This window comes from Rutidosis leptorrhynchoides, chromosome 2 (assembly GCF_046630445.1).
Source record: "Rutidosis leptorrhynchoides isolate AG116_Rl617_1_P2 chromosome 2, CSIRO_AGI_Rlap_v1, whole genome shotgun sequence".
Lineage (NCBI taxonomy): Eukaryota > Viridiplantae > Streptophyta > Magnoliopsida > Asterales > Asteraceae > Rutidosis > Rutidosis leptorrhynchoides.
The window spans coordinates 249,135,349-249,207,437 of NC_092334.1; positions in this window are offsets into that span (position 1 = coordinate 249,135,349).

The window sequence follows — 72,089 nt, forward strand, 5'->3', positions numbered from 1 at the left end:
ACGAAAAGTCGAAGTTGACTTGCTGGAGCTGTGACAAAATTTACTACTTTGAAAAGGGATTGTAAAGTTACATTGGGTAATAATAACACTAAAGGAATTAACACAGCTATGTGTTAAATGTTTACTCAGTTTTCGATAGTTTTTCAGGTACATAACTATGTGCATTAATCTTTTCTTCTGTAGATGAGGTGCGGTTGGTTCATCCTCTTGATTGGGGTGTTTTCAAGAATCATGAAAGGTTTGAACACAGATTGTAATCGTTAAGATACAATTGAGGTTTAAGATGAAATCAAGTGGCAAACTTGAAGAATTGTTTAGTTTCATATGTTATAATCAATATTTTAATTCATTTTAATTGTCCAATGTTAATTAGTCCACAGTTGATAGTCCACAGTTTACAGTCCAATATTTCATATGTAGCTTAATATATAATATTCAAATTAATTAATACGTATCGTGAACCGTGTACATGTTTCAGACTCGATCACAACTCAAAGTATATATATTATTTGAGAATCAACCTCAACCCTGTATAGAGAACTCGATCATTACTGCATATAGAGTGTCTATGGTGATTCCAAATAATATATATATAGATGTGTCGATATGATATGTCAAAACCTTGTATACGTGTCCCGATATTTAAAGTGCGTAAAATAAATAACAGAAATTAAATGATGATAAATTAAATTGCGATAATTAAATTGCGATAAATAAACTGCGATAAATAAAATGTAATCAGTTAGCTAGGAACAGTTAGCGTGGATTCTTAACATAATTCCTCATAGTTAATTTGTTTGTTTCTAACTAATTTTATTTTGTCAAATGTTTTCTTCATTATGCCACTTGTTGGATTCTGATAAATCAAAATCCAAATATGAAATTGGATGAATGTGGTTATTCTGTGATGAACGGATTTGTATATCGGTGGATGTAAGTAGGATAGTAAACGACTGTTGAATCAGCTTCGAAGAATGTACATTGTAACTTATTAATGTGAAATCTGAATATTCCTCGGGTATTACCTACCCGTTAAAATATTTTCACAATTAACACTTTGTACGAAAGAATTTTTAATTAAAATCTTTATGAAAACATATATGCATATATATTTTCTTCAGATGTAATCATGGATTCATTGAGTTTATATGATATTAAACTCATTTGGTTTACCGTTAGAACTAGAATACATAATCTCTAAAACATTTAGAGATTACTTAATCGCCATGAAGAACGAAGATAATCGATGTAGAACGATACGTAGAACGATGATTATACTCGAGGTATAGAATGAGATGTTGAGGCATGGATTGCTGAAACTTGGGTTGTTGGTGGTACTGGTGCCATTGGTGCTGAGGCTGGTGATGTTACTGGTGTTGGTGATACTGCTGGTGCTTGCAAATTGTATATCGTGCTCTCTAAAGTTAATACTCGAGCTCGGAGTTCTCTAACTTCTTCTACTAGCCCTGGTTGATTATCAGTGTGAGGTAGAGGTCGAATATCTTCTCTAGTTCCGTTAATGGTAGCTTCAAGACGAAAAATTCTAGCAAATAGGGTATAAACGGTGTTGCGAATAGTTTGCCGGTGAGCGGGTCAAGTACTCTAAGGTTAGGTGGTAGATTCGATTCATGATATGGAGTACCTTCTTCCCTTCTCCATAGGGTGAGTATGTCGCGAACCCACCTCCATTTTCTCCAGTAATCATGGTAGTTGATTGGTTGGTGTGCTCCTGTCACGCTGTCTTCGGAGTCAGAGGAACTTGGTCGATTCGTAGAGGCCATCTTACGCGATCTCAGGAAAGATTTTTCGTATGAAGAGTTTAGTGACAGCAATTGATAGTTGGATGGTATTCTCAATGCATAATTTGCATAGATATATATAGTACCAGAATCCCTTAAATTAAGGAGAAATTTACGAGAGATATCAGGCAAGGTCTACAGTAACAGATACGCTAAGATATGAATTGTCAGATACGCTAAGATATGAATTTTGTCTATACACTATTCATGCAGTCAATGTAGTAAAATGTGTCTAGACTAAGAATAATGAGTAGGTAATTTTCTAAGGATGATAAGCAGATGATTTCCGACAAAAATGATAAGCAAAACTTTTGACATGCAGACACGGTCGAAGTCCAGACTTACTAATGCATCCTAACGACTATCAGTTAGACACACTAATGCAAGACCTGGTTCACTAAGACCACCGCTCTGATATCAACTGTAGGGACCCGTCCTAATCCATCCGGACGAAGTCCATATCGATTATAAACGATTCACAACAGTTGATTACATCGCGAGGTACTTGACCTCTATATGATACATTTTACAAACATTGCATTCATTTTTGAAAAGACAATCTTTTATTACATCGAAATTTGACGGCATGCATACCATTTCATAATATATCTAACTATAATTGACTTAATAATAATCTTGATGAACTCAATGACTCGAATGCAACGTCTTTTGAAATATGTCATGAATGACTCCAAGTAATATCTCTAAGATGAGCAAATGCACAGCGGAAGATTTCTTTCATACCTGAGAATAAACATGCTTAAAAGTGTCAACCAAAAGGTTGGTGAGTTCATAGGTTTATCATAACAATCATTTCAGTATATTAATAGACCATAAGGTTTCCGTTTATAAATATATATACACTCGCAAGTGCATAAAAGTATTCTATAAGTTGTAGGCACCCGGTAACAAGCCTTAACGTTCATGTTTTACCCTCTGAAGTACACCAGATCAGGTGTGTTTAAAATAACCTCGAAGTACTAAAGTATCCCATAGTCAGGATGGGGTTTGTCAGGCCCAATAGATCTATCTTTAGGATTCGCGCCTACCGTACATAGACAAGTAGTTTAATGTTACCAAGCTAAGGGTATATTTCTGGTTTAAACCCACATAGAATTATTTTTAGTACTTGTGCCTATTTCGTAAAACATTTATAAAACAGCGCATGTATTCTCAGCCCAAAAATATATATATATAAAAATGGAGTAATGAAACTCACCATACTGTATTTTGTAGTAAAAATACATATGACAACATTGAACAAGTGTAGGGTTGGCATTGGATTCACGAACCTATATCATTTGTTTATTTATTAATACACGTAATTGTAATCGAGCAAGTTTATATAAATTATTATTAATAATGTACTTGTTTTATCATTTGTTTTTTAGATCAATTTAATATATTTAGTTTATATATAAAATATAACTAATAATAATAATAATAATAATAATAATAATAATAATAATAATAATAATAATAATAATAATAATAATTTTTAAATGATAATACTAATTATTTATAAGTATAATACTAGTAATGGTAATAATAATATCATAAAATATATTAATAATCATTTTGTTAATAATAACATTTTAACATAATAACAATAAGTATGTTAATAATAATAATAGCAATAACAATAATAATAATAATTAGTATTAATAATAAAAATAAATATCAAATTATACCTTAGGAACGGAAAAAAAGAGATAAACTGCTCGGGACGGGACTCGAACCCGTGACCACTCAAAACCCGACACCCAGCTTAACCATCTAGTCTAACCTATTATTCTAATTTATACCCATTCTGAATACTTATAACCTGTTGTTAATTTGATTCCTATTCTGCTTCATCATAATCACGATCCATAATCATTCAGCAACCACCAAATTGAATTACCAGGTAACCTATGATTTTTAATTAGAACCTGAAACCTTTATAACATGATTAATTAGATTAATCAATCGACAAAATAAAAAAATATATATCAAAACAGTCGCCTGGCTCCTTCTTGTTCATCGTGTTTTTGAGTTTATAACCTCAATTAGTGATTTAAAGATTTAGACCGTTTTAGATGATAATCACAACATGAAATAGACGTTAAATCTTTTATAGAAAATGATGGAATCATTAATTAAACTCAAATTGTAACAAGAAATTCGAATTTGATCAAAGACTCTTCGTTTGACTTTTTGTATTGAACGTTTGACTTGAGAAATTTGTATTTGATTCTGAAAATTGATGCCTGACACTTTGAAGATATTTTGAAAGGATCATTCCTAACATCCCTGCACTTCTAATTTTTGAAATTGATTAAAAATCGGATTTGTTTGAAAAATGATATCAATAACAGGGGCGTGCTTCGTATATGAGTAAAAATTAAATAAAATAAATTGTCTTAACAATACTTTGGTTTTTGTAATTGATAATAAAGATAAGGAACTGAATAAATTTCCCATTGTTACAGAATAATTTGTTTGTTTAACAACCCAAAGTGGTCGTCGTAATATATATGTTCAGGAAAGAATAAAACAAAAAAAATATAGAAGTGACCTACAACTAATTTTTGGATGTAATTGATTAAGTAATCGTGATTTGAGCTGGATTTAGAGACAAGATTCGATTTGATTACAGCATGATAGATACCAGAAATCAATTCGTACGATTCTTGCTTTTAATTTAAAGTTTATAAAACAAATTCTAATAATTATTAAATGTAATATTAATACTAATAATTACATTAATAATAAAAATAAATAATAATGATATGAAAACAGAAATTTATGCGTGATAAATATGTATATGGATCTGTTTATATATTAAATGTAATATTATTAATACATATATATTATAAATAATAATTCTATTAATTTTGTATATTTATAATGATAATAGAGATAATAGTAATGTGTTATGTCTTAAAACAACGCTTATATTCATTTTTCATATATATGTATATATACTTTATATTAGTATTAATAATACGAATATTAATATTAATATTACATTAATAAAATTAATAGAAGTAATTATAATATCAATATAATTATTAAATCCAAACTTGTAATTAACTTTAATATATTTACAATTTATTAATTATCTAACCTTTACTAATTATATAATATCTTAAATATTTACTAATTAATATATATATATATATATATATATATATATATATATATATATATATATATATATATATATATATATATATATATATATATATATATATATATATATATATATATTACAATATATATAACATTACTTATATGTAGAATAAATATTCATTTTAATAATAAAACTTAATTATTCTGTATATTATTTTACAATTTTTAATTCCAATTGATTAAGTTGTATTTTTATTATTTCGAATTATTATATATACTTTTGTTTATAATTATATATGGATATATATACTTATATATATAAACACATTTATTTACACACAAACGTTCGTGAATCGTCGAAAATAATCAAAGGTAATTGCATAAATGGAAACACTTCAAAATTTTTGAGATTCAACATCACAGACTTTGCTTAGGGTGTCGGAACCATATAAAGATTAAGTTTAAATTTGATCGGAAATTTCCGGGTCGTCACACACCACCACCAACGAGTACTACTTCTGTATTTATTTATTTATTTTTCTGTTTCGTTAACGACCCACAATGAATCCAATTTACCACCATTTAATGTTCACTGCTATCTTTCTTGTTTCCTGTTCGATCAGACCAAACCCAACACAAACACCATCAAACCATCACAATCAATCAAATTGATTTCTTCTGTTTCTATTCAAAGAACACCACGTCACTGTAGCGGCTGCTATATATATATATATATATATATATATATATATATATATATATATATATATATATATATATATATATATATATATATATATATATATATATATATATATATATATATATATATTTCTCTGTTAAACAGCCGGCCAAACAATGCATACTGGCTGCTATTTTATTAATCAAACAGTTGGTTAACAGCTATGATGATTAATTGGTACTGTTTCTGTGAAAACAAAACGAACGCATGATTCTTGCCAATGTTTGGATGATACGATGAAGTTGTTTTGATCATGATTATAATAATCCATATTCGAACCATGATCAACCTGCAATAAAGATGATGAACGGTGATTAAAGAGGACGATTATAATTATGTTAGACGTTAGCATCAAATAGCTGTAAAGATTGATCTGTCGAGTTGTATTATTAAAAAAAATACTCACGGCTGGATACCACTAAAATAGATAACAGATACATTTAAACCTAGTGGACTAGTGGGCTATATGGACTCCTATAAGTTTTGGGCCAATGCAGTGATAATGATCCAATGCTAATAATAGTAATGATGGATTCGGTTTGAGGTAAAAAAGTCGATAATAAAAATTATGATGAATAGAGATGTTAGATGATGATGATGATCGACATGATGATGATGAGGGATGTAGCATGAAGATATGGCGATGCATGATGTTTGATGACTCAGTATAAGATAGTAGTTAGGATGATTGGGTTTTAAGTTTAAGAAGGAAATTGAAACTGGATTAAAGTGGGTTAAAAATAATTAGGATACATATAAAATCAGAAAATTAAGACAGAAGGAACGGTTAAGGATACTATTGGGTTAACGGGACGTCGCAGGTTCAAACCCGGACTTGGGCATTTTAAGGACTACTTCTTTGAGGTAGTTTACTTATTACTCATTATTAATATTAATATTAATATTATTGTTATTATTATTGTTATTATCATTAACATTAAAATTAACATTTTAATTAAAATTATAACTATCATTATTATTATCATTATTACTATCATTATTATTATTTTCATTAACCTGAATTTTATATATAACTTTATTTACATTATTTTTATTATCACTATTATTATCATTAGTATTATTATTATTATTACAGTATTATTATTACTACAAAAATAATAACATTATTATATAAATATTATATATAACAAATTACTGATTTTTGATATAATACCAACTACAAATATATATATATATATATATATATATATATATATATATATATATATATATATATATATATATATATATATTTTAAGATAACTATATGTATGAAAATTGAATATTTACAAAATAACTATATATAAAATATAACTGAAGATAAAATATAAATAAAGTATATATATTTATATAACTACAACACTTAATATATGAATATTATGTAGTAGGAATTATGTGATTATATGTGTTAATATATATACTTGATATAGATTCGTGAATCCGAGGTCAACCCTATACTTGTTCAATGAGGTCATATGTATTTTTACTACGAAATACAGTATTTTGAGTTTCATTTGCTCCCTTTTACTCTTTACATTTTTGGAACTGAGAATACATGCGCTGTTTTTATAACTGCTTTATTAAATGCTTTTGAAATATATTTTGAACTGCGAATACATGAAATGCTTTTATAAATGTTTGACGAGATAGACACAAGCAAAACATTCCTCGAATGAATTATTATGCAGACAGAAGTTCTGCGGATTATTATTGAATTATGTGGACATGATAATTGCCACCATTGAATTATGTGGACATGATAACTGCCACCATTGAATTATGTGGACCTGATAATTGCCACCATTGAATTATGTGGACATGATAATTGCCACCAATTGATGTAAATGTTATGTATCGAGAGAATGATTTTTATACACAGGTTATGTGTATTATATTTTGTACACGAGATATGTGTACGATTACTAAGATTTATGAAAAAGGATTTCGTACACGAGAAGGGTGTACTGTATTTAAAAGATATCGCATGTACATTACATGTGGGTATAGGATTCGGGCCCATTTGTACCATGCAGCATTTAAATCTTGTGGTCTATCAAAATTACTGAATTTTATTGTTTTAAGATAAACTTATGAACTCACCAACCTTTTGGTTGACACTTTTAAGCATGTTTATTCCCAGGTATGAAAGAAATCTTCCGCTGTGCATTTGCTCATCTTAAAGATATTAGATGGAGTCGTTCGTGGCATCTAGAGGTCAGAACCTCGCAATGGGACCATCTGTTGAAGACTTCGTCCAGATGGATTAGGACGGGTCACGACATATTCAAACTTCAATGATAACATCCACTGTCGATTTCCAAACGAATGTCCCAATTGTTTATTACTTGACCGCCCAATCCTGAGAGAAACCACCTCCAAAGCACACTTTTGTTTCTTCCACATATCCGATGTATGACTTTGGTTTGTACCATAACAAACCTCCCCTCAAACCCAAATCCATATGGGCCTCCCTTCCAAAGATAGTTCGGACCCAACCTTTACCGCCGCCAAACGGAACACTCAAACTGTCTGTGTGCGGACCGGTGAGATTTCGATACAAGATTTAAGGATCAACTCAACGTTATCAAGGGAACGTGTGCATGCGCTGAGAGGTGCGCCCGCAATGTCGTTCATCACATTCGGAATATATTTTGGCTCCCATAATAAACCTATATCTCTGAAAATCCAGCCATTATCGCCCGAAGTTTCGCAAAACAAATCGTCTCGCTACTCGCAACATCAAAACCGGAACTCTCTCATAAAACTGCCGTAACTTAAAAAATCGTATCTCAAGATCCAACGGTCCGATCATCACCAAAATTTTAACACTCTTAGATCAGTACTTCTGGAACATACAATCCAAGTTTCACATTGATCCAACAGTAGATGAAGCCTCTATGATTTTTCTCTCACTGCAGCTCCAAACCCAAACAACTACAACTTCAAAAAAATATAACTCTAGATCTAACGATCTGATCATTGTCAAATTTTTACCACAACTAGATCTAAATGTCTTTTACGTACAGTAAAATTTCCTAGGCGATCTGACGGTTAACGAACCCGTAGTGATTTTTCTTCTCTAACAGCTCGGTAACAAAACTTTGAACAGAAGCATTCGAAAAATCAAATCATGATATCTATCTGTCCGATCATCGTCAAATTTTTAGGGTCACTAGAAGTATATATCTAGAACCTTTGATAAAAATTTCAAACCGATCCAACGGTTAACGAAACCGCTACGAATTTTTGTCTGCAACAGTTTCTGAACATCCGAATTTAAACAAATCTCTAGACCCGTCGCTAGTTCACCATGCTTTCAATTCGCTATCGTGCCCGTTCTTCGAACCTTAAGCTTTGATACCACTTGTTAGGAATTCGGTAGGCCCTAACAAGACAAGTGATTTAAACTAATCACCAACCCATAAACGACAAACGAATTAAAACGATAAATAAAGTACAAACGATACGGGTATTTAACGTGGTTAAATCCCAACTCCAAAACACGGAGAATGGTTTACACCACGGGCGAAAATCAGAGATTTTATTGATATAATTGTGCACACATTACAATGAGGCTAGGGGTTACAATTTATAGGAAGAGTGAAGCTTATCCACCAAGTTAAACATGTCCTTCAAGCAAAAGACATTCCATAAATATCTATTACTTGTTCCATACTCCATTCCTAATAGAAGATTTAATTAAGGCAAGAGAATCTCTACGACTTGTTTACCAAGTTAAGCTCCCTACAACTTGTTCACCAAGTCAAGCTCCCTACAACTTGTTCAAGTCAAGCTCCCTACGACTTGTTCACCAAGTCAAGCTCTCTTCGACTTGTTCACCAAGTCAAGCTCTCTTCGACTTGTTCATTTGATCAAATTCTTCACACTTTCAACAACTGCACCCAACTATAATTGATTCCACAAATACAGCACAATGAATACAAACACGTGAACCAACTATTTGAATTTCTCTAAAATCAGACCCTAATTTAACGCTTAGATGTCTTCGAATGTTTGAAAACAATCGATAACCGATTGCAACTAAATAGTTTCGGCTATCGCAAATCGCAACCAAACTCGAAAAAGGAGTTAGTCTAACTACATACACAAGCTCAAAAGCACGTGAAATGTTCCTTTTAATATAATATTTTTTACTTTATTTATCATATGTGATATGTGAATATGTGATATGCGATTTTAATGAATTGATATATATATATTTGTCAAAGATGGGAATAATAAACTTTGAAAACCGTATACTTGTTAATTGGAAACATTGTAACCAGAATTCAAGATTTTCTATATTTTCTGAATTAAGATCATTGAACATACCTTATCTGCATTAGCTATAATAAATACATATGTTATAAATTTTGACACACTACCATTTATCTTATCTTTGATCAAACAAAGAATCATAGTGTAAGCGTATATGACTTTTCATTAATTCAAACAGCAGATACAATCTGACTTTCTTCATGCAGAAAGGGTATAAAGAGAGTGTTTTGAAGTGTATGAACCAAAACCTGACCCGGAAATGGGCTAAAGAAAGTGGATCATCAAATAAAAGATCGATTCTGGATAGCAATTTAGCAAGGAGAAATGTAAAAACGGGTTCATCAAAATCACAAACGCGTAGAAGCAAAAGGCTTGGAACGCGCTACACTGAAGAAAAGCACAATTGTGCTACGATTTTATCGTGGCTCATTGATTCCAAAATAGTCCTAGACGGTGCAACTATTTACTACATTGGTGCAACCAGTCTAGCCGGATTTAAACAAGGAACAATTGAGCGAGATGGAATTTTATGTTCTTGCTGTCATAGGATTTTCACCATTAGGAAATTTCAAGTGCATACGGGTGGCAATATTAGTGAAGATCCGTATACTGCAATTGGAGTTGATGGAATTCAAGGCGATGGTAGCATTACACCTCTTTCACAATGTATGCAATTAGCTTTACAAAATCGAGATGAGCCAGAACACCATGGGATCAAACATATCGTCACAAAGGGATTTGATGTTGATGATAGTTATGATGATGCCTGTATTTTGTGTGCCGATGGAGGGATGTTGATTTGTTGTGAACAATGTAACTCGACGTTTCATGCGAAATGCTTAGGCATGAAGGTTTACAAGTTTCATATTTCGATTTTTTTCTTCTTATAAAGTTACTCATATTGTTATTATTATTATTATTATCTTCTAATAAAGTTACCAATTGAAGGTGGTGCCTGATGAGCCGTACTATTGTGCTTATTGTGCTTGTAAGTTATGTGGGATGCCTATTACAAAAAACGATTCTTTTCTCACTTGCTCCTTATGTGAAAAGCAATGTATGCAAATTAAATTTGTTTATTGTTTGTAAATTGATTTTGTTGCATTATATTAAGCATGTATGAATTTTTGTTAGTACAGACCATGTAAAATGCTCAAATGAAACGTTAACAATTGATATCAATCGCTTCCCAAGAGCATTTTGCGATAAAAGTTGTCGAAAGATTTTTGAAAAGTTAGAAAGCAAAATTGGAGTGCAACAGTATCTTGAAGACGAGTTTTCGTGGACTTTATTGCATAGATTCGATAAAGAATATGGTTCTTATGAGGTTAGTGCATCCAAAAGAGTTGAGTGCTATAGCAAACTTGCGGTCGCTTTCAAAATGATGACGACTTGCTTTGAGCCTATAAAAGATCGACACACAAGGATCAACATGATTCGAAATGTGGTTTACAATTGTGGGTGAGTAGTAATCAAAATACAAAATTTTTAGCTAAAATTCAGGAATTAATCATAAGCTTTGTAAACATTTGTGTAGGTCACATTATCGACGGATAAATTTCAGCAACTTCTTCACTACCATACTTGAAAAGAGTGATGAAATTATTGCAGCGGCATCAATAAGGTATACTACATTAACAATAGTTGAATATTTTCAGTGTGTTTGTTTTCTTCAAGCTTACTAATGATTTCTGATCAGGGTTCATGGGACTAATATAGCAGAGATACCATTTATTGCAACGGCCGAGCCACATAGGAATAAAGGGATGTGTGGCAAACTGTTGAATGGGATTGAATCTGTAAGTCATGGTTTAATAATATATATTTAGGAATTAGGACATCTTATTTGCGTTTTTAATATATCCGTGGTTAAAAATATGACGATTAATGTAGGATCTTCGAGATTTTGGAGTTAGAACAATGGTTATCCCATCATCATCCGAGACGATTAGCGTTTGGAATGAGAAATATAGTTTTAATCTTCTAAAAGAGGAGACAAAGAAAGAAATTATGAAACTAAACACACTTATGTTTCATGATTGTTTAAGGATGCAGACTGTACCAGGTTAATTCCTTGTTTTTCCTACATTTCTTTTAGAACGGCAATTTTGGCATCGAATCCTCTCATTTGCCACCTACACACCCGTTAGGAAGAAACTCCTCGCATCCATCGTGCAAAGCGTACCCAGAATGCTTTAGGTTAACTGTTTGACCCGCACATAGTGAAGGATACCAGAGGCACAACCTTTGGAGAAAACTCTGTAAGGATATTAGGACCCAAAACAACACAAGTGATTCAACAAGATCACTCACCGATAGTAATTCTACAAGATTACTAACCCACTTAATGAACGAAAGATTATAAATGCAAGAAATGTAAATCGACACAAGAGATAACGTGGTTATATGCAATCGTTGTGATTGCTTTAGTCCACGGACCAACTAGAGCATGTATTACTGAATATTTGTGGTGTGTTTACAATGAGTTACAAGAGGGTCTATTTATAGAATGATTTAAGGAGTAAGCTAAAAACAATTCATTGAAGCTTCATGTGAGTTTCCTGAAATCTTCCCTCTAATTGTTTAAAGTTCTCCATATCTCCAACAATCTCCCACTTGGAGACTTTGAACAAACTCAACCTTCGTCAACCCAAAATATCAACGATCTAACCAAGAACGTTAAACCACCATTATACCACCAAACTCCATTTGGGACACGCACACTCAACACATACTTCGGATGAGCAGACTTTCGATACAAGGTCTTCAACACTACTTGTTAGAATATTAACTCTCTAATTCTCTAGTTGGGGTCTTCTCTCATCAATTCATTAGAAGACCAATTGAGGTAATGCAAAACCTCAATTTCTCTGTCGTAACAACCTTAGTAAACATATCAGCACGATTCTTCGTACCAAGGATTTTCTCCAATAATAAAGTACCATCATTTATATGTTGTCGAATAAAATGATACCTTATCTTGATGTGTTTCGTACGACTATGAAACACCGGATTCTTCCCAAGATGAACCGCACTTTGATTATCACAATTCAAGACGCAATAGTCTTGTCTTTTACCCAACTCACCTAAGAAGTTTTTCAACCAAACAAGCTCTTTAGAAGCTTCTGCAATAGCCATATATTCGGCTTCGGTGGTTGATAAAGCAACACTCTTTTGTAGTCGAGACATCCAACTAACCGCCGTATTCCCTATTGTGAAAACATAACCCGTAGTGCTTTTCCCCGAATCGTCACATCCACCCAAATTAGCATCCGCATAACCTCTAAGTATGACATTGCTTTTAGAGAAGCACAATCCCATATTAGAAGTACCTTTCAAATAACGAAGTAACCATTTAACCGCTTCCCAATGCTCTTTCCCCGGATTAGACATATAACGACTTACAACTCCCACTGCGTGAGCAATATCGGGTCTTGTACAAACCATGACATACATAACACTACCCACGGTCGATGCATATGGAACCTTTTCCATCTCCATTTTGTCTTCTTCTGTTTTAGGTGATTGACTTTTCGATAGCTTTATCATGCTACCCAAAGGCATAGAACGAGCCTTTCAATTTTCCATGTTAAACCTCTCTACAACTTTCTCAATATATTTGGATTGAGACAAGTATAGAGTATCCTTTACACGATCACGCACAATACTCATGCCAAGTATTTGCCTAGCACAACCAAGATCTTTCATCTCGAACTCATGTGAAAGTAATCCTTTCAACTTGTTGATTTCGGACATGTTGGAACCTGCAAGTAACATGTCATCAACATACAACAATAAGATTATGTAAAAAGACTTGAATTTCTTCAAGTAGCAACAGTGATCCGCTTTACATCTTAAGAAACCAATCTTCTTCATAAACTCGTCAAACTTCAAGTACCATTGCCGAGGTGCTTGCTTCAATCCATACAAACTTTTCTTTAGCTTACAAACCCACTTCTCTTTACCCTTTACCTCAAAGCCCTCAGGTTGCCTCATATAGATCTCTTCATCAAGGTTACCATGTAAGAATGTGGTCTTCACATCTAGTTGCTCTAGATGCAAGTCCTCAGATGCAACCATAGAAAGTACCAAACAAATAGTAGTCATCTTCACCACCGGTGAAAATATCTCTTGGTAGTCAACTCCTTTCTTTTGTTGAAAGCCTTTAACCACCAAACGAGCCTTGTACCTTTTCTTGCCATCCAACTCATTCTTGATTCGATACACCCATTTACTTTGCAACGCCCTTTTATCATGAGGTAACTTCACTAGTGACCAAGTTTTATTCTTCTCAAGTGACCCCATCTCTTCTTTCATGGCAAGCTCCCATTGTATGGATTCTTTTGTCTTCCTTGCCTCAAAGTAACTTTTGGGTTCACCATTCTCGGTATAGAGCAAGTAGTTTGTTGATGGAGAATACCTAGGATTAGGTTTGGGCACTCTAGTCGAGCGTCTTAGTGTAGGAGCAACCGAAATGGTTGGACCGGTTTCATTTGTATCCTCCTCATCACTAGACCTCGCACTATGTTCGAAATCATCACCGCTTTCCGAACCATCCCCATCATTAGCATTTTCTGACGCCTCACCGTTCATTGGCAATTTATTGTTTCCTGTACTCCCACTAGAACCTGTAAGATCATCAATAGAAACATCGTCAAAAGTAACATGACCCGGTTTAGGACTCCCAGTTTCCGGTTTGCCATAGACCGAATCTTCATCAAAAGTAACATTACGAGAATGAATTACTTTTCTAGCCTCGTTATCCCAACAACGATAACCCATTTCATCCGACCCGTAGCCAATGAAAATACACTTCTTTGACTTAGCTTCAAGCTTGTCTCTATCCGCATCTTTGGTCTTCACATATGCATTACACCCAAAGATCCTAAGGTGACCATAACTCACCTTCTTACCTTGCCATTCTTCCTCGGGAATTCGGAAACCCAACGGTGTTGAGGGTCCCCTATTTATCAAATAAGCTACCGTGTTAACCGCATCGGCCCAAAACATTTTAGGCAAACCGGCATGTAGTCTCATACTCTTAGCCCTTTCATTTAACGTACGATTCATACGTTCGGCGACCCCATTGTGTTGCAGTGTCTCCGGTACCATTTTCAACATTCTAATACCGAGCTTTGCACAATGGTCTTTAAAGTCAAGACTACCATATTCCCCTCCATTATTCGACTTCAAGCACTTGACTTTCAAATTAGTCTCATTTTCTACCATAGCTTTCTACTTCACAAATGTATTAAATACATTAGATTTAGCTTTAAGAAAATAAACCCATACCTTTCGAGTGGAGTCGTCAATGAAGGTGACATAATAGCGAGAACCTCCATGTGATTCTACATTGGTTGGATCAAACACATCCGTATGAACAAGCTCCAATTTCTCTAACTTAGGTGCATTCCCTGATTTCCCAAAAGTCACCTTCTTTTGCTTCCCATATACACATGGTTCGCAAAACCCAAGTCCTACCTTTTTCAAATCCAGAATTCTCCCACTCGAAACAAGCATCTTCATACCCTTCTCACTCATATGCCCAAGTCTTCGGTGCCATAGAGTTGATTCGGACTCAACATTAACTGTAGCAACTACCGTGTCTTCATCAAACACTTCAACCATATAAAGAGTTCCCCTTTTATGTCCACGAGCCACTACACAACTACCCTTAACCACCTTCCATTGGCGGTTTTCAAAAGTAACCACGTTACCTTCATCATCTAATTGACAAACCGAAATAAGTTTCCTTTTTAATATAGGAATGTACGTTACATTTTTCAAGGTCCAATTAGAGCCAAGAGTAGTCTTCAATACAACATCTCCAATGCCCTCTATATTGAGTTGTTTGTCGTCCGCTAATCTCACCTTGCCTTGATATGAACGAAAATTCTTCATCATGCTTTTGACATGAGTAGCATGAAACGAAGCTCCCTCATCCAAAATCCAAGACTCCATAGAATTTTCAACACTACATAAAAGTGCATCATCACTTTCTTCCTCGGTCAAGTTCACACCTTTCGCCGGACCATTTTTACAATTCCTTTGAAAGTGTCCTTTTTGATTGCAACCCCAACAAACAGCTTCACTTCTATCTTTCGATGGATACCTCTTCTTAGACTTCTTTCTACCCTTCTTCTCACCGCGATCAAATTTCCTACCATGGTTGTCGGTACTTAACAAAGAACCGGATGCCGATTCCCCCGAGTTTCTTCTACGAGTATCTTCACCAAGAATCAAATCCCTTATTGCTTCAAACGCTAGCTTAGTAGTTCCCGTAGAGCTACTACCGCGGTAACCGTACCCGACCAAATTTTCGGTAATGATGAAAGCAAGATTAGTGCTTTTAGTTCATCATCAAACTTAATTTCTACCGATTCAAGCCTTAAAACGATATTATTAAATTCATTGATATGATCCGTTGCACTCTTACCTTCCTTCATCTTTGTATTGAACAATTGACGCATGAGAAATACCTTATTAGAAGCGGTAGGTTTCTCATACATGTTAGAGAGTGCGTTCAAGTAAGCAAACATCGTCTTCTCATTCACAACGTTGTATGCAATGTTCTTAGCAAGTGAAAGACGAATCGCACCCAAAGCTTGACGATCCAAAAGCGTCCAATCGGCATCGCTCATGCTTTCGGGATTGGTCTCTAACAGAGGTTGATGTAGCTTCTTTTGATACAAGTAATCTTCAATTTGGATCTTCCAAAAGCCAAAGTCTCTCCCATCGAATCGGTCGATTCTAAACTTTCCGTCTTCCGCCATCGTACCCAAAGTCGAAACCTTGAGCTCTGATACCAGTTGTAAGGATATTAGGACCCAAAACAACGCAAGTGATTCAACAAGATCACTCACCGATAGTAATTCTACAAGATTACTAACCCACTTAATGAACAAAAGATTATAAATGCAAGAAATGTAAATTGACACAAGAGATAACGTGGTTATATGCAATCGTTGTGATTGCTTTAGTCCACGGACCAACTAGAGAATTTATTACTGAATATTTGTGGTGTGTTTACAATGAGTTACAAGAGGGTCTATTTATAGAATGATTTAAGGAGTAAGCTAAAAACAATTCCTTGAAGCTTCATGTGAGTTTCCTGGAATCTTCCCTCTAATTGTTTAAAGTTCTCCATATCTCCAACAAACTCCCCCCTCAGGATTTGAACTTGCACCTGTTTTTTCAAGGATACGGGCCCAGAACTAACTGAGGCCTTTTACCACTCAACCAATAGTTCGGTGGTCCTTGTATTTCCTACATATTCAAGTGTTTGTGCATGTGTTTTTTTACTTCAAAAACAGAACATAATCTACTAAAAGCATTTCAAGTTACCAACTAGTTTTGTCATACAAAGCATGCCATTTAAAACTTTTATATTTATTGTAATTTAGGTGTTTGTATAATGAATTGTTTTCTTTTTGCAGGAATAATTAATTTAAACGATGAACCAACTCATTAGTACTACTACGAAATTAATGTGAGAGTATGATTGGAAATCTGTTTTGATTAGCAGACTGTAGTTATAATCAATGACAAAAATCAAGATATATACATAACTCCAAATACTCAAACTTGGAATGCTAAAAGTTAAAAATATATATACGATTTATTTCAAATTTTTAGTTGCTACTTATGTGTCTGAAGCTTTTTTGACATAGATAATTTTTGTAGTTTGCAAATTAATGTTACTCGAATGTTCATTGATGGCAGTTTCACATATGCTTGTTAAGGATGAATGTTTTCATACAGATTCTATTAGTTAAGGAATAGTTTTATGACAACTCCTTATAATTTAGAGTTATGCATCTGCTAACTAATGGTGTATCCTATCGTATAACACGCATAAAGGCATAATATTCGCATGAAATTGGCATCAAGAACACTGAGAACAATGGTTTTGAGAAACTGTCCGTCAAGCGTTCTCCGCTGTGCAGGCTGCTTCCGTCATACATAAGCCCTAAAGGCCGCCTAGCCCTTAAGCCCTGACCGGAGAACGTCACATCCAGCGCATATTTCGGATCACGAATAACAGAACGTATCATCATCTGACATGTGTCCCCGAACAATCCGGTGGATCTATCACTATAAATAGACCCATTGGGTCGTCATTTTACACATTCAGACATTCTGACAACTTGTGAGCAGAGATTTCACATTTCTCTCTCACATAGTACTTTCTCTCACTAGAAGTCGTCCGGCTAGCAGCTCTATGCTCAGCGGACAAAAGATTGTTTAAGCCACCCCACAAGTTTCTATACTTGTGAACCGGGTCTGCACGAATTATTTCCCGAGGGTAAACATCAATCGACAACACTCCCCCACTTTTAGCTAGATACTTCTAGTATTGTGCTAACATACTAAACCTTACCTCATAAGGAAATAGGTATTAACAATGGCGCCATTCACTAATGTTAAGAACACGCGGAACGGAAAAGGAACAAAAACAACTGAGGCCCCATCCACGGGTGTGCTCGAAAAATCTAACAATCCATTAATTGACAACGTGGAAATCTATCCGTTAATGCCTGAAGGGGATGTACTTATTCAGCCAACGGAGGATACAATTGAAGAAACAGTTGCTGAAACTGCAGAAAGGCTTAAACGTTTGGCAACTAATTCAGAGAAAAGACCAGTAATCGAAGAAACAACAACCAAAAGTGCAGAAAGGCTTCAAAATCTTGTTACTAATTCAGAGAGGCGACTATTGATGCAACCACGGCGATGTCCATCATTTATACCTTTTCGACGGATGGCGGATGGCAAAGACAAGCAAATCATGAAGAAGCAATCTATATCAAAGTACAAGTTATCCAGACTACTTGACAAGTTGGGCAGTCTTATTGATGATTCTGAGGATGATAATGACTTGAACTATATTAATAACGATTCTGACGATGAGATTGATGAGAAAGATGAGTTCATGTCAGAGAAGCAGGCAGTATTACTTTTAAATGACATCCTTAAGCAGACAGCTCCGGCAAAGTATAAGCAACGCTTAGCGCAGCCCGCTGTCCAGTCCGTGCACAATATGGATAATTTTTTCGCTCTAATCACTGGGGAACAAGCTACAAAACCACCAGCTATGGCAGAGTCCACTCAATGCTTCATTGATCGAATTTCTAACTATCCCTTGCCCAGGAATCTTGGCATACCGGCAATTGAAGTTTATGATGGTACTACAGATCCTGAGGATTTTCTTACTATGTTTGAAGGTGTAATGAGGTTGCAACATTAGGATGACGAGGTAGCTTGTCATATGTTTCCAATGGTGTTGCAGAAAATGGCAAGGGAATGATTTGCTAGCTTACCGTCAAGGAGTATTACAAGTTATTTGGATCTTCATGCGAAGTTTGTTATGCAGTATCAAAATCTTCGTAGATGCACCTTAACACATCTTGATGCACATGAGATAACAATGCATCATAATGAGTCTTTGAGTAATTTCATGAAGCGATATACGCTTGAAGCACAAAAGATACCTGATTGCCCAGAGTCACAGCTAGTGTCTGGCTTTATTTTCTGCTTGGATCAGCGAAGGTTTAGTACACTTGTTCATGCGTTAAGGTATGACCTACCAAAAACTCTGCACCAGGCATTGGAAGTTGCACAAAAGCATGTCCAAGCCGGCGAGCGAGGACCAAAAAAATTTGATGGTGGCAGCAGCAGTACCAAATCGCATAACGGAGGACGGTACTTTGATAGAAACTAGAGGAGAAATGACAATTCCAATGGCGGATGGTGAGGCAACAATCATCCTAATGATTTTCACCACAACAGGAGGCCTATAGAGAGACATCCGTTGATAATGGCACTAACTAAAACTCCCAAGGAGATTCTTTTCACTGAACCCATCCGGACTGCTTTCAATCCTCCAGCACCTATGGAGGAAAGAGATGGTCCAAGGAGTGAACTATGGTGTGACTTTCATGAGGCATGGGGTCATGACACAGATAATTGCAAATCTTTGATGAGAGAAATCATTGCAAAGATCAAGGCAGGAGAGTTAAATCATTTGCTGCCAGGCAAACAATACAGAAGAAATGATCGCCGAAAGAAATTCACATGGCAGAAAAATGATGGTCGAAGAGGACGTCGAGATGAGAATAGAAGAAGGGAAGAGCATGTCGGAAGAGATAACAAAAACCAGTATGGAGACCGGATAGCGGAGCGTGAACCAACTCCGGATGTGGTAATTAAGATGGTATGGTTTAATGACAATTGCTATGAAGACGGTGAGTAGTTAAACAACAATGTGGACAGCTGGAGACATGCTTCAATCATCTTTCAACCAGTTCAAAATTGGACTTTATCCGTCCAGCCAGTGGTCATATCAGCAGAAATTGCTAATAAGTTTATCAGCCGTATCTACACAGATACAGGCAGTGAGGCTGACATCATTTATTGGCATTGTTTAAGAACTTTCCCAAGGCACGTGCAGTATAGAGCTAGGCGGACAAGTCTGAAGGTTTCAGGATTGACAGGTGCACCGGTGAACGCCATGGGGCGAATTTGTTTGGAGGTTGTCATGGGAACATACACATTTCTAAGGACTGAAATAGTTGATTTCACTATTTTGGAAGGCACTTCTCGATTTAATGTCCTTTTTGGAAAGACAGCATTGGCTAAATTTAGAGCAATTACATCCACCGCTCATGCAGAGATCAGATTTCCAACTCCTAACGGAGTAGCTGCCATACATTCACAGTATGTGGCACCAACTAGGGAACGATCCACATTTGCAAATTTTCCAGAGGACAGAGCAAATCGGAGAAGGCGTAATCGATTGTTCAAGAGATGATGAAGTTCGGGAGTTTTTTATACCATGATCAAGTATTCAGGCTAGACAGCACTAGGCGCTTGGCGTATGAAGAACAAATTTCAGCATTTTATGAAGAGAAAAGTTTATCATTTCACTCTACGATATTGTAGTTATGCTGTAATGCCTATGTTTACAACGGTATACATCAAACTGTCATAATGTACTAATTAGGCCTGATCCACCTAAATTCATCATGATTTGTTTATGTACTGCTCACTATCAATTAATAAAATTTTATCTTTTTCTTATGCAAAGTGCTGCCTGTGACAAATGTAAAACATTGCATTTATATCCTGCCCACAGAAGGAGAGTATTTTTATACCTCCGATGGCGGATGCTCTTGTGCCGGCCAGAAAAAGGCACAAGGGATCGGCTAAAAAACATTAAAGTTTTACTAGAACGCACCGAGGCAAAATGAAAAATCAGATACTTGTCATGACAAACATTATAAAAACTTACTTCACAAAACGAACGAAGTTTCTACAATATATGAAGGCCAAAATATTTCACAACTCTTCCTCATAAACTTTATGACGGAAGGCGTATGGCGGAAAGGTTATTCATTCATAACCACTCTTCAAAAATACTTCATAACTATTCCTCATTAATTTTATGACGGAAAGCATATAATGGACTTTAATGTCCTGCAAATTATTTAAAGGCATGATACTTGTAAAAGTAAAATTTTAATATTTGAAATGTTATTAATTCATGAGAAGTTAACAATGGAAAGCGTCTTCATAAGAATTACATCAAACACTTTTCAATATGTCTTATTCAGTTATGTATATGCAATTAAACATGGAAAATCTATCATATGCTTAGTGCACAGCAGATTTATTTTAGCAAGAAAACATCAAAATATTTGTAATAAGCATAAAGACAAATAGCATCATAAAAGTAGCATGTGTTATTAGCATAAAAAGTAGAAAGGTTTATTACAGACACTGTTCAGAAAATGTTACAAAATTCATGTAAAATTCACATCAAGGACATCCTTGGCGGATGATTCTTCCCTACTGCACACATCATCAAACACATCAATCTTGAGATTTGTTAGTTTGTCCTTTGTCTCATTGACTCTCTCCAGAATTCCAGGACGCATCAGATTAGCAATGGCAAGTGGAAGAGACTGGTTTGGGGCAAGGCGTCTTGTTACCTTGTCGGTAACATCAGAAATAGAATGGGCGATAACAACATCAACATAGTCATTATAAGGAGTCCCAACAAGATGGTATCCAAGAACCTTAGCAATCAACCCTGGTATACCCTTCTTCAACTCAGCAAAGTTACCCTCACCAGCCTCCGCCCTGCAAAGAAGTTCAGCAGATTTTTCCTTTTCAGCATTCAGCTGATTCTCCAAATCGCTAACCTTCAGCTTCTCTTCCTCAACCTTCTTCCTTTCAGCTTCCACCACTCTATCCTTCTCCTCTTACAGAGTAACAGCAGTATCTTGAGCACTTTTCAACTCAACTTCTCTAGCCTTTAATGCTTCTTGAGTGCTGGTTAAGGCACGTTCAGCCTCAATAGCTCTTTTGCGAGCATTTGCACCTTCAGCAATTTCAGTACGGACTAATGTAAGAATAGACTCTTGATGCTGCTGCAATTGAAGAGCATTCCTTAGATGATTCATGAACAACATAGCAGATGCAGCAGTTGACTGCCTAAGTTGTTCAGAACGGAGAGCGGCAAAGTGGGGATTTAGCTCAGGGATAGCACAACCCTGTGAAAGAACAATGTTATGATCAAAATTAGCAGTTCACATAAATAAATTGTTAGCACAAGTTGTTTTATCATTGTTACCTGAAGAAGAGTCAAAAGATCATTGCACTTAGTGGCAGGGTTATCAATAAACGCCTGCAGCGCGCCCAAATGAGCAGGAATTAGTGGTAAAGAAACATTTGATGATGTGACAGCAGGGGTAGTGGTACTGGGAGGAGGAGAATGATAAGAAGAATCGCCTTCCGTCCTCAGCTCCTGAAAATCAGTCTCATCAAAGGGAGTAAAGTTTCGGTCAGTAGATTTCAAAATTTCATCTTCTTGACTTTCGAGGTTCTCCGCCGTCCTCTGCTCACCACCTTCAGTAGCCTTTCCTTGGCTATCATCAAAATTTGCTAAAACCACTAACATAAATAAATTAGCAAACATAACAGTTATGCGCAAAGATATATGCAATATCAAGAAAGGGCAATGTTGACATACTTCTTCTACATTTTAGTTTAGGGCTTCCCTCAGCACTTTTTGCTCTCTTAGAGCTTATACTCTTCTTGCGAGTCTTTTTGGTTACAGGAGGGCTAGGAAGCTTTTCACCAGTAATGTCAACCGAGCCTGTTGTTTCCTACTCGGTAGTGGTGTCCTTCACCGTCCGTTCAGTGTCAGACTCAGACTCGCTATCTGAGCTACTACCGCTGCCTTCCCCTTCCTTTTCAACATTAGCAGCAGCAGCAACCCTTTCTGCCTCTAGCTCAGTAGGGATTTTGTCACGAGCAGTGATCACCACGTCATCCTCAAGATCGAGGGATAAGATAGCAGAACGAACAAGCATCTCGGTATTTTCTGCAAAAATTAAACAAGTGCAAAAATTAAACAAGGGCAAAAATAGCTGATGACGTACGAGGTGTATATAAAATAGTTATTAATTTTAGCAGGAAACACTATTAAATACGATACAATTTTACACAAGATATTTATTTATTTATAGAATGGATATACTTAAACCTTGCTACAACACTTATAGGCAGTGTACCTAATCGTACAGTAGTGTAGTTTTTAGTAAGTCCGGTTCGTTCCACAGGGAAATCTTTAAACAAAGCTCAACGCTATATTAGTTTACTTTTATAAAAATACAAATATATATATAAGTAATATTATTATTATAAAGGGGGATTTTTACCGTTTAATGACCGGTTTGTCGATTTTAAGATTTTAGTCGCAGTTAAAACCTAATGTAAAATATAAAATAAATACAAGACTTAAATTAAAGCGTAAAGTAAATAACGATAATGAAATTGCGAATAATAAAAATGCGATAAAATAAAATTGCGATAATTAAAAAGTACGATAATTAAAAGTGCGATTAAATAACAATAAATAAAAGTGCGATAATTAGAAGTGCAATTAAATATAAAATAAAGGAAATTAAATATGAAATAAAAGAATTATGCTTATTTAAACTTCCGTAATCATGATGTTTGACGTGTTGATTTTAGTTTTATGCCCATGGGTTAATTGTCCTTTGTCCTGGATTATTTAATATGTCCGTTTGGTTTTTGTCCATAACAGTCCATCAGTCATAAATATAAAGTGCGAGTGTCCTCATCAAATTATTATTATACCCAAAGTTAAATATTCCAACTAATTGGGGATTCGAATTGTAACAAGGTTTTAATACTTTGTTTAATGAATACACCAGGTTATCGACTGCGTGTAAACCAAGGTTTTACTACTTTGTTAACAATTACACCAATTACCCTTGAATGTAATTTCACCCTAATGGCTATTAATCCATTCCCGTGTCCGGTTAAATGAACGATTATTCGTACATATAAATACCCCGCCCATCGTGTCCGATCGAGTGTATATGGTAATTTATAGGGACGCCCAATTGTAAATCTTTATATTAACAATAACAAACTTTCATTTAGTTAAACAAATATAAAGCCCATTAATAGCCCATAGTCTAGTTTCCACAAGTGTCGTTCTTTTATCCAAACCCCAATTATGGTACAAAGCCCAATTACCCAATTTTAGTAATTAGCCTAACATCATGATTACTTCGTTTTAAATAAGCATAATAATAACTTAGCTACGAGACATTAATATAAAAAGGTTGAACATAACTTACAATGATTAAAAATAGCGTAGCGTTACACGGACAGAATTTCGACTTACACCCTTACAATATTCGCTAACATACCCTTATTATTAGAATTAAAATTAAAATTAAAATATAAATTATATATATATATATATAAGTTTTACGTATGAATGAGGAAGAAAAGATTATTGATAATTTTGATCAGAATTCGGTTGGCTTTATAGCCAGAGTTGATTTTTGGGGCTCCGCGACTCGCGGCAAAATGCTCTTCAAACTCCGCGAGTCGCGGAGATAGAAATTACAGCTCAGTCCTTGGAGTTTTCTCTGCCGACGGTTTTTAATATATATATATAATATATATATAATTAATATAATTAATTATATATTATATTATATTTATATACATAGTTAACATGTAATTTTTAGTCCGTTGCGTCGAGCGTTAAGAGTTGACTCTGGTCCCGGTTCCGGATTTTCGAACGTCCTCGCGTACAATTTAATATCTTGTACTTTGCGTTTTGAATCTTGTACTTTTGTAATTTCGAGACGTTTCTTATCAATAATTGGAACCTTTTTGATTGTCTTTTGTTCTTTTGAGCTTTTTGGTCGGTTGCGTCTTCAATTCGTCGAATCTGTCTTTTGTCTTCACCTTTTATTATTTAAACGAATATCACTTGTAAATAGAACAATTGCAACTAAAAGCTTGTCTTTCTTGAGGAATAGTGCTATGAAATATATGTTCGTTTTTAGCATTATCAAATATTCCCACACTTGAGCGTTGCTTGTCCTCAAGCAATATCGTCTTGAAATACTAGAATCACTTCTTTATTCTTCACACTTTGTACATCAGTGATTTCTATACGGCGGTATAAACAATGGTAGTAACGATATGGTTTACAGTCCCACATGACTATAAAAATTTAGATCCATTAAGGAAATTGGATCTTTATGAAAACATTTGATCTTTTGAAATCTAGTTTTTATCCTAGATAAGTTTTCCGGAATAACCCTTTACCGGTGTTTGCAAAATATTTTTGTGGGTTTGGTGGGTTTCAGATTTGAAAATTTTAGCTCAAAACTTGCGGTTTTGTGTCACCCACTTGCTAACCTTGTATTTGGAAAGCAACACGTCCAGTCTACTTGTCCCGTATATTACCTTTCGGTAAACTACCGTCCGGTTGTAAAGGAAAGCGTTGAACAAGCAACTGTTAAGGCAATGTCCCGTGACATGCTTTTGATTATGGTCTATAACGTGTCGGACGCAATTACTATCCTTGGTAGGAGAAATAGTAAAGCTCACCCTTATAATTTGTCGGTTTGGCACAAAGTCCTGTCTTTGACCATGTTATGCAACCACCGTTCTTACGGTTGACACCCGATTTAGTTTAGGTGACCTAATGAATTCCAGGTGAATTCCTAGGATTTTACGTTCAATGGTAATGAACGCATTGAAAATAGGGTTTTCAGAAAACAAATCGGTTTGTAATTTTGATCAAAATATTTTCTCGTTTAAGCTCGAGTTTAGATATCATTGAATTCCATGAGTTTGAATTCTCAATCTTTAAGGTCAATCTCTAGGATTGAGTAATATCAGTCTTAAAAGCTGATTTTTAATCTTTAAGGAGATTATCCTTTCTGGGGATCTGATTCATTAGTCTTATCCAGCTAATTTGCATGGTGCCCCCCCATTGTACGAGATAAATCCTTCTCATGGTTAGGATAAATCTGACCACTTGGCGACCCTGTTTAATGCTGAGGTCCGTGGATTTCCTGCTGATTTTAGTGATGACTTTTCTAGATTTTTCGTCAACCTACAGCTGGTCTGGACGACAACTTCATGACCTAAATCAAGAAGCGCGTGTCTTTTTCGGAAGACTTTACTTCCTTTTAATGATGGAATTGATTCATCGTGTAGATCCATCTCTTCTTTTCTTTCATCGGGTAAAACAGTTTAGTTTAGTCCAAAGCAAAAGTATTTTCAGTTATTTGTTACAGATATATGTGACATATGTTTAAGATAACTTGGTAAATTTTCCCACACTTGGCTTTTATTTTCCTTTTTATCGTCCTCTATTCCATTTTAAATGAATTTTAACATTTTAGTTTGTTTCTCAATTTATGTCCTTTCCGAGGTAACAATAATTTTGGTGTTAAAACCTAGTTTTATCGTTCATAAATATGTATAAACATGATTTGAATTCATTTAATTGAAAATTTTGAAAAATTTTACTAGAATTGGGTAGTCAGTATATAAGACTAGGGCTGTTCTTTTTTATCAGAGAGCACTAGATTCTAATACAACTACTGCTTTACTAGTATTTTTAATGGTAACCAAGTGTATAAAGTAAAAAATTTTTAAAATCCGAAAGAATTTAACCCCTTCCCACACTTAAGATCTTGCAATGCCCTCATTTGCAAGAAATCAGTAACAATTTAAATTATTGAGAGTGATTTGTGTGAAAATGATTAAATTTTTACCAAAGTTTCCAAATATATTGGCGTTTGTTTGCTGAATGATAAATGGTGCACATCATTTGTTCATTCCGTCTTGTTGTTATTTCACATATATTTTGCATCTTGTCGTCAAAATTAGTTGCTTTTGCTGAACTTAATGCCAGTCTTTGAAAATGCGTTGTTTTACCCTGTTTTGTACATAAGATAAACTGCAAACATATATACATATTTTTGAAGTTTGGTATATTACCCCACATTCAAAAATTATTAAAGTCTAAGAATAAAAGTTAGATAATTATAAAAATGATTACAATATTAACAAAAGTATTAAACATATCAATAATTACAAATTACACAATAATAAAAAATAATAAGTAAACTAAGGATGATATTGGTACCAATAGGGGTTCCAGGCATAACCATAAGTGCTATAGAATGCTTCGGCAGGATCATACGTAGGATATGGTGGCTGCATCTCTATTGACCAAGGAGGGAAGACGGGTTTCGGTGTAGGAATATAGTTTCTACCTATATGTTGGCAATGAGCTATGATCTGGTTCTGATGAACTTGCCAATCTTCAAATGCTCTCTGTCTAGCATTTTCGTATTCCTGAGAAGCTATAAACCTATGCATTTCTTGCATCTCATTCCCCCCCTCCTACATTACCTTGCTGCTGGTTTCTCTCCACCTGTGGATGTCTACCATGGTATCGTACTGCGGCGTTATTTCGCCTCTTCAAAACTTTCGCACCATGGTATACATTTAAACCTATAGTATCGCGGGGTTCCGGCTCTTCTAGTAATAATCCCCCCCGACTTATATCCACACCGAGATATTTACCAATCAAAGTAATAAAAATACCACCTCCTATTATGCTATGTGGACGCATCCCCCGAACCATAGCTGATAAATAATAACCCACACAATATGGTATACTTACAGCGCTCTGTGGGTCTCGAATACACATATGGTAAAACAAATCTTGTTCATTTACTTTTTCTTTGTTCTTACCCCTTTGTGTAATCGAATTAGCTAAAAACCTATGTATCACTCTTAATTCGGCTCTATCTATATCCAAATAAGAGTATTTTCCCCCTTTGAAACGGTGATGGCTTGTCATTTGACTCCACACACCGTGTGTATCAAAATTCTCATCTATCTTTCTACCGTTTAGTATCAATCCTCTACAATCGGCAGACGCTAACTCCTCAGGCGTATATATACGTAAAGCCTGAGCCATGTCCAGTAAAGACATGTGGCGCATCGAACCGCCTAACAAAAATCTAATAAAAGAACGATCGGTTAAACTAGCTACCCGATCATTCAACTCTATACTACATAACAATTCTTCACACCATACTTTATATACAGGTCTACGTATGGTGAATAAACATATCCAGTCATTAAAAGAAGAATTACCATACCTCTGTACAAGTAATTCCCTAATTGGCCCGGCCAATTCTACAGCTTCTAAGGGTCCCCATTCTATGACCCTCGGTACCTCAACAACCTTAGAGTGAAGAGTATGCAAACCCCGTTGATATTTTGGATAATCTATCCAAAGTCTGTCAAATCTCAGGTTCGGGTGCAACTCTTCCAAATGCATATCGGAAAAGGTCATGACTGGATGAGGTACATCCTGCTTGTAGTAGTTATCTACCTCCTGTTGTTCCAAATTCTCAGCAGGAGCATTGCGGGCTTGGGATGAAGATTCACCCCTTTCATTCTGCAAAACACATCAAACACAAATTTTGTGCATCCAAATATGCATTAGTGTCAGCAAAATCATCAATCAAAATAATTACAATGACATTATCAATTTATATCAAACTTAAGCTTATTTTCACATTTTTATCAAATCTACACTTTTTCAAATAAGCATATACGAAAATTTTCGCCAAGTTCATAAGCATTCAACTCAAATAACATGTCAAAATAATCATTACTAGCAATTAAACAAGTCTCAAATGGCATTATCTTTCAAAAATCAAGTTCATGAATTTTAGACTTGAAAAAGTCCACTTTAATTCTCAAAATCATGTTTAGGCTCAAAGTTTGGATCATTTAACTACCTAGACATGTTACACTACTCAATTTAGCAACAATTCATGACAAAAATCGGCCATAACCTGTTTATATCAAAAAGCCCCAAATTTGCTCAAGAACACAAACCCTAGATTATTCAAAATTTGAAGTTTAAGGCTTCTAATCATGTTAAACAGCATCAATCTAGGTTATACAAGCATAATACATAAACAATTTAAGTCTAATTACACTAAAAAGCATCAAAATCAAATTGGGGAAAAAATAGCTCAAGAACACCAAATTTCGGATTAAATGGTGTTTAGGTGTAGAAATTTACCGTTTTTCTTGAGTAATTCTTAGATAGCATCCTTCTCAACATGATTTTAGCAAAAAATTTGGTGATTAACGGTTAAAAATTGGGATTTTTGGGGTGTTTTTGGGTGTATTTTCGGGGTTTTTCGCGTGCAGAATTCGGGTGTTTATGTGTGGGGAGTGAAACTGATCGTGCAGCTCTTTTATTTTTTTTTTCTGATTTTTGGTCCCTCCGCGAGTCGCGGAGATTTAGGCTCCAAACTCCGCGAGTTGCGGAGTTTGGTAATTTTTTTTTTTTTTTTTTTTTTTTTTTTTATAATCATTAACTTTTGAAACAATTAAGTATTTAATTTTAAAATTTTGTTTCCCTTGTTATTTAAGACGAGGTCGTTTCGGATCGATGTTCTAGTCCGTCCTTCGACAAAATTTTAAAATTTGTCTTTTTGTAGCGATTGTTTTAAAAGCTAAGATTTTTGGGTTTTTTTAATGTTTTTGGCATACTTTAATTCAATAAGATTAAAAATAATGATAATAAAAGTTCTCGTCCCTCCCTCGGGTAAAGCAATTTCGGTTCAAAGACCTAGTCTTCAACTTACGACGAATTTTAAAAATCATATTCTTAACTTAATGAGATAAAGTAAATTTTTGTTTTTAAATTCACACAACTTAAATATAAAATTCAAAATTAATATAAAAAAAAATCACACCAAACTTAAAATTTGAAATGCATAAAATTAAAAATTCATATTTTAAAAATTAAAAATTCACACCCGACTTAATTTAAAAAATTCAAAAATTCATATCAAACTTATATTAATTTTTCAAATATTTACAATTTTAAATATATTGTTTTTACAAAATTTACAATATTAATTTAAGATTTAAATATTAAGATTAAAAACATGGTAAAAATAAAATTAAAAATCTTTTTGTTTTTTTATCCCACTTTAATCAATCAAATATTATCAAAAATATGCGCCCCTTTTTTCGGTAAAGTAATTTCGGTTCCAAGACCTAATTTAACTCATGACGAATTTTTGAAATATTTTGGGTTGATTGATTAAAGATATTTATACCTTAAGAATAAACGTTAAATTTCGCAGTGATGTAATAAATTTTTAAATGATATCAATAATTTCGGTCGCCAAACCTAATTTTATTTAATACCAATTTAATACTCTTTAGCGAACAAATTATCGTTTATTATCAAAAGGTTAAAAATAAAAATAAAAATAAAAACTGTACAGACATACCTGTGAAATAGATTTCTTAGTTATATGATCTATTCCCTTCATAAGATAGTCGGTTTAATTGGTTTTCCATGGCTCCAAAGGCGTAACCTCGAGCATTCAGTGTCTTTTCTTCTAAACATATGAACGGTCCGTCTCTGCATAAAGTAACAAATTCGGTATTTGAATAGGTTTGATTATTTGAACATTTACCTCCATGTGACCATTTTCCGCATTTGTGACATCTTTCTAGGTGTCGTGCTCTTCTTTTCGCTGCGGATTTTGATTTTCCTTTACCAAATTGTAACTTATTATCTTCGCATCTGGATTCTTTTCTAACTCCGTCCATTCTTTCTCTGATTACTGATACTAATTCGCTCGGTAGTATGTCATTATTACGTTTAGTGATCAAAGCGTGTAGCATTAGACCATGGTTTAGTTCACAGGCAGTCTTCATTTTGTAAAAACCTAAAAAAAATAAAAATTCAGAATGGGGGAAGAAGACTAGTTCTTTAGGGTCTGCTAGGGAAAGACCATACGTGTTCCATTTTCGAGAACTACACGAAAACAGACAATCTAACTCTAACAGAAATACATATTATCCTTTAAAGACTTGATTCTCCCCACACTTAGTTAGCTGTGGTGTCGAAATTGTGATTAACTTCGTTGTCGACTTCCATCGGACCATGTATGTAATGTTTAACTCTGTGACCATTAACTTTAAATTCAATCCCATTTGAATTTATTAATTCTATCGTTCCGTATGGGAAAACTCTTTTGACTATGAATGGTCCAGACCATCTTGATTTCAATTTTCCAGGAAATAGCTTGAATCGTGAATTGAAAAGAAGAACTCTGTCTCCTTCTTTAAATTCCTTTGAACTTCTGATTCTTTTATCATGCCATTTCTTCGTTCTTTCTTTATAGATTAACGAATTTTCGTATGCTTCATGTCTTAATTCTTCTAATTCGTTTAGTTGACTTAATCGTAGACGTCCGGCTTCATGTAAATCAAGATTACATGTCTTCAAAGCCCAAAATGCTTTGTGTTCAATTTCTACTGGAAGATGACATGCTTTTCCATAAACAAGTCTAAAAGGTGTGGTTCCAATTGGAGTTTTGTAGGCTGTTCTAAAAGCCCAGAGTGCATCCTCCAATTTAATGGACCATTCCTTTGGATTTGATCCTACGGTTTTCTCTAGAATACGTTTTAAAGCTCGGTTGGTATTTTCAACTTGTCCACTTGTTTGTGGATGATATGCGGTGGAGATTTTATGAGTTACTCCATATCTTTTAAGAACTTTCTCAAGTTGATTATTACAGAAATGAGTACCCCGATCACTTATTAAAGCTTTCGGTGTTCCAAACCTTGCAAAAAGACGTTTTAAAAAGTTGACTACAACTCGTGCATCGTTAGTTGGGAGAGCTTGTGCTTCCGCCCATTTAGATACATAATCAATGGCTACGAGTATATATAGATTATTATGAGATTTTGGAAATGGACCCATAAAGTCAATACCCCAAATGTCAAATACTTCACATACTTGGATGACATTTTGTGGCATTTCATCACGTTGACTTATTTTTCCGGCCCTTTGACATGCATCACAGGATTTGCAAAGAAGGTGTGCGTCTTTGTAAATTGTAGGCCAATAGAATCCAGCTTCATAAACTTTTCTTGCTGTTAGTTGAGGCCCATAATGCCCTCCTGTTGGTCCTCTGTGACAATGGTTTAAAATTTTACTAGCTTCATCTCCAAATACACATCGGCGTATTATTCCATCGGGACAACTTTTAAACAAATGTGGATCTTCCCAGAAATAGTGTTTTATATCACTGAAGAACTTCTTTCGTCTTTGGTACGATAATCCTTTTTCAAGGAATCCACAAACTAAGTAGTTTGCATAGTCTGCAAACCATGGGATTTCTTTATAATCTATCTTCAATAGATATTCATCAGGAAAGTTGTCTTGTATGGCCGATTCATTTAGAACTTCTAACTCGGGATTTTCAAGACGAGAAAGATGATCAGCGGCGAGATTTTCTGCTCCTCTTTTATCTCGGATTTCAATATCAAACTCTTGTAAGAGTAAGATCCAACGGATTAATCTTGGTTTAGCATCTTGTTTTGAAAATAGGTATCTAAGAGCAGAATGGTCGGTATAGACCACCGTTTTTGCTAGAACGAGATATGATCGAAATTTGTCAAAAGCAAAGACAATAGCAAGGAGTTCTTTTTCAGTAGTTGTATAGTTCGTTTGTGCTCCTTGTAACGTCTTACTAGCATAATATATAGGTTGAAATCGTTTTTCAATCCTTTGTCCTAAAACGGCTCCCATTGCAAAATCACTTGCATCGCACATTAGTTCAAATGGTAGATTCCAATTTGGTGTTATCATGATTGGTGCATTAGTGAGTTTCTCTTTAAGAATATTAAAAGATTTGATACAATCATCTGAAAAGATGAATGGCGCATCCTTTTCTAGGAGTTTATTCATAGGAGTGGCAATTTTAGAAAAATCTTTTATGAAACGTCGGTAAAAACCGGCATGCCCTAGAAAACTCCTAACTCCTCTAACATTGGTGGGATGTGGAAGTTTAGCAATTACATCTACTTTAGCTCTATCCACTTCAATTCCTTCTTTTGAAATTTTATGTCCAAGAACGATGCCTTCTTTAACCATGAAATGGCATTTCTCCCAATTAAGTACTAGATTTGATTTTTCGCATTTAATTAGCATTCGTTCCAGATTAACTAGACATGATTTAAATGTATCACCGAAGACTGAAAAGTCATCCATGAAAACTTCCATGCATTCTTCTATCATGTCGTGAAAAATCGCCATCATACACCTTTGAAAGGTTGCAGGGGCGTTACAAAGTCCAAATGGCATGCGTTTGTAAGCAAAAGTACCATAAGGGCACGTGAATGTGGTTTTCTCTTGATCTTCGGGTGCTATTGGAATTTGAAAATATCCGGAAAATCCATCTAGAAAACAATAGTAACTATTTTCGGCTAATCTTTCCAACATTTGATCTATGAAAGGTAAGGGAAAGTGATCTTTTCTGGTGGCGTCATTTAATTTTCTATAATCAATACACACACGCCATCCTGTTACAGTCCTAGTAGGAATAAGCTCATTTTTCTCATTTGTAATGACAGTCATGCCACCCTTCTTAGGCACGCATTGAACTGGGCTTACCCATGGACTATCAGAGATTGGATATATCAAACCTGCATCTAGCAGTTTAATAATCTCTTTCTTAACTACATCTTGCATATTAGGATTTAGTCTTCGTTGGCGTTGCACATACGTTTTATGACCTTCTTCCATAAGGATTTTATGTGTGCAATACGAAGGACTTATTCCTTTAATATCATGAATCTTCCATGCAATGGCTGGTTTATGAGCTTTCAACATCGAAATGAGTTGTGATTTCTCATTTTCAGTAAGAGAAGATGATATTATTACAGGTAATTCAGATTCACCATGTAAATAAGCGTATTCCAAATGGTTTGGAAGTGGCTTTAACTCTAATTTCGGAGGTTCTTCTATCGATGATTTATATCGATATCTGTCTTCTTCTTTTAGCATTTGAATTTCTTCTGTTGTTGGTTCATATCCATTAGCTATAAGTGTAGCTAACATTTCAGCTTCATCAATTGGTTCATTACCTTCTCCTAAAGAACATTCTCCTGTTCCTTGTAATTCTGGAAATTCTTCTAATAATTCTGCATGTGCATCTATAGTTTGAATATAATAACATGTATCATCTGCAGATTGTGGTTGTTGCATTGCTCTATCAACTGAAAAGGTGACACTCTCATCCTCTATACTTAGGGTCAGTTTCTTACCGAACACGTCTATCATTGCTTTAGCCGTGTTTAAGAATGGTCTTCCTAATATGAGAGGAACTTGAGAATCTTCTTCCATGTCCAAAACAACAAACTCTACTGGAAATACTAAAGTACCAACTTTAACTAGCATGTTCTCCATTATCCCTCTAGGATATTTTATTGATCTATCGGCTAGTTGTATGCTTATTCTTGTTGGTTTTAATTCTCCAAGGTCTAGTTTAGCGTATAGTGAATACGGCATTAGATTTATACTAGCACCTAAGTCTGCCAATGCTTCTATTGAACTAAGACTACCCAGAAAACATGGAATTGTGAAACTTCCTGGATCAGATAATTTTTCTGGTATCTTATTCAACAGCACTGCTGAACAATTAGCATTCATAGTAACAGCCGAGAGTTCTTCTATTTTCTTTCTATTTGAGATTAGATCTTTCAAGAATTTAGCATATCTAGGCATTCCTGAAATCACATCAATGAAAGGAAGATTTACATTTATCTGTTTAAACATATCCAAGAATTTGGATTGCTCGGCTTCAAGTTTCTCTTTCTTCATTTTACTCGGGTAAGGAAGTGGTGGTTGGTATGGTTTAACATAAGGTTTATCCTTAACTGTGTTATCTTCATTAACCTTTTCAACTACCGGTTCTTTTTCCTTATCTTGATCAGGTTGTGGTTCTTGTGGAGTAGGAATGGTTTCATCAGAAGTTACAGGTATTTCAGGTGGTTTAAGTGTTGTACCACTTCTTGTGGTAATAGCTTTAGCTGTTTCATTCCGGGGGTTAGCATTTGTATCGCTAGGTAGACTTCCCGGTTTTCTTTCACCTATTAACCTTGCTAGGTTACTCACTTCTTGTTCCAGATTTTGAATAGAAGCTTGTTGATTTCTAAATGCTTGAGCATTTTGTTCATTGGTTTGTTTCTGAGATGTGAAAAACTGCGTTTGAGTTTCAACTAGCTTCGTCATCATATCTTCTAAATTCGGCTTTTTATCATCGGTTTGTTGTGGTGGTTTGTTTTGAAAATTCGGTCTTTGCTGATTGTAAGTATTATTGGATACTTGTTGATTGCTAGGACCTTGTTGGTTGTTGTATGGAATATTTCGGTTATAATTCTGGTTTTGATTGTAAATCGGTCTTGGCGGTTGATAATTATTCTGATAATTATTTCCAGGCCTTTGGTTTATGTATGAAATATTCTCTCTTTGTTCCATTGTTAGTTCAATACTGAGACAATCTTTTGTCAAATGTGGTCCTCCACACTGCTCACAACTAATTCGTATTGAGTGAATATCTTTAGTCATCTTTTCCATTCGTCTCTCCACAGCATCTATCTTTGCGGAAATGGAATCTAAGTCATGGCTAGAATCGGCTCTAGCTGCTTTAGATGATCTAATGATATCTTTTTCTTGGTGCCACTCATGTGAGTGGGAAGCAGTGTTATCAATAATTTTGTAAGCATCAGTTTCGGTTTTCTTCATAATAGAACCACCAGCTGCTATATCTATGTCTTTTCTTGTAGTGATGTCGCATCCTCGGTAGAATATTTGTACTATTTGACAGGTGTCTAGACCATGTTGCGGACATCCTCTTAATAACTTTCCATATCTTGTCCACGCCTCATATAGAGTTTCATTTGGTTTCTGTGTGAACGTAACAATTTCTGCTTGAAGTCTTACGGCTTTAGATGCAGGAAAGAATTGTTTAAGAAATTTGTCAACTAAAACGTCCCATGTATCAATCGCCCCTTCAGGTAACGATTCCAACCAATCTTTGGCTTCTCCCTTTAAAGTCCAGGGAAATAACATGAGATATATCTGTTCATCCTCCACTTCTCGTATTTTAAATAGTGTGCAGATCCTATTAAAGGTACGTAGATGTTCATTCGGATCTTCCTTCGGCGCACCACTAAATTGGCATTGATTAGTCACCATGTGTAGAATTTGTCCTTTGATTTCATAATCTGGCGCATTAATGTCTGGATGAGTAATTGCGTGACCTTGGCCAGTGCGTTTAGCTCTCATTCGATCTTCCATACTTAAAGGTTCCAGATTCTCCATAATTGAATTTGTTGAATCGGTATCACTAGATGATTCTGATTTAATAGTTCGTTCCTCAACAATCTCTGTTTGAATGATTGGTGGTTCCGGAGGAAAGTTTAATGGTTCAGGATCTACGAACCGCTCCTGAATATTTTCCGGATTCGCAATTGTGAGGTTGGGTTCAAAAAATGGATTATCGGAAATTTGAACTGAAGTACTTGGTCGACTGGATGACGATTCTAAAGAAAAATCAACGGCGGTTATATTTGCTAAATGTCTTGATCTAGTTACAGGTGGTGAACGTACAAAAGGTGATGAACGTCTTGCTCGGTGCATTCACTGAATATCCTATTAGTTTTTAAAAGGAAAGAAAAATTATAATAAGTTATCCAATCAATAGACTTTTCTGATTTTGCCCACGTTTCGAATAGCCAAAAGATGCAGCAGAGGGGCAGGATTCGTTTGGTCTCAATATAATTGAGGACTGTTTGGCTCCAATAACCCGGTCCACGTACAAATCCAACTATTACTACGAACCAGAAAATTTTGATGTCTATTAATTTAACCACTTAAAATAAATTTTCGTAATTTTAAGAAATTTAGATAAGAAGTAGAAAAAATTCTAAGTCCTAAAAACTAGAATAGCGAGAAATAAGAAAGAAAAAGAGTTCGTCGCAAAAGGTCGAAAAAGAAAACAAATGGTTGAAAAATAAAAAGTGACGGAAAAATAAAAGAAACTTATAAAAACTTAAAAATACTTGACTAACCTAACCTTATTACTACAACTAACTTAAAATTATAATCGCAAATTGATATTACTAATTGGAATGATAATTGATACATCGTAAAAGGTGTCTAAAAATATTAAAGCTTACAGGAAAAACTAAATCCCAAATAGAAATAACTTAAAAAGAAACTAAAACTTAAAAAGGCGTCGCAAAATTCTAAAGCACCTAAATCTTAGTCTAAAGAAAAAGCACTTAAGGAATTCTACGGCAAAGCCTAAAAATCTAGGAGTAAAAATAACTATAGCAAAAACTAAGTTTAAAATTAAATATGAGCTAAAAAATACAAATTTTACGCTACAACGATTAAAAAGGTACAAAATATAAAAATATACAAAAAGTTGTAAAAAGTACAATTTTTATAAAAATATTATTTTTATATTATTTATTTTATAAAACTATTAATTTTACAATTTAATAAAACTAATTTAACTAAAATATATAAATTAAATAAAAAGTAAAAATAAAAATAAAACTAATAATAATAATAATAATAATTAGGTTTAAATAATAATAATAATTAATTAAATCCCGTAATTAATGCAGATTTAGGGTTCTTTGTCGCCTGTCAGAAAGGCTCCGCGAGTCGCGGCAATTAAAGCGTCAAACCCCGCGAGTCGCGGGGTTCCAGAATTCAGCTGACAGGTTATAATTTTTACGCGTTTTTCTTTATATATTTTTTTTTTATTTTCTGTTTTCTGTTTTTTAATTAAATAAAAGATATTAAAACAAAACTTATATTTTTATAAACTAAAATAAAAATAAAGAAACTTATAAAACTTAAATATTTAACAAAATCTTAAAAATACTAATATTTTTGTTTTTCTTTTTATATTTTCGAATATTTAAAACGTATTTTTACAAAAACGACTTTTAATAAAAGTAACTAAAAATCTTTTTTTTTTTATTATTAGCGTTGCGCTTCCGGCTTTTAAGATAAGTCCCCGGCAGCGGCGCCAAAAATACTTGATGACGTACGAGGTGTATATAAAATAGTTATTAATTTTAGCAGGAAACACTATTAAATACAATACAATTTTACACAAGATATTTATTTATTTATAGAATGGATATACTTAAACCTTGCTACAACACTTATAGGCAGTGTACCTAATCGTACAGTAGTGTAGTTTTTAGTAAGTCCGGTTCGTTCCACAGGGAAATCTTTAAACAAAGCTCAACGCTATATTAGTTTACTTTTATAAAAATACAAATATATATATAAGTAATATTATTATTATAAAGGGGGGTTTTTACCGTTTAATGACCGGTTTGTCGATTTTAAGATTTTAGTCGCAGTTAAAACCTAATGTAAAATATAAAATAAATACAAGACTTAAATTAAAGCGTAAAGTAAATAACGATAATGAAATTGCGAATAATAAAAATGCGATAAAATAAAATTGCGATAATTAAAAAGTACGATAATTAAAAGTGCGATTAAATAACAATAAATAAAAGTGCGATAATTAGAAGTGCAATTAAATATAAAATAAAGGAAATTAAATATGAAATAAAAGAATTATGCTTATTTAAACTTCCGTAATCATGATGTTTGACGTGTTGATTTTAGTTTTATGCCCATGGGTTAATTGTCCTTTGTCCTGGATTATTTAATATGTCCGTTTGGTTTTTGTCCATAACAGTCCATCAGTCATAAATATAAAGTGCGAGTGTCCTCATCAAATTATTATTATACCCGAAGTTAAATATTCCAACTAATTGGGGATTCGAATTGTAACAAGGTTTTAATACTTTGTTTAATGAATACACCAGGTTATCGACTGCGTGTAAACCAAGGTTTTACTACTTTGTTAACAATTACACCAATTACCCTTGAATGTAATTTCACCCCTGTTTTAATTATTCTAATGGCTATTAATCCATTCCCGTGTCCGGTTAAATGAACGATTATTCGTACATATAAATACCCCGCCCATCGTGTCCGATCGAGTGTATATGGTAATTTATAGGGACGCCCAATTGTAAATCTTTATATTAACATTAACAAACTTTCATTTAGTTAAACAAATATAAAGCCCATTAATAGCCCATAGTCTAGTTTCCACAAGTGTCGTTCTTTTATCCAAACCCCAATTATGGTACAAAGCCCAATTACCCAATTTTAGTAATTAGCCTAACATCATGATTACTTCGTTTTAAATAAGCATAATAATAACTTAGCTACGAGACATTAATATAAAAAGGTTGAACATAACTTACAATGATTAAAAATAGCGTAGCGTTACACGGACAGAATTTCGACTTACACCCTTACAATATTCGCTAACATACCCTTATTATTAGAATTAAAATTAAAATTAAAATATAAATTATATATATATATATAAGTTTTACGTATGAATGAGGAAGAAAAGATTATTGATAATTTTGATCAGAATTCGGTTGGCTTTATAGCCAGAGTTGATTTTTGGGGCTCCGCGACTCGCGGCAAAATGCTCTTCAAACTCCGCGAGTCTCGGAGATAGAAATTACAGCTCAGTCCTTGGAGTTTTCTCTGCCGACGGTTTTTAATATATATATATAATATATATAATTAATATAATTAATTATATATTATATTATATTTATATACATAGTTAACATGTAATTTTTAGTCCGTTGCGTCGAGCGTTAAGAGTTGACTCTGGTCCCGGTTCCGGATTTTCGAACGTCCTCGCGTACAATTTAATATCTTGTACTTTGCGTTTTGAATCTTGTACTTTTGTAATTTCGAGACGTTTCTTATCAATAATTGGAACCTTTTTGATTGTCTTTTGTTCTTTTGAGCTTTTTGGTCGGTTGCGTCTTCAATTCGTCGAATCTGTCTTTTGTCTTCACCTTTTATTATTTAAACGAATATCACTTGTAAATAGAACAATTGCAACTAAAAGCTTGTCTTTCTTGAGGAAGAGTGCTATGAAATATATGTTCGTTTTTAGCATTATCAATAGCAAACATAAGCAATAATGACATAAAAAAGATAAACAAATATATATGTTAGGATGATCATATCACATCCTACCCTGGTTTTTCTGGCAGAGTACTGGCACAGAAGTACTTGGCTATTCTTGGCTCAATTTACACAGCACAAGAATACCCTCATATTTCTCATATGATCTAGGAGGAAGGCGGAGAGCTTTAAGATTATTCACTATTCGCTTCTCCGCGGCGGTTACCTTAACGACCTTTCCCACACCAGCATCTATAGACTTCCATTTCCAGACCACGGAATACTTCTCCGGAATAACTCCTTCGTCAACAAAGAAAAATGGACTCTTCCAGTCCTTCAAGTTTGAAACTTTATTTTTCCCAACAAAATATGTATTTCGTTTATTGTCAATCGTAAGCCAGCAGTGGCTAATCGTTCGAATTCTAAAAAGAGAGATGAAAACTTTAAGGCGAGGCTTAATATTGCTAGCATTGCAATACATTTCAAAATGGATAATTTTTTGAAGGCTGTGGGGATGGATTTGGCTCAAGCAGGCTCTATAATATCTAAGGATACAGAGAAGAAATTTAGTAAGAGGAACATGGAGGTTGCCGTGAGTAAGTTGTAAAGCATACAAAGTAATTTTTCTGGCAGGCGGTTTATTGGCCCTTTGATTGCCAGTAGGAAGTGTAGGATTGTATTGGTTTAGATGATGAAAAAGCGATCTTCAAGCCATCAAAATGGCTCTCCGATAAAGATGATGCTATTGTGCTAACCTCAGTGAGGTTGTTTGTTTCTGAAGAAGAAAGCTCCACGTTCTCTTAGCCAGTACTCGAAACAGAAGCCATGGTAATAATATGAACAGTAAAAGTGAAAAAGAAATAACAGCTAGGTAAAGTGCAGTTGACCTTGAAAGATGAAAAACCTTAAAAAGTTGAAAGTAAAAGCTTGAAGAAGGCGATGAAGATTTGGGCAGAAATGTGCTTTTTAGATCTTGAGCAAAAGTAAAAAAGTGAAGTTAAAAGGTTATGACGGTTTATATAGAGATTCATCAATGTATTTTTTATGGACACAATTGTGACACGTATAACGACCTGTCCTAATCAATCTGGACGAATACATTACTTTTGGTTACATCGCGAGGTACTTGACCTCTATATGATACAATTTTACAAACATTGCACTCGTTTTTAAAAGACAAACTTTCATTACATCGAAAGTTGACGGCATGCATACCATTTCATAATATATCCAACTATAATTGACTTAATAATAATCTTGATGAACTCAATGACTCGAATACAACATCTTTTGAAATATGTCATGAACGACTCCAAGTAATATCTCTAAAATGAGCAGATGCACAGCGGAAGATTTCTTTCATACCTGAGAATAAACATGCTTTCAAGTGTCAACCAAAAGGTTGGTGAGTTCATTAGTTTATCATAATCAATCATTTTCATCATTTTAATAGACCACAAGATTTTCATTTCCATTTCTCATAAATATACGTCCATGCATAGAGACAAAAATCATTTATATGGATTGAACACCTGGTAACCGACATTAACACGATGCATATAAGAATATCCCCTATCATTCCGGGACATCCATCGGATATGATAAAACAACATCGAAATACTAAAGCATCCGTTACAACGGATGGGGTTTGTTATGCCCAATAGATCTATCTTTAGGATTCGCGACAATTAGTATACTGGTTTACTAATTCTTAGGTTACCAAACAAAAAGGGGCATATTCGGCTTCGATCATTCAACCATATAATGTAGTTTCGATTACTTGTGTCTATTTCGTAAAACATTTATAAAAGCGCATGTATTCTCAGTCCCAAAAATATATATTGCAAAAGCATTTAAAAAGGGAGTAATGAAACTCACTATAATGTATTTTGTAGTAAATATACATATGACGATATTGAACAATGCAGGGTTGGCCTCGGATTCATGAACATATATCATTTGTATATATATTAAAACGTATATTTGTAATCGAACAAATTTATATATTATTATTAGTGATGTAATTGTTATTTTGAATAATTTATACATTTCATTATTTATCTTTATATCTTTATTTTATATATAGTAATATTAATATAGTTAAGTTATGTGTATTAAATATATCTTTTATATGAAGATCATTTGTTTATGAAATTAATAATTATATTAATTGTAGTATTAGTAATAATATTGATACTATATAATAATAATGATAAAAGTGATAATAATAATAATGTTAATAAAATTTATGATATTAATAATGATAATAATACTAAGTTTTATAAAGATAATTATGATAACAATAATTATAAGACTTTTAATAATTCCTTTAAAACATACATTAATTAAAATTTTAATCATTTCCATAATAATATTTATATCCAAAATTTCTATATTTGTTATCTTATCAATATTATTAAAACCTGTATATTCATAGTTATAATAATCATAACCTTCGTGTTAAATTTGTAACCTATATCTATAGTTCCTATCACTTAAAATTATAACCATTTTCATAATAATAATAATAATCACGTTTGTAACTACAATCATAATAAAAATTAGTAAATGATATTCTTTCTTATGGTACTTATATTAGTAGTAATAATAATAATAATATTAATTATAGTAAGAACATTAATAATAAATGATAATGGTAATAATAATAATGTTAATATTCATAATACTTAATAATAGTAATGCTAATGATAATAATACTAATACTTAATAACAATACAATAATAATAATAATAATAACAATAATAACTATAACAATAATAATTTACACTAATAATAATGATAATGATAATGATAATAATAATAATAATAATAATAATAATAATAATAATAATAATAATAATAATAATAATAATAATAATAATAATAATAATAATAATAATAATAAAGAGTTACAACCTTTGAAGAAAAGCTCAAAAAAAAAAAAGAACGCCACCGCTGGGACTCGAACCCGAGACCTCTAGCTCACCAACAAACACCCATCACCACTTGACCAATTCTATTTTTCGGAATAAACATCCTCCCCTAATTTATTTAACCCAAAATCGAATTCTATCTTCTTCTTCATCTTCATCAATATCATATCAAACCAAAAAAATCCATTTAATCTTAATTATAATTACAAACGTGCTTTTAGTATTTACTAATCAATACGTAAACAATTAACAGTGATTATTTTGATTTAAAAAAAAAATAGGTAGCTGCTCGTCGCTGCCCATATAAAAAAAATGATTTTGCAATTGGTAACGTTTTGGACTATGATTCTAACATGAAATAGTTTTCAAATCGTTCATAAAAACTATTGAAATCATCAATTTAGTTGGAGATATCAAAACAATTACGAATTTTGCGATGAACGATTTGTTTGACTTTTTAAATTTTTAAGTATGACTATGAAATTCGAATTCAAGAGAATGAATTGAAACTTTAAAACTTTCAGAAAGTTTACATAGGTGCTTCTTAACACTTCCACATTTTTAGTTTTGAATTTACATTCGAATTCGAACCTTGGACCAAAAAAATGAACCTACAGAGTATGTATGGGTTTTCTTTTTTTTTTCTTTTTTTTCGCCAATAACCCTAAATGATAAATGATGATGATACTGAAGAAGTCGAATTGGTTCTTGATAAAATGAGTTAATCGATTAACAAAAAAGTGTGGGGATAGTCGACACAATCTCACAGGTTTAATAGTAAGTCAGGAATAATTTAAAAAGAGAAAAGATGGATAACAGATTTTGTAATTTTCAGTAACATCAAAATTTATTTTTAATATATTAATAATTAATAATTAATAAATATAAATGTATTCCAAATAATACTATTTTTAATAATAATAATAATAATAGTAACAATATCAAAATGATAATAAAAATATTATTCCTAATAATACTAAATATATTAATAATAATAATATTAATATAACAAATCATATATATATATATATATATATATATATATATATATATATATATATATATATATATATATATATATATATTTAAATTCATTTTTATATATATTACAAATAATAATATTGATAATACTGATATTAATATTGACATTATTGCTATTAATAATGAAGTAATAATAATAATAATAATATTAGTATAACACTATATTTTTAACTTGAAACCTAAATTTAATATATTAATATTACATATTATTAATTATTTATATTTAATACTTATATGATATATATTAAATAAATACATATACTGAATGTTTAATATTTATACATTTTATATATAAAAAAACATATACACAATCAATAATTATGTATATCAATTTTATATATATATATATATATATATATATATATATATATATATATATATATATATATATATATATATATATATATATATATATATATATTTTAAATACTACATATTTAATTATGATTTAAATAACGAGTTTAAGTTCTCTTCTCAATAATTAAATCACATAACAATTTATTAATCTATTTAATTTATTATATTATTATTTACATGTATAGCTATTTATATATACATTTCTATTTACGATTATAGGTTCGTGAATCGTCGGAGATGGTTGAAGGGTAAATGCATATTTGAAACAGTTCAAGATTTTCGATACCAAAACTTTACAAACTTTGCTTATCGTGTCGAAATTATATAAAGATTAAGTTTGAATTTGGTCGGAAATCTCCGGGTCGTCACAGTACCTACCCGTTAAAGAAATTTGGTCCCGAAATTTGATGGAGGTTGTCATGGCTAACAATAAAAATGTTTTCATGACAAATATGAGTTGATAAATAGAGTTTTATCAATATTGATTAATAAAGATAAAAAAAATTCGATTTTGTGAAGCGTATGAGTGAAGCTGTCTCAACAGATCGAGATAGAGATTTAATTTTTTGACGTAGTTACGGTTGATTTCCGGAATTCAAGGGATTTAAAGAAAATCTTTGAAATCTAAAAGATTTGATTTTTCGACGAATAAGGAAATTAAGATCTCTATAATTAAATACGGTGATCTGCCTCGATTACTCTATATGATATTTCCATTATAAATTAAGCTCTTCCGTTCCATTATTCTCACCATTCCTATACTTTTTTCTTAGTCCCTACATCCAAAAGATTGTGAAAATGCTTAATCATGTTCTAATCCTTGATATTTTTCTAATTATCATTTCTGTCATCCTTCTTTTCAATATTTCACCAGAAAAATCTGTTTACTTCTACTATTACCTTGGGGTGATACTATTCTTAATTATACCGTGTCTTTATATTGCTATTCGTATTAATATCCACGTTTGTAACATCCGTGTTGTTATTGGGCTTTATATTTTCTCTTATATTTTAGAGCTCTTTGCCTTTTTATTATCTTCTCGACCTCTAGTAACGCGAGTAATGGTACAGAATTCATAAGGATGGAGTTTCGAATGAACATCATGTTCTAAACAAGAAAGAACGTAATAGCATGATTTGATTTGTCAAATTACCAGAATCACTGAGAATAGAACTATCAAGAATATACTTTCTTGATATGTTCAGAAATTAAGCAGAATGAAAGAGTTATGTAACATGGCACATGACGACGTTACGATCTGTGAATCATCATATCCCATTAGAAACTCAGCATAACTTACTGTAATATAATCACGTTGATCAAGTGTCATTATATTATGCTAACTCATGCATCAGTTCCCAACAGTACTTCAAAAACATTCATACTTTAAATTCGAATTTTAAAGAAATTTAGAAACTAAAATGGTTTCCTTTATGATGTAATATAGATAGCAGGAAGAGATAACTAATTTCGGACAAGAATATTTATGAAAATATCCTCAGAAATATCGAAGATATTTATGATGATATTTTGGAATTTCTAAGTTTGAAGGTTGATGAAGAAAGATTTTCCGCAAGATTTTAACATGAATCCAGAGCAAGATATTCGCTAAAGATTTTATCAGAATCAGAATTTTCTGGATTCGTTAAGTACAGGATTAGTCTTTGTGATTTGTCCACAGCTTCCTTCATGGTTTGTTCAATCCGTTTTTCAGTACCAAATTTTCTCATCTTTTGAGCTTCTTTAGCCCCTATTCTTTATCATCAAACTTTTGACGGTTAAGGTCATTTACGGTTGTCTACAGTTTTCCGCTGCTTCATTCAGCTTTTTCAAAATTTAAAATATTGGTTCATAGACTGGGTGCTTTTCAAAATTTTAGAATGGAAGATCATAATTCTAAGAGATAAATATTATATGTATACATATAACTGTTGCTGTAGACCTGCTGTGAGATTCAAAATTCTAATTGCTGATTCTCGATAATTAGTATGGCAATTCTCGTTACAAGATGTGGATGAGTATACGAATAGGTTTTAACGAACAAATATAATGGTTCTTCGGAGAGATTTAAGCCAATGAGTAATGAAGTTGCTGGTAGGTTTACTGCTAATGTGGTGGAATATAAACTGTTCTCCAGTAATGATGACGAAAGGCAACTTATTTATCAAGGTTATAATAAGGCTAATTCAAATGAAAGTCGAAGTTGTCTTGCTGGAGCTGTGACAAAATTGGCTACTTTGGAAAGGAATTGAAAAGTAATTTTCGGTAATAACAACGCCAAAAGAGCTAGCACAAATATGTGTTTAAAAAGATCTTCCGTAGATGAAGTGCGGTTGGTTCATTCTCTCGATTAAGGTGTTTTCAAGAATCATGAAAGGTTTGAACGTAAATTGTAATCGTCAAGATACAATTAAGGTTTAAGATGAAATCAAGTGACAAACTTGAAGAATTGTTTAGTTTCATATGTTATAATCAATATTTTAATTCATTTTAATTATCCAATATTGGTAGTCCACAATTAGCAGTCCACAGTTACTTATTCAATAATTCATATATAATTTATAATATTCGAATTAATTAATATGTATCGTGACCTGTGTACATGTCTCAGACTCGATCACAACTCAAAGTATATATATTATTGTAGAATCACCTCAACCCTGTATAGCTAACTCGATCATTACTGCGTATAGAGTGTCTATGGTTATTCCAAATAATATATATAGATGCGTCGATATGATATGTCAAAACCTTGTATACGTGTCCCGATATTTAAAGTGCGTAAAATAAATAACAGAAATTAAATGATGATAAATAAAATTGTGAGAATATAATTTGTGATAAATAAATTACGATAAATAAAATGTAATCAGTTATCTAGGAACAGTTAGCTAGGAACGGTTAGCGTGGATTCTTAACAAAATTTTTCTCATAGTTAATTTGTTTGTTTCTAACAAATTTTATTTTTGTCCAATGTTTTCTTCATTATGCCACTTGTTGAATTCTGATAAGTAAAAATTCAAATATAAAATTAAATGAAAATGGTTATTTTGTGATGAACGGATTCGTATATCTTGTGGATGTGAGTAGGATAGTAAATGACTGTTGAATCGGATTCGAAAAATGTACAATGTAACTTATTAATGTGAAATCTAAATATTCCTCGGGTATTACCTACCCGTTAAAATATTTTCACCATTATCAGTTTGTAAGAAAGAATTTTTAATTACACTCTTTATGAAAATATACTTACATATATATTTTCTTCAGATGTAATCATAGATTTAATGAGTTAATATAATATTAATCTCATTTGTTTTGCCGTTATAACTAGAATACATAATCTCTAAAACATTAGAGATTACATAATCGCCATGAAGAACGGAGATAATTGATGTAGAACGATACGTAGAATGATGATTATACTCGAGGTACAGAATGAGATATTGAGGCATGGTTTGTTGATGGTACGAGTGCTGCTACTGATGGTACTGTTGGTTCCGGTGATGTTGCCGAAGCTGGTATGTTTTGCACCATATTTCCAAGGCTACAACTCGGGCGCGAAGCTCGTCGACTTCTTCCATTATTCCAGGATGATTGTCGGTCTGAACGAGCAGATGAATAAGGTTTAGAATCTGAGGTATGATACAGTCATTGCGAGATATCCCGTAAATGAGAGTGAAAATGGTGTTTCGGATTGGTTCGCCGGTACGAGCTTCAGGTTCTTCGCCAAGAGGGGAATTTGGTTGATGGAAAGGATCATCTTCTTTTTGTCTTCAATGATTAAGTAGGCTACTAACCCATCAGATGAATTGGGGATGGATGATTGGTTGATTCATTCTGGTGACACTGCTTTCGGAGCTTAGGTGAAACTCCATATCGGAATAGTTATCGGAATCCGAGGAATTCGAACTGGTTGAGGGATTCATCTCGTACGATCAGATGAAGGATTTTCGATAAGAAATAGATTATAGGATGTAGATTAGTATCCTGTAATACATAATTTACATATGCATATATAATACTAAAATCCCATAAGTTACGGAAGAATCTACGGAAGCTGTCAGGCAAAGGTAACAATAACAGATACGCTACGATATGAATTTATCTATACACTGTCTATGCAATAGAAGCAGTAAGACGTGTCTTAGACTTTAAGGATGATAAGCAAATAATTTTCAACACTAAATGATAAGCAAAACTTTTGACATGCAGACACGGTCGAAGTCCAGACCCACTAATCCATCTAAACAACTATCAGTTAGACACACCAATGCAAGACCTGGTTCGCCAAGACCACCGCTCTGATACCACCTATAACGACCCGTCCTAATCCATCTGGACGAATACATTACTTCTGGTTACATCGTGAGGTACTTGACCTCTATATGATACAATTTTACAAACATTGCATTCGTTTTTAAAAGACAAACTTTCATTACATCGAAAGTTGACGGCATGCATACCATTTCATAATATATCCAACTATAATTGACTTAATAATAATCTTGATGAACTCAATGACTCGAATGCAATGTCTTTTGAAATATGTCATGAACGACTCCAAGTAATATCTCTAAAATGAGCAGATGCACAGCGAAAGATTTCTTTCATACCTGAGAATAAACATGCTTTCAAGTGTCAACCAAAAGGTTCGTAAGTTCATTAGTTTATCATAATCAATCATTTTCATCATTTTAATAGACCACAAGATTTTCATTTCCATTTCTCATAAATATACGTCCCATTCATAGAGACAAAAATCATTCATATGGATTGAACACCTGGAAACTGACATTGACAAGATGCATATAAGAATATCCCCTATCATTCCGAGACATCCATCGGACATGATAAAACAACATCGAAGTACTAAAGCATTCGCTACAACGGATGGGGTTTGTTAGGCCCAAAAGATCTATCTTTAGGATTCACATCAATTAGTAGACTAGTTAACTAATTCTTAGGTTACCAAGCAAAAAGGGGCATATTCGGCTTCGATCATTCAACCATATAATGTAGTTTTGATTACTTGTGTCTATTTCGTAAAACATTTATAAAAGCGCATGTATTCTCAGTCCCAAAAATGTATATTGCAAAAACATTTAAAAAGGGAGTAATGAAACTCACTATAATGTATTTTGTAGTAAAAATACATATGGCGATATTGAACAATGCAGGGTTGGCCTCAAATTCATGAACCTATATCATTTGTGTGTATATATATATATATATACATATATATATATATATATATATATATATATATATATATATATATATATATATATATATATATATATATATATATATATATATATATTAAAACGTATATTTGTAATCGAACAAATTTATATATTATTATTAGTGATGTAATTGTTATTTTTAATAATTTATGCGTTTCATTATTTATCTTTATATCTTTATTTTATATATAGTAATATTAATATAGTTAAGTTATGTGTATTAAATATATCTTTTATATGAAGATCATTTGTTTATGAAATTAATAATTATATTAATACTAGTATTAGTAATAATATTGATACTATATAATAATAATGATAAAAGTGATAATAATAATGTTAATGAAAATTATGATATTAATAATCATAATAATACTAAGTTTTATAAAGATAATTATGATAACAATAATTATAAGACTTTTAATAATTCCTTTAAAACATACATTAATTAAAATTTTAATCATTTCCATAGTAATATTAATATCCAAAATTTCTATATTTGTTATCTTATCGATATTATTAAAACCTGTATATTCATGGTTATAATAATCATAACCTTCGTGTTAAATTTGTAACCTATATCTATAGTTCCTATCACTTAAAATTATAACCATTTTCATAATAATAATAATAATCACGTTTGTAACTACAATCACAATAAAAATTAGTAAATGATATTCTTTCTTATGGTACTTATATTAGTAGTAATAATAATAATATTAATTATAGTAACAACATTAATAATAAATGATAATGGTAATAATAATAATGTTAATATTCATAATACTTAATAATAGTAATGCTAATGATAATAATACTAATACTTAATAACAATACAATAATAATAATAATAATAATAATAATAATAATAATAATAATAATAATAATAATAATAATAACAATAATAACTATAACAATAATAATTTACACTAATAATAAAAATGATAATAATAATAATAATAATAATAATAATAATAATAATAATAATAATAATAATAATAATAATAATAATAATAATAATAATAATAATAATAATAATAATAATAATAATAATAATAAAGAGTTACAACCTTTGAAGAAAAGCTCAAAAAAAAAGAACGCCACCGCTGGGACTCGAACCCGAGACCTCTAGCTCACCAACAAACACCCATCACCACTTGACCAATTCTGTTTTTCTGAATAAACATCCTCCCCTAATTTAAGTAACCCAAAATCGAATTCTATCTTCTTCTTCATCTTCATCTTCATCATATCAAACCAAAAAAAAATCCATTTAATCTTAATTATAATTACAAATGTGCTTTTAGTATTTACTAATCAATACGTAAACAATTAACAGTGATTATTTTGATTTAAAAAAAAAAAATAGGGTAGCTGTTCGTCGCTGCCCATATAAAAAAAATGATTTTGCAATTGGTAACGTTTTGGTCTACGATTCCAACATGAAATAGTTTGCAAATCGTTCATAAAAACTATTGAAATCATCAATTTAGTTGGAGATATCAAAACGATTACGAATTTTGCAATGAACGATTTGTATGACTTTTTAAATTTTTAAGTTTGACTATGAAATTCGAATTCAAGAGAATGAATTGAAACTTTAAAACTTACAGAAAGTTTACATAGGTACTTCTTAACACTCCCACATTGTTAGTTTTGAATTTACATTCGAATTCGAACCTTGGACCAAAAAGATGAACGTACAGAGTATGTATGGGTTTTCTTTTTTTTCCCGCCAATAACCCTAAATAATAAATGATGATGATACTGAAGAAGTCGAATTAGTTCTTGATAAAATGAGTTAATCGATTAACAAAAAAGTGTGGGGATAGTCGACACAATCTCACAGGTTTAATAGTAAGTCAGGAATAATTTAAAAAGAGAAAAGATGGATAACAGATTTTGTAATTTTTAGTAACATTAAAATTTATTTTTAATATATTAATAATTAATAATTAATAAATATAAATGTATTCCAAATAATACTATTTTTAATAATAATAATAATAGTAACAATATCAAAATGATAATAAAAATATTATTCCTAATAATACTAAATATATTAATAATAATAATATTAATATAACAAATCATATATATATTTAAATTCATTTTTATATATATTACAAATAATAATATTGATAATACTGATATTAATATTGACATTATTGCTAAAAATAATGAAGTAATAATAATAATAATATTAGTATAACACTATATTTTTAACTTAAAACCTAAATTTAATATATTAATATTACATATTATTAATTATTTATATTTAATACTTATATGATATATATTAAATAAATACATATACTGAATGTTTAATATTTATACATTATATATATTAAAAAAATATACACAATCAATAATTATGTATATCAATTATATATATATATATATATATATATATATATATATATATATATATATATATATATATATATATATATATATATATATATATATATATATATATATATATATATTTCAAATACTACATATTTAATTATGATTTAAATAACGAGTTTAAGTTCTCTTCTCAATAAGTAAATCACATAACAATTTATTAATGTATTTAATTTATGATATTATTATTTACATGTATAGCTGTTTATATATACATTTCTATTTACGATTATAGGTTCGTGAATCGTCGGAGATGGTTGAAGGGTAAATGCATATTTGAAACAGTTCAAGATTTTCGAGACTCAACTTTACAAACTTTGCTTATCGTGTCGAAATCATATAAAGATGAAGTTTGAATTTGGTCGGAAATCTTCGGGTCGTCACAACACGTGTATGAGCAAGTTTAAAAGTGGGGTATGAAGAAACGCTTTTTACAGCTGGTGGCGCGTGAAGAATCTCAACCATTTAAAAGTAATCATCACAATGTCAGTAAAATTCGTCTATCATCATTATCAATAATGTTTTCCCCGATGCAAATGGAAAATGTGAAGACTTGTTTGGCATGCGTTGGCAGAAGTTTAACAACTTAATCCTTTTTCAAATTCTTAAGTCATTAAACTGGGGGACTTAATGGTGTATCCTATCGTATAACACACATAAAGGCATAATATTCGCATGAAATTGGCATCAAGAACACTGAGAACAATGGTTTTGAGAAACTGTCCATCAAGCGTTCTCCGCTGTGCAGGTTGCTTCCGTCATACATAAGCCTTAAAGGACGCCTAGTGCTTAAGCCCTGACCGGAGAACATCACATCCAGCGCATATTTTGGATCACGAATAACAGAATGTATCATCATCTGACACGTGTTCCCGAATAATCCGGTGGATCTATGACTATAAATAGACCCCTTGGGTCGTCATTTTACACATTCAGACATTCTAACAACTTGTGAGCAGAGATTTCACTTTCTCTCTCACATAGTACTTTCTCTCACTAGAAGTCATCCGACTAGCAGCTTTACGCTCAGCGGACAAAAGATTGATTAAGCCACCCCACAAGTTTCTATACTTGTGAACTGGGTCTGCAGGGATTATTTCCCGAGGGTAAACATCAATCGGCAACACTCCCCCACTTTTAGCTAGATACTTTTAGTATTGTGCTAACATACTAAACCTTACCTCATAAGGAAATAGGTGTTAACGCTAACTAATCCACTATAGTAATAGCAATTACTAAATTAAATCTTTTAGATTAGTACGTCTTATTTAATTTGTCCCGATCTCAACTAATATTATTAACTTCAGTTAGTCACCTATACATTTGGATTAATGTTCGATGTTTTTTCCTATCTATCTCTCTACATCAGACAAAACAGGTGATTACCTACTTACGTGGCACGACCGGCTAATGATTATCCATATGTAATTAACTCATTCAATCAAGATTAATCATTTTAATTAGAAAAAAAAAACCACGTGGACCAGTTACAAATTTCATTAGGGGTTTTGTTTAATAAACATAAAAAAAAAATACGGAAGTTAATCCAATGCCTATTCCTCTGTCTTTAAACTTGGTAAAACCGCACCCTTCTACCTCTCTCTTCAAAATTGAAAAAATAAACTCCTGTATACTGACGAATATGGCCTCCTACCGCTTTAATAAAGGACGCCGTTACCACTAATTGGTCCGTTATAATTTTATACACATAATGGTATAAAATTATCTGAGTTCTCATCACAATACCTACATGATATTTATTATGCAATTATATGAATTTTATGAAATCAGAATATTAGCTTTGTATGCCCACTTAATTGATAGGTTTACCTTATCACAAGTAAACCTAGATTAAATCATAATGTTTGATTCTTACGTGATAATTAGTTAACAATCAGTCTTTAATTTTTATTTCTTATCAATACAAGTTATGGAACTAATAAAATCTCTAATGAGTGAAGTCTGAATAACCACTTCTTTTAATTATAAATGCATCTCAATCAATCTAAATTCTATCTTTCGTGAGATAGTCTTATTAAAAGCTGTTATAATAAATCTACTCTTTATTATTTCTTTCTTAAGAATAATAATAATAATTAATATATAATATAATATATCATAACTCTAATTTTTTCAAAGGAGTTAGATATAAAAAGACAACACTTATCCGCTTTCGTAGTCTCTTAGGACGATACCTAACTTAGCACTTACTATACAACCTTGATCAGGTTTTGTTGCTCGTTATAGTGTTAAAAGTGAAAAGTAAATAAAATAATATAAATTTAAAAGTTGAAATAAAGTAAGCACAAATACACACTTTTACATACATCAATCTATATAATCTAGTTATTGTTTGATATATTGATTCTGACACTTAGATTGTATATAATGACACTTAGATTGTGGCATTTAGATTGTAAGACAGCTACATGTAATATATTAAGCAACGAGAGATCGGAGATAGAAGTCGTAAGTTTATTCCATTATCGTTTGATGATCATAAATATTGGTTGGAGATCATATTATTAATGATTGTCTAATTTCATATTTTGAGAAAGATGTGATAGATGGTCTTAGCAATGATGCAATTGTAGATGAATTTTATCTTATGAAACCGCTGATATCGGCCAAAAAGTCACGTTTTTACCCCCGATATTGAGCCCCAAATCCATAAAATTTCAAATTTGTCGTCAAAATAAGCGCTTTTTCGGTTAATTTTGTAGATTAAGTAATTACAAAAGCAATGCCAAAATAATCAAGTAAAACGGAGCTAAAACGAAGAATCTAGAGCGAAAACGGTGAAAGACAAGTTACGACCAAGGAAATCAAGTTACGATCCAGGAAACAAGGCTGACTAGGGCAGGCCATACTGCTTGCCATACTACATGCCAATGTGAAAAACAGCCTGCCATACGGCCTGGACAAACGGCTATGAAAAATGACTTGCCAGCCCATACGACCTGCTTACGGCTTGCCAGCCGTATGCAGGCAATTTTCAAGTCTATTTAAAGGTCTTTTTGCATTCATTTTTACACACACTCAAATTGTACTTCAATTTAGATTTTCAAGCTTTTTAGTTAGTTTTTAGTAGTAGCTAGCTTAGCTTTTATTTTTCGGAGGATATCCCGGCGAGTCCCTGCGATCTCGGGCAGATTTCTTCAGCCTTTTCATATTTTTATCCGAAACGCTTGTCTTTTTAATTAGACATGTATTGTTATCATTTATGTTTAATAATGCGTTTCGATATTACCATGTTAGCTTAATTAATCTGTATGTTGCCATGATAGAAGTTTGGGTTAGCGTAGTTATGTTAAATTAGTACAGTTATCGTTGTTATGCTGAACTTGTGAGTCCGATAGATTTGTATGCTAGCATCTTAAGGATTGATCAACCTAGGTTGTGATCAGGACTTGTCCACCTATATGAACTTTGCTACTTCATAGGATTAAGACCCTTGATTATACTGTATCTGAAGATTCTATGAACTCGATATGGCCGGAGTTCCCGAGAGTCATCTAATGCGCGTTTAGGACACGGTTTAGGAATTGAGACATGAATGACCTAGTATGCCTATTGACTGTCCCAAAGAGACCTCTTAGGAGCTGTTAAGATCTAGTTAGTGCCTTAACCATTTGACCCAAACCTATTGCATGTTCTTGTTTGATTGTTGCCCTAGGGTTAAGTCATATCAACTGTTTAGGTATCTATTAGGTTTCTATCTGCTTTACTTTTAGTATATTAACTGTAATGCGGTATAATGTTTATATTGGTATGATCTCATTAGTATGATGAAATGGTTGTTAGTTTTCATTTATTGTTTTGTCAACTTAACCCGACAAACTCCCTCCGTTTGTGATCAGTGTTCAATCAACACGGCACGTTGTTATTCAATTAACTAAATTGATAACGAGGGTTAGGATTAGAACTCAGCTCACTAATAAACCTAGTGCTTTACTGAGGATAACTGCCGAGGTATAGTTACCTTTCAATTATACAACCAAATGACATATTTTTCTGATATCTTGGTAAAATTTTCCTGATCTGCATACTCCGGATATCCCTTCATCATCTTTACTTTTCCATAATTAGGATTATTAGCTTAAAACCAACTACTATCCTTTATCTAGGTAATTTAACCAAAGACAATTATCCACTTGATCTTCAATTCCTTAAACCATTCAAAAGTACGACCCTAGGTTAACTTACACCTTCTTCCTTTGAAAGTTAAAATTTAGGCCCCGCACAATATAAATAATAAACCACTGTTCTCCCTCTCGATTAAGCCAATTTTGATGCCTTACGGTCTAACGACAACGCATAAATAAAACCGTCCGTTTCGGTCATATCAAGAGGGTAGCGAGTTTTTTGCGCCGCTGCCAAAGACCGAATATTTTGATTGAGAAAGATTTTAAACAGACAAAAATATTGTTTGGTGGTGTCTAAGAGACAATTATACACGGACTTGGTTGTTGGATTTTCCGAACAGTCTTCAATTATATTGGAACCAAAAGGATCCTGCCTCTCCGTAGTCGATCTGGCCACTTAGGTACGAAATAATCTGTGTGAAGTCCTATCAATTAAAATATCCGATAAGGTTAGCGACTAAATTTCTAAAATAATTGTTTTAATTAAATTATCGATCCTTTTAGTTAATTAATATTTTACTTTTAAGTCCTTTTAAACAGAAAATCTAAAAAATGGAACAACAAAACATCCTTACTTCTATGGAAAAGTCATGCTTAGAAGAAATAGGAGGACCAATCACCTTAGGAACCGAAGAAATTCCTGAAATCAGTTCACACATGATCAAAATAGTCAGTATGATCTGTAAATTTCAAGGATTACCGACTGATGATCCAAGCTTTCACTTAAATAAATTTATCAGCCTGGTTGACTCTTTTAAGAATGAAGAACATTTTGAAACTTCATCTTTTTCAATATTCTTTGTCTACACGCGCTTTAACATGGTTTGATGAGCTTCAACCGAATTCAATACATTCATGGGAGGAATTAGCCACTAAGTTTTTAAACAAATTTTATCCACCCTCCCTGCAAACCTGTTTAAGAAATGACATCCCAAACTTTTCTCAAAAAAAATAAAAAATAAAAAATGAGTCATTGTGTCTAGCATGGGATAGAGTAAAGGAGGTGCTTAAAAGATGTCCGAATTTTTCGTGAAGTCGGGCAGACATAATCTGCACGCTTTACAATAGTTTGACCAAGGATGATAAGTCTCTCCTAGACATGGCCTCGCAAGGAAATTTCATGTTATAAACGGAAGACGAAGCATGTAATCTCTTAGAAACAGTAGCTGCACAACAGGAAGATTGGAGCAATGAAGCTGCTGAGAAGGATGACGTCTTCGCTCATACTGTAAAAATGCTGGAAACCAAGTTACAAGATCTCAACATCACTCTTCAAAGTTTGCCAATTCCTAAAAGTTCCGATGCTACTAGATTCGATCTAAGGTATCCTTACCCTAGATGGGCATATAAACAGTAGAATAGCTCGGACTCTAATATAATTTTCACCATACACCAAGCCACTCTCCACTCTAAGGAAACTTTAGTTGAATTTATGAAAAAGCAGTACATGATAAACCATCAAGTCATAGAATGCCAAAATAAGTTTGATACTTTAATAAGGACTTGAAGAATTAATAACCAATTTTTAGCTTACGCTTAATGTGACGACCTGGAAATTTCTGACCAAATTTAAACTTAATCTTTATATGTTTCCAACACGATAAGCAAAGTTTGTTAAGTTAAATCTCAAGAATTTTAAACTATGTTCATACATTCATTTGACCTCGACCAAATCCCGACGATTCACGAACCATTTTTGGATATGAATATGTATATATATGTATATATTATAACTTGAGAATATTAACAAAGTATTAAACGTATAATAATTTACATGAACGTATTTGTTTCAAAATATATTTATCGGTGGAATTAGAAGATAATATCAAATGATTGAATTATCAGATACATTGAATGATGATTACTAGTCCCTATTGAGAGGTGATAATGCTAAAAACGAACATATATTTCATAGCATTATTCCTCAAGAAAGACAAGCTTTTAGTTGCAATTGTTCTATTTACAAGTGATATTCGTTTAAATAATAAAAGGTGAAGACAAAAGACAGATTCGACGAATTGAAGACGCAAACGACCAAAAACTCAAAAGTACAAAATACAATCAAAGAGGTTCCAATTATTGATAAGAAATGTCTCGAAATTACAAGAGTACAAGATTCAAAACGCAAAGTAAAAGATATTAAATTGTACGCAAGGACGTTCGAAAATCCGGAACCGGGACCAGAGTCAACTCTCAACGCTCGACGCAATGGACTAAAAATTACAAGTCAACTATGCACATAAATATAATATAATATTTAAATAATTACAAAATTATTTATATATTATATTTATTTATATAATCCATCGACAAGCTAGGAGCCAAGGCTTGGTGAGCTGTAAAAACAAACTCCGCGACTCGCGGAGTTTGAAGAAGGAAAGGGTCGCGAGTCGCGGAGATTCCCTGGACTCAAATCCCTATAAAAGGGAACGCAGTTTGATCATTTTTAATATCAATATATCCATCCTCTCTATATCTATACGTAAATATTTATATTTATATTTATACTTTGTTTTAATTTTAATTTTAATTTTAATCCTAATAATAAGGGTATGTTAGCGAATATTGTAAGGGTGTAAGTTGAAATTCTGTCCGTGTAACGCTACGCTATTTTTAATCATTGTAAGTTATGTTCAACCTTTTTAATTTAATGTCTCGTAGCTAAGTTATTATTATGCTTATTTAAAACAAAGTAATCATGATGTTGGGCTAATTACTAAAATTGGGTAATTGGGCTTTGTACCATAATTGGGGTTTGGACAAAAGAACGACAATTGTGGAAATTAGACTATGGGCTATTAATGGGCTTTATATTTGTTTAACTAAATGATAGTTTGTTAATTTTAATATAATGATTTACAATTGGACGTCCCTATAAATAACTATATACACTCAATCGGACACGATGGGCGGGATATTTATATGTACAAATAATCGTTCATTTAACTGGACACGGGAATGGATTAATAGTCACTAGAATTATTAAAACAGGGGTGAAATTATGTACAAGGACACTTGACATAATTGATAACAAAGTATTATAACCTTGGGTTACACGCAGTCGATATCCTGGTGTAATTATTAAACAAAGTAATAAAACCTTGTTACAGTTTAAGTCCCCAATTAGTTGGAATATTTAACTTCGGGTATAAGGATAATTTGACTAGGATACTCGCACTTTATATTTATGACTGATGGACTGTTATGGACAAAAACCAGACGGACATATTAAATAATCCAGGACAAAGGACAATTAACTCATGGACATAAAACTAAAATCAACACGTCAAACATCATGAGTATGGAAGTTTAAATAAGCATAATTCTTTTATTTCATATTTAATTTTCTTTATTTTATATTTAATTGCACTTCTAATTATCGCACTTTTATTTATTGTTATTGTATTTAATTGCACTTTTAATTATCGTACTTTTTAATTATCGCAATTTTATTTTATCGCACTTTTATTTATCGCAATTTCATTATCATTATTTATTTTATGCTTTAAATTAAGTTGTATTTATTTTTACATTAGGTTTTAACTGCAACTAAAGTTTTAAAATCGACAAACCAATCATTAAACGGTAAAAACTCCCTTTTTATAATAACAATATTACTTATTTATATATTTGTATTTTTATAAAATAAAACTAATATAGCATTAAGCTTTACTTTAAAGATTTTTTTTCCCTGTGGAACGAACCGGACTTACTAAAAATTACACTACTGTACGATTAGGTACACTGCCTATAAGTGTTGTAGCAAGGTTTAAGTATATCCATTCTATAAATAAATAAGTATCTTGTGTAAAATTGTATCGCATTTAATAGTATTTCCTTGTAAAATTTAATAGTATTTTATACCCCTTAGCTTTGACATCAAGTATTTTTGGCACCGCTGCCGGGGAACTTAAAATCTAGCTTAAACGTCGGAAGCGCAACGCTAATATAAAAAAAAAAATTACTTTTATAAAAAAATACGCTTTTGTAAAAATACGTTTTAAATATTCAAATATATAAAAAAAACAAAAATATAAATATTTTTAAGAGTTTGTTAAATATTTAAGTTTTGTAAAGTTTCTTTATTTTTATTTTATAAAAATATAAGTTTTATTTAAATATTTTATGTTTATTTAAAATATAAAAAAAATCGAATAAAAAAAATAAATAAATATATAAATCTAGTTTTAAGATTTTTATTATAAATTATTTCTATTTTTATTTTAGTTTTTAAAACATAAGTTTTTATTTAATTTATATAAATATTTTATATAATTATTTAAAACAGAAAAATAAAAAATATAATTAAAATATTAAAAACTGAAACGAACGATTTTTGGCCTGCACAAAAACTGAAATTCCAAACCCCGCGACTTGCGGAGTTTTTCAGCTGGAAGTAACGTGAATCGCGGAGTTCTCTCTGACACGGGTACACAGAAACCCTAACAGCATCATTACGTAATTATTATTATTATTATTATTAATTAAAAACCCTAATTAGGTTTTAATTTTTAATTAATTAAGTTTAATTATTTATTTAATTTGTATATTTAGTTTAATTAATTTAAATAAATTATAAAATTAACACTTTTATAAAATAAATAATATAAAAATAATATTTTTATAAAAATTTTACTTTTTACAACTTTTAGTATATTTTTATATTTTGTACCTTTTTAATTGTTTTAGCGTAATATTTGTGTTTTTCGCTCATATTTAGTTTTAAATATAGTTTTTGCCACAGTTATTTTTATTTCTAGATTTTTAGGCTTTGCCGTAAAATCCCTTAAGTGCTTTTTCTTTAGACTAAGATTTAGGTGCTTTAGAAGTTTGCGACGCCTTTTTAAGTTTTAGTAAATTTTTAAGTTATTACCATTTGGGATATAGTTTTTCTTTTAAGCTTTAATATTTTTAGACGCAACCTTTAATTTTTAGTTTTTAGTTCCTTTTTAAGTTTCAACGCGCTACTTTCTTATTTTTATTTTTCGACGCCTTTTACCTATGTATCAATTATCACTCCAATTAGTAATCTCAATTTGTGATTATAATTTTAAGTTAGTGATAGTAATAATATTGGGTTAGTCGAGTGTTTTTAAGTTGTATAAGTCATTCTTTTTCTTTTTTATTTTTCGACGCCTTTTCTTTTTCAACCCTTTTCTTTTTTCGACCTTTTTCGACGCGCTCTTTTTCTTTCTTATTTCTCGCAATTCTAGTTTTAGGACATAGATTTTTATTCTACTTCTTATCTAAATTTCTTAAAATTACGAAAATTTATTTTAAGTGGTTAAATTGATAGACATCAAAATTTTCTGGTTCGTAGTAACAGTTGGATTTGTACGTGGACCGGGTTATTGGAGCCAAACAGTACTCAATTATATTGAGACCAAACGAATCCTGCCCCTCTGCTGCACCTTTTGGCTATTCGAAACGTGAGAAAAATCAGAAAAGTCTATTAATTGGATAACTTATATAATTTTTCTTTCCTTTTAAAAACTAATAGGATATTCAGTTAATGCACCGAGCAAGACGTTCACCACCTTTTGTACGTTCACCACCTGTAACCAGATCAAGACATCTAGCAAATATTACCGCCGTTGATTTTTCTTTAGAATCGTCATCCAGTCGACCAAGTACTCCAATTCAAATTTTCGATAATCCATTTTTTGAACCCGACCTCACAATTGAGAATCCGGAGAATATTCAGGGACAATTCATAGATCCTGAACCATTAATTTTTCCTCCGGAACTACCAATCATTCAAACAGAGATTGTTGAGGAACGAACCATTAAATCAAAATCCTCTAGTGATTCAGATTCAACAAATTCAATTATGGAAAATCTGGAACCTTTAAGCATGGAAGACCGAATGAGAGCTAAACGCACTGGCCAAGGTCACGCAATTACTCATCCTGACATTAATGCGCCAGATTATGAAATCAAAGGACAAATTCTACATATGGTGACTAATCAATGCCAATTTAGTGGTGCGCCGAAGGAAGATCCAAACGAACATCATCGTACCTTTAATAGGATCTGCACACTATTTAAAATAAGGGAAGTTGAGGATGAACAGATATATCTCATGTTATTTCCCTAGACTTTAAAGGGAGAAGCCAAATATTGGTTGGAATCGTTACCTGAAGGGGCGATTGATACATGGGACGTTTTAGTTGAAAAATTTCTTAAACAATTCTTTCCGGCATCTAAAGCCGTAAGACTTCAAGGAGAAATTGTTACGTTCACACAGAAACCGAATGAAACTCTATATGAGGTGTGGACTAGATTTGGAAAGTTATTAAGAGGATGTCCGCAACATGGTTTAGACACCTGTCAAATAGTACAAATATTCTACCAAGGATGCGACATCACTACAAGAAAAGACATAGATATAACAGCCGGTGGTTCTATTATGAAGAAAACCAAAACTGATGCTTATAAAATTATTGATAACACTGCTTCCCACTCACATGAGTGGCACCAAGAAAAAGATACCGTTAGATCATCTAAAGCAGCTAGAGCCGATTCTAGCCATGACTTAGATTCCATTTCAGCAAAGATAGATGCGGAGAGACGAATGGAAAAGATGACTAAAGATATACACTCAATATGAATTAGTTGTGAGCAATGTGGAGGACCACATTTGACAAAAGATTGTCTCAGTATTGAACTAACAATAGAACAAAGAGAGAATATTTCATACATAAACCAAAGGCCTGGAAATAATTATCAGAATAATTATCAATCGCCAAGACCAATTTACAATCAAAACCAGAATTATAACCGAAATGTTCCATACAACAACCAACAAGGTCCTAGCAATCAACAAGTATCCAATAATACTTACAATCAACAAAGACCTAATTTTCAAAACAAACCACCACAAACCGATGATAAAAAGCTGAATTTAGAAGATATGATGACGAAGCTAGTTGAAACTCAAACGCAGTTTTTCACATCTCAAAAACAAACCAATGAACAAAATGCTCAAGCATTTAGAAATCAACAAGCTTCTATTCAAAATCTGGAACAAGAAGTAAGTAACCTAGCAAAGTTAATAGGTGAAAGAAAACCGGGAAGTTTACCTAGTGATACAAATGCTAACCCCCGGAATGAAACAGCTAAAGCCATTACCACAAGAAGTGGTACAACACTTAAACCACCTGAAATACCTGTAACTTCTGATGAAGCTATTCCTACTCCACAAGAACCACAACCTGATCAAGATAAGAAAAAATAACCGGTAGTTGAAAAGGTTAATGAAGATAACACAGTTAAGGCTAAACCTTATGTTAAACCATACCAACCACCACTTCCTTACCCGAGTAAAATGAAAAAAGAGAAACTTGAAGCTGAGCAATCCAAATTCTTGGATATGTTTAAACAAATAAATGTCAATCTTCCTTTCATTGATGTGATTTCAGGAATGCCTAGATATGCTAAATTCTTGAAAGATCTGATCACAAATAGAAAGAAAATGGAAGAACTCTCGGCTGTTACTATGAATGCTAATTGTTCTGCAGTGCTGTTGAATAAGATACCAGAAAAACTATCTGATCCAGGAAGTTTCACAATTCCATGTTTTCTGGGTAGTCTTAGTTCAATAGAAGCATTGGCAGACTTAGGTGCTAGTATAAATTTAATGCCGTATTCATTATACGCTAAACTAGACCTTGGAGAATTGAAACCAACAAGAATAAGCATACAACTAGCCGATAGATCAATAAAATATCCTAGAGGGATAATGGAAAACATGCTAGTTAAAGTTGGTACTTTAGTATTTCCAGTAGATTTTGTTGTTCTGGACATGGAAGAAGATTCTCAAGTTCCTCTCATATTAGGAAGACCATTCTTAAACACGGCTAAAGCAATGATAGACGTGTTCGGTAAGAAACTGACCCTAAGTATAGAGGATGAGAGTGTTACCTTTTCAGTTGATAGAGCAATGCAACAACTGCAATCTGCAGATGATACATGTTATTATATTCAAACTATAGATTCACATGCAGAATTATTAGAAGAATTTCCAGAATTACAAGGAACGGGAAAATGTTCTTTAGGAGAAGGAACTGAACAAATTGATGAAATTGAAATGTTAGCTACACTAATAGCTAATGGATATGAACCAACAACAGAAGAAATTCAAATGCTAAAAGAAGAAGACAGATATCGATATAAATCATCGATAGAAGAACCTCCGACATTAGAATTAAAGCCACTTTCAAACCATTTGGAATACGCTTATTTACATGGTGAATCTGAATTACCTGTAATAATATCGTCTTCTCTTACTGAAAATGAGAAATCACAACTCATTTCTGTGTTGAAAGCTCATAAACCAGCTATTGCATGGAAGATTCATGATATCAAAGGAATAAGTCCTTCGTATTGCACACATAAAATCCTTATGGAAGAAGATCATAAAACGTATGTGCAAAGCCAACGAAGACTAAATCCTAATATGCAAGATGTTGTTAAAAAAGAAATTATTAAACTGCTAGATGCAGGTTTAATTTATCCGATTTCTGATAGTCCATGGGTAAGCCCAGTTCAATGCGTGCCTAAGAAGGGTGGCATGACTGTCATTACAAATGAGAAAAATGAACTTATTCCTACTAGGACTGTAACAGGATGGCGTGTATGTATTGATTATAGAAAATTAAATGACGCCACCAGAAAAGATCACTTTCCTTTACCTTTTATTGATCAAATGTTGGAAAGATTAGCCGGAAATAGTTACTATTGTTTTCTTGATGGTTTTTTCGGATATTTTCAAATTCCAATAGCACCCGAGGACCAAGAGAAAACCACGTTCACGTGCCCTTATGGTACTTTTGCTTACAAACGCATGCCATTTGGACTTTGCAACGCCCCTGCAACCTTTCAAAGGTGCATGATGGCGATTTTTCACGACATGATAGAAGAATGCATGGAAGTTTTCATGGATGACTTTTCAGTCTTCGGTGATACATTTGAAACATGTCTAGCTAATCTTGAACGAATGCTTATTAGATGCGAACAATCAAATCTAGTACTTATTTGGGAGAAATGCCATTTCATGGTTAAAGAAGGCATCGTTTTTGGACATAAAATTTCAAAGGAAGGAATTGAAGTGGATAGAGCTAAAGTAGATGTAATTGCTAAACTTCCACATCCCACCAATGTTAGAGGAGTTAGGAGTTTTCTAGGGCATGCCGGTTTTTACCGACGTTTCATAAAAGATTTTTCTAAAATTGCCACTCCTATGAATAAACTCCTAGAAAAGGATGCTCCATTCATCTTTTCAGATGAATGTATCAAATCTTTTAATATTCTTAAAGAGAAACTTACTAATGCGCCGATCATGATAACACCAAATTGGAATCTACCGTTTGAACTTATGTGCGATGCAAGTGATTTTGCAATGGGAGCCGTTTTAGGACAAAGGATTGAAAAACGATTTCAACCTATATATTATGCTAGTAAGACATTACAAGGAGCTCAAACAAATTACACAACTACTGAAAAAGAACTCCTTGCTATTGTCTTTGCTTTTGACAAATTTCGTTCATATCTCGTTCTAGCTAAAACGGTGGTCTATACCGACCATTCTGCTCTTAGATATTTATTTTTGAAACAAGATGCCAAACCAAGATTAATCCGTTGGATCTTACTCTTACAAGAATTCGATATTGAAATCCGAGATAAAAGAGGAGCAGAAAATCTCGCCGCTGATCATCTTTCTCGTCTTGAAAATCCCGAATTAGAAGTTCTAAATGAATCGGCCATACAAGACAACTTTCCTGATGAATATCTATTGAAGATAGATTATAATGAAATTCCATGGTTTGCATACTATGCAAACTACTTAGTATGTGGATTCCTTGAAAAAGGATTATCGTACCAAAAACGAAAGAAATTCTTCAGTGATATAAAACACTATTTGTGGAAAGATCCACATTTGTTTAAAAGTTGTCCAGATGGAATAATACGCCGATGTGTATTCGGAGATGAAGCTAGTAAAATCTTAAACCATTGTCACACAGGACCAACAGGAGGGCATTATGGGCCTCAACTAACAGCAAGAAAAGTTTATGATGCTGGATTCTATTGGCCTACAATTTACAAAGACGCACACCTTCTTTGCAAATCCTGTGATGCTTGTCAAAGGGCCGGAAAAATAAGTCAACGTGATGAAATGCCATAAAATGTCATTCAAGTATGTGAAGTATTTGACATTTGGGGTATTGACTTTATGGGTCCATTTCCAAAATCTCATAATAATCTATACATTCTCGTAGCCATTGATTATGTATCTAAATGGGCGGAAGCACAAGCTCTCCCAAATAACGATGCACGAGTTGTAGTCAACTTTTTAAAACGTCTTTTTGCAAGGTTTGGAACACCGAAAGCTTTAATAAGTGATCGGTGAACTCATTTCTGTAATAATCAACTTGAGAAAGTTCTTAAAAGATATGGAGTAACTCATAAAATCTCCACCACATATCATCCACAAACTAGTGGACAAGTTGAAAATACCAACCGAGCTTTAAAACGTATTTTAGAGAAAACCGTAGGATCAAATCCAAAGGAATGGTCCATAAATTTGGAGGATGCACTCTGGGCTTTTAGAACAGCCTACAAAACTCCAATTGGAACCACAACTTTTAGACTCGTTTACAGAAAAGCATGTCATCTTCCAGTAGAAATTGAACACAAAGCATTTTGGGCTTTGAAGACATGTAATATTGATTTACATGAAGCTGGACGTCTACGGTTAAGTCAACTAAACGAATTAGAAGAATTAAGACATGAAGCATATGAAAATTCCTTAATCTATAAGGAAAGAACAAAGAAATGGCATGATAAAAGAATCAGAAGTTCAAAAGAATTTAAAGAAGGAGATAGAGTTCTTCTTTTCAATTCACGATTCAAGCTATTTCCTAGAAAATTAAAATCAAGATGGTCTGGACCATTCATAGTCAAAAGAGTTTTCCCATACGGTACAGTAGAATTAATAAATTCAAATGGGATTGAATTTAAGGTTAATGGTCACAGAGTTAAACACTAAATAGATAGTCCAATGGAAGTCGACAATGAAGTTAATCACAATTTCGATACCACAGCTAACTAAGTGTGGGGAGAATCAAGTTTTTTAAGGATTTTATGTATTTCTGTTAGAGTTAGATTGTCTGTTTTCGTGTAGTTCTCGAAAATGGAACCCGAATGGTCTTTCCCTAGCAGACCCTAAAGAACTAGTCTTCTCCCCTCATTCTGAATTTTTATTTTTTTTAGGTTTTTACGAAATGAAGACTTCCTGTGAATTAAACCATGGTCTAATGCTACACACTTTGATCACTAAACGTAATAATGACACATTTCCGAGTGAACTAGTATCAGTAATCAGATAAAGATTGGACGGAGTAAGAAAAGAATCCAGATGCGAAGATAATAAGTTACAATTTGGTAAAGGAAAATCAAAATCCGCAGCGAAAAGAAGAGCACGACACCTTGAAAAATGTCACAAATGCGGAAAATGGTCACATGGAGGTAAATGTTCAAATAATCAAACCTATTCAAATACCGAATTTGTTACTTTATGCAGAGACGGACCGTTCATATGTTTAGAAGAAAAAACACTGAATGCTTGAGGGTACGCCTATGTAGCCATGGAAAATCAATTAAACCGACTATCTTATGAATGGGATAGATCATATCACTAAGAATACTATCTCACAGGTAAGTCTGTACAATTTTTATTTTTATTTTTATTTTTAACCTTTTGATAAGAAACGCTAATTTGTTCGCTATAAAGTATTAAATTGGTATTGAATAAAATTAGGTTTGGCGACCGAAATTGTTGATATCATACAAAAATTTATTACATCACTGCGAAATTTAACGTTTATTCTTAAGGTATAAATATCTTTAATCAATCAACCCAAAATATTTCAAAAATTCGTCATGAGTTAAATTAGGTCATGGAACCGAAATTACTTTACCAAAAAGAGGGGCGCATATTTTTGATAATATTTGATTGATTAAAGTGGGATAAAAGCCAAAAAGATTTTTAATTTTATTTTTACAATGTTTTTAAAATTAATATATAAATCTTAAATTAATATTGTGAACTTTGTAAAATCAATATATTTAAGTTTGTCAATATTTGAACAATTGATATTTTTAATATAAGTTTGTATGTATAAAAACAAAATTTAATTTAAGTTTGGTGTGAATTTTTAATTTTATGCATATTTAAATTTAAGTTTGGTGTGAATTTTTAATTTTATGCATTTTTTAATTTAAGTTTGGTGTGATTATAAAAACAAAAATTTACTTTATGTCGCTAATTAAAAATATGATTTTTAAAATTCGTCGTAAGTTGAAGACTAGGTCTTTGAACCGAAATTGTTTTACCCGAGGGAGGAACGAGAACTTTTATTATCATTATTATTAATCTTATTGAATTAAAGTAGGCCAAAAACATTAAAAAAACCCAAAAATCTTTGCTTTTAAATTGACAAATTTTAAAATTTTGTCGAGGGACGGACTAGGACATCGTTTCGAAACGACCTCGTCCTAAATAACAAGGGAAACAAAATTTTAAAATTTATTTTATATTTGTTTTATAAGTTAACGATTTATAAAAAAAAAAAGCACCGCGACTCGCGGAGTTCAGAAAATACAGAAAAAAAATAAAAGGAACGAACAGATCTGTTGCACACCACCACACCCCAAAACACTGCGAAAAAACCCGAAATAACACTCCCAAAATCGAATTTTTTCACCAAAAATCATCACTTTTTTTAATAAAATCATGTTGAGAAGGATGCTATCAAGAAAATTACTCAAGAAAAACGGTAAATTTCTACACCAAAACACCATTTAATCTGAAAATTAGTGTTCTTGAGCAATTTTATACCCAATTCGATTTTAATGCTTTTTAGTGTAATTATGATTAAATTGTTTATGTATTATGCTTGTATAACCTAGATTGATGCTATTTAACATGATTAGAAGCCTTAAACTTCAAATTTTGAGTAATCTAGGGTTTGTGTTCTTGAGCAAATTTGGGACTTTTTGATATAAACAGGTTATGGCCGATTTTTGTCATGAATTGTTGCTAAATTAAGTAGTGAACATGTTTAGGTAGTTAAATGATCCAAACTTTGAGCCTAAACATGATTTTGAGAATTAAAGTGGACTTTTTTCAAGTCTAAAATTCATGAACTTGATTTTTGAGAGATAATGCCATTTGAAACTTGTTTAATTGCTAGTAATGATTATTTTGACATGTTATTTGAGTTGAATGCTTATGAACTTGGCGAACATTTTCGTATATGCTTATTTGAAAAAGTGTAGATTTGATAAAAATATGAAAATGAGCATAAGTTTGATATAAATTGATCATGTCATTGTAATTATTTTGATTGATGATTTTGCTGACACTAATGCATATTTGGATGCACAAAAATTGTGTTTGATATGTTTTGCAGACTGAAAGGGGTGAATCTTCATCCCAAGCTCGCAATGCTCCTCCTGAGAATGCGGAACAACAGGAGGTTGATAACTATTACAAATAAGATATACCTCATCCAGTTATGATATTTTCAGATATGCACGTGAAAGATTTGCACCCGAACTTGAGATTTGACAGACGTTGGATAGATTATCCAAAATACCAAAGGGGCTTGCATACTCTTCATTCTAAAGTTGTTGAAGTACTTAGGGTAATAGAATGGGGACCATTAGAAGCTGTAGAATTGGCCGGGCCAATTAGAGAATTACTTACACAGAGGTATGGTAATTCTACTTTTAACGATTGGGTACGATTATTCAGCATGCGTAGACCTGTATATAAAGTATTTTGTGAAGAATTATTATGTAGTATAGAAATAAATGATCGGGTAGTTAGTTTAACCGATCGATCTTTTATTAGATTTTTGTTAGGAGGTTCGATGCGCCACATGTCTCTACTAGACATGGCTCAGGCCTTACGTATATATACACCTGAGGAGCTAGCATCTGCCGATTGTCGAGAGTTGATACTAAATGGTAGGAAAATTGATGAAAATTTTGATACGCATGGTGTATGGAGTCAAATGACTAGCCATCACCGATTTAAAGGGGAAATTACTCTTATTTGGATATAGATAGAGCAGAGTTAAGAGTAATTCATAGGTTTTTAGCTAATTCGATTACACAAAGAGGTAAGAATAAGGAAAATGTAAATGAACAGGATTTGTTTTACCACATGTGTATTCGAGACCCACAAAGCGCTGTAAGTATACCTTATTGCGTGGGTTATTATTTATCAGCTATGGTTAGGGGGATGAGACCGCACAGTATAATAGGAGGTGGTATATTTATTACACTAATTGATGGGTATCTCAATGTGGATATAAGTCGGGGGGATTATTAGTCGAAGAACCAGAACCTCACGATACAATTGGTTTAAATGTATACCATGGTGCGAAGGTTTTGAAGAGGCGAAATAACGCCGCAGTACAATACCATGGTAGACATCCACAGGTTGAGAGAAACCAACAGCCAGGTAATGTGGGAGGGGAAATGAAATGACAGAAATGCAAAGGTTTATAGCTTCACAAGAGTATGAAAATGCTAGACATCGAGCATTTGAAGATTGGCAAGTTCATCAAAACTAAATCATAGCTCATTACCAATATGTAGGTAGAAACTATATTCCTACTCCATCGCCCGTATTTCCTCCCTAGTCTATAGAGATCCAACCACCGTATCCTACGTATAACCCAGCCGAAGCATTCTATAACACATACGGTTATGCATGGAACCCCTACTGGTATCAGTATCATCCCTAGTTTATTTAGTTTTATTTATTTTATTATTTATAATGTTGATACATTTAATACTTATGTTAATATTGTAATAGTTTTTATAATTTTCTAACTTTTATTATTAGATTTTAATAATTTTTGAATATGGGGTAATATACCAAACTTCAAAAATATGTATACATGTTTGCAGTTTATCTTATGTACACAACAGGGTAAAACAACGCATTTTCAAATACTGGCATTAAGTTCAGCAAAAGCAACTAATTTTGATGACAAGATGAAAAATAAATGTGATGTAACAACAAGACGGAATGAACAAATGATATGCACCATTTATCATTCATCAAACAAACGCCAATATGTTTGGAAACTTTGGTAAAATTTAATCATTTCTACGCTAATCACCCTCAATAATTTAAATTGTTACTGATTTCTTGCAAATGAGGGCATTGCAAGATCTTAAGTGTGGGAAGGGGTTAAATTCTTTCGGATTTTAAAAATTTTACTTTATACACTTGGTTACCATTAGAAATACTAGTAAAGTAGTAGTTGTATTAGAATCTAATGCTCTCTGATAATAAAGAACAGCCCTAGTCTTATATACTGACTACCCAATTCTAGTAAAATTTTTCAAAATTTTCAATTAAATGAACTCAAAATCATGTTTATACATATTTATGAACGATAAAACTAGGTGTTAACACCGAAATTATTGTTACCTCGGAAAGGACATAAATTGAGAAACAAACCAAAATGTTAAAATTCATTTAAAATGAAATAGAGGACAATAAAAAGGAAAATAAAAGCCAAGTGTGGACTAAACTAAATAGTTTTACCCGATTTACTGTAAGAAATATGGACTACACGATGAATCAATTCCATCATTAAAAGGAAGTAAAGTCTTCCGAAAAAGAAACGCGCTTCTTGA